Source organism: Solanum lycopersicum, chromosome 12 (assembly GCF_036512215.1).
Source record: "Solanum lycopersicum chromosome 12, SLM_r2.1".
Classification (NCBI taxonomy): Eukaryota; Viridiplantae; Streptophyta; class Magnoliopsida; order Solanales; family Solanaceae; genus Solanum; species Solanum lycopersicum.
In genome coordinates this window covers 11,084,645-11,156,733 of record NC_090811.1, presented here as the reverse complement: position 1 = coordinate 11,156,733, position 72,089 = coordinate 11,084,645, and the positions used below count along the sequence as shown (strand labels likewise).

At 32.2% G+C, this 72,089-nt stretch overlaps 1 protein-coding gene across 1 annotated transcript; it reads right to left on the bottom strand.

Moving 5' to 3' along the window:
* Positions 1 to 18,302: 18,302 nt before the first annotated feature.
* LOC138340643 (uncharacterized) lies at positions 18,303 to 27,915 on the bottom strand. The gene has a single exon (XM_069292561.1). The coding sequence runs from the start codon at positions 22,180 to 22,182 to the stop codon at positions 18,550 to 18,552; it is 3,633 nt and encodes a 1,210-aa protein (XP_069148662.1). The 5' UTR covers positions 22,183 to 27,915; the 3' UTR covers positions 18,303 to 18,549.
* Between the last annotated feature and the right edge of the window lie 44,174 nt (positions 27,916 to 72,089).

The following is a 72,089-nucleotide window of genomic DNA, read 5'->3' as shown; positions in this document are numbered from 1 at the left end:
AATACTATATCGTGATATGGTATCACATGACCAAACACCTACTAAGTATTGCAGACACATTTTGTATAATAGGAAGGTAATAGAGGGTTTCATACTAGAACGTTCAATTTTATTGAAAAGAAAATGAAAAGTAATATTGAAAAACAAGATTAAATGTTTGTTTTTGTTTGGCTTCTATATCTAGAATACTAATACTATTTTGTCATTGAGCATCGAGTTTGGTGAAAATTTTAAATTATTCAAACCTCAAAATTGCACCACCAGCGTAGGATAGGATTGTGTCATTGGTTCGGATGACTCCTTAGAAAGCGCCCGATTAGGGCTTAGATATTGAATTCGTAGTTCAGTTTGTCCTTTACACTGACAGAGTACTTAATAACTCTAGCGATATGAGCAAACTGTTGTATCATCACGAGGTTCATGTGATGGTTATCAATTAGATAAACTTCCCAAGAAAAATAAAGCTATATTTTTTTCAATATTTGTTATTATGCATGTTTTCAATAATAGAGTTTAGTGTTAAAGTATATATGCATTACTTTTGAGTTAACTTTATATTTTAGTCTATTTTCAGAGTTACACATTAGGGCAGTACGTTTAATTTTAGCCAATTATTTCACTCAATTATTTTAAATATTGTATATTTTTATGTACTAACGACATTTAGTATTGTAACTTTTAATGATCATAAAATCACTTTCATCCAACTTTGATGAAACCTCCTAGCTTAATGAGAGCTCTACTTTACCTAGTTATTGGTTGTTGTTAGCAGAATATTCACGTAGTTTGGGTCTTGTCTCCTTGACCTATCTTCAGTATGTTAGAGGCTTTATAAATGAGTAAATTGAGTTTTATTATCAATTTTTTATCAACATGACTTTTTTAAGATTCATTACTTATAAATGATTGAAGTGATTTTCGAGGACAATTGCATGTCCACCTTTAAACAACTTTCACGTATTTATTTGGTCTTCAATTTAGCAGTAAGTCAGGTCAGAAATTTGCTGAGGATCAGAAATGATTCCAAGTGTCGATTATGTCTAGAGTGTAGGCTCTAGGAGTTACATTTTCAGGATTCATCTTATAGGTAATTTTGGCAAAATAACTTTGTAAAGTTAAAATAGAATCTAACGATGTGTACTCCATAAATTTTGCTGGGCGATATATTTCATCTGAAAATAACAATTTGTATTCCCAAATAAATTTCGTCGGATGAAATCTTTCATCTAAAAATTTATCTTGGTGGCTATGTATTGGAAATTACCGCAAGAAGCACAACAAATAGTCATAAACAACCTTATGAGTTGATAGTTTTAATGAGTTCAAAATATTACTCAGCCCCGTATATTTAAGTATAAAAAATATAGTTAAATCACAATAAAGCCTATGAAGATTTTGATGAAATTAAATTTTGAAAAATCGAGTCAGAGATGAGTTGATGAAGTAATAGTGTATGTCCAATTAAAAAATGATAATTGTATTTGTTAATTAATTTTAAAATTATTTTTGTAACTTTCATATATCTTCAAGAATATACATAATATGCACACTATCTAGGAATAGGATTATGAGGTTGCGAGGGATTTATCTGAATCACTTCTCATCAAAAACTTACATTGTAAAATTTCAAAGATCGTAACATAGTTAAAAAGTTTTGACTCGATGTTTAAGGGTTTATTCCATTGTTGGTTTGAATTCTAATAACTACAAAAAAAATTTAAAGCTTTCAACTCAATTTTTATGCATAGGTAAAAGCTTTATTAATGTATAGTATTCCCTCCTTTTTCATTGGGAAAATAAGGCCCATTTTAAATAAAATTGCTTAGTTTTACATTGTGCATCAAAATATTCATATAAATGTTATAATTTTTTTAAAAAATTAGCAATAAAATGTGAGCTATTACCATACCAAGCAAACAAAAGAATAGATCTAAGAGCATTGATAATCTAGTTATTGATAAATTAGAAAAAATTTATTATGGATGAGGCACAACTTTCACTAATTGTATGAGAGGGTACTTTATTATTATTAAATTTGGACTCGTGAGATCTACACTTATTTTTCTTCTTTGCCTCTTATTTCTCTTTCTTGGTTTTCTTTTTCCTCTTTTTTCTCATTTCCTTTTTCTTTCTTTAAATTTATTTTGAATTGTATTGTATTAGAGATCCATCTTACTAAATTAGTTTCATTAATAACATTCAAAAAAGTTATGTTAATTACTAATATCTTATGTAGTTATGATAAAAATTATCTTTTTAAAAGTACTTTTTGTTAAAAAACACATAAAAATAGATTATTTTAATATAAAAGTATTCAGTTACTCTCCTAAATTACTTGTTTGTTTTAACAAAAAATATTTTTTAAAAAATAATATTCTTTCAAAACTACATAAGATGTTAATAATTAACATAATTTTTAGTAATGTTATTAATAAGACTAATTTAGTATAATGAATCTCTAATACAATTATATATATATATATATATATATATATATATATATATATATATATATATATATTTGACATTTGACCATAGAATTTAATATATTACTGTGTTTGAAATATATGGAGCAACACGTGATAGTAAAAGTATGCTTTATTTTAATATAAAAGAATATTTGAAATAATATTTATGTTTGAATGTACTTTAATATAATATCAAAAGTGAAAAATGAGTTTAAAAACATATATATTAACATGTTTTTCAAATTTGAATATACAATTCAAGTTGAAAAGTTGTATTTCAAATTTTCATGATCCAATATTAATTTTTGAATAAAGTAAAAATAATTTTTAGATAAATTTTAAAAGTAAATATTAAAATGATACGAATTACAAAGGTGAAAATTTTTAAAGTACTATAAATGAAAAATGAAAGAAAAGAAATAAAAATAATTTTAGTGGTCAATTTTATGATATAAGTGACCATTTAAAGAATTAAGTTGAACTTTTGTATGCTCGTGCCTTTTTGAATTATTAAAAAAATTTAAAAATTTGATTAAAATAATTGGATAAAAAATAATTTTCATATGTACAAAATGACAGCGTAATTAAATTAGTTTCAAAATAAATTTTTAAAAAAAAAAGAGGAAAGAGAACAACAAAGAAAGAAAAAAAAAGTGCAAGTCCCACATATTCAAATATAATAACAATAAAATACTCATCATATAACTAGTGTAAATTGTATGTAATAAAATTAAATTTTTTTGATAAATTGTCGTTAAATTAGTAGACTTCAAGCATTATCTAGTTACAAAAATTCTATGTAATAAGTCTATTATTACTTTGTACAATCATTACTTTCCTTGATAGTGTGTTTCACTTGATGGACTATAAATATAAGTAAGTATTCAAACAATCTTGAAAATCACACACTTTTAATAGAGTGACATGAGGCCCCACCAAGTCTATATGTACATGTATCACATTGTTGAAATTTCCTATTACTTGTCAAATTTTATTTAAATCAAATAAGTTCATACATCTTTCTTTTCTTCCCTCCCATTTTGAGCATAGACAGAAAATTTCTTCTTCAAAGGCAACTACTTAATCAAATAAATTTGATACTTCAAAGGCAAGGCAAAATTTTTTACCTCATTTCGATGAATTAATACTTACATAACTTATATATATAACTAATATTTAAATAATAAAATATATAACTCTAATCATTAATCAAACGATTTAAAGCGTATACTCTCACCATACAAAAGTCATATTTGTCATAAGTCAGGTGGCCACATGAATATGGCAGTAAAACCTGCAAATAAATTAAATTGAAAGAAAGAAATAAAAAGAGAATGATGACAAAGTTTTCTTTGTTTCTTTTTTTAATTTTCTCACTCACACAACTTTATTTGATTGATGAAAATAAAGTAGTAATAAAAGAGGATATCCTATTCAATCTTTGGCCTTATTCTGGGTATAGTCGTAAAGGACAGTACTTTTTGTCGAATTTTGGGTGGCATAGAAAAGGATATCTATCTTTTTTTAATCTTTTTAACATTACACCCTCTTCTATTTTTACATAACTAAAAGTAACTTCATATACTATATGGATTTTGTATGTCTTGTTGAGTTGAGAAAGTTACTCCAAATGATTAAAGGCTAATACTCTCGTGATTTCATAATGTTTGTTGCGATTTTTATTTGTAGAGTTAAATTATAAAAATTTTAATTAATATTTTAAGATGTATTTTTTTATTATATTAATATGTAAAATATTATAATTTATAGTACTTTTCGTATAGTGAATTCTGATTAACATTTTAAGATGTATTTTTGTATCATATTAATATGCAAAATATTATAATTTATAATACTTTTCGTATAGTTTTATAATGTCTAATTTTTTTGTTTAAAATATCGAATAATGTAATCTAATTTATCTTTGAAAAATGAATATTTTATAATTTAGTTGTTATTTAATACAGAAATGTGTATTTCTTTTTTAAACTAATAAAAATAAAATAAATCATATAAATTGAAACATATGTTCAAATATTATTAATATACGAATCAATTTAAGCAGATATAGATTGCTCGTTCAGAGCTTTTTTACCTTTGAATATCATTTTAATTTTTACGTTGTTTCATGTTTTTTCTTCCACATTGAAGCTTGTATATCTCATATTTTATTGAGAGGTGAGCAAATAAAACACGCTACATTTATAAGATATAAATATTTTCAATTGTACAATCACAAATATCAAGCTTAGGTAATTGCATTTATGTGCATCTGTTTGATTGATAGATGTAGCTGACTCTTATATTTTTTCTTCCTTCGTTCATGCCTATATTTCTTTCCACCACAGCAACAAATGAACAAAAGGGCAAAGACATATATGTTAATTATTAGATGAAGCATAGTAAACATACCTTAAGAAACATTGTATATGTAAGGTCCTAATTAAGGGCAAGTAGTGTAAAAGAGATGCTGGAATGTTTAGAAAAATATTAGAAACAATTTGAACTTTGAAACTTAATTCTTTATTTGTAGTTTAATACCATGTAGTAAGAAATAATCTCTCCTCCCTTTCTTGAGATAAGAAAAAGATTTGTGTATGCTCTACTTTTGTAGACTCCATTTGTTGGGACTACAATGAATTTTTATTGGATAGTTGTTCGTTAGCTTCACACAAAAAATTAGCAACGTCAATCATAGAATATATTTTGGTGAAAAATATATACAAATGTAGAAAAGTTGTCCAGGGAAACAATGTGCAAATAGTATTTAGTTGCAATGTAAAATCAAAAAGTTGGAAATGCATTAACCAAAAAATATCCTCAATTTGTATTTTAAAGACAAAGAACAGACATGTTGACACTAGTGAATTACTCACTCTTCTATAATAGTAGAAAAGAAAAGAAAATCAAATATTAATACTTTATATTCAATATTGTCTATAAATAAAGTATTGTTATTATTATTGCAATTACAAATATATAGTCATATTTTTTATGAAATTTCTGAAAAGGATGATCTTTCTTGCTGAAAATTCTTATGTCTTTGATTAAAATAAGTAAATATTAATCAAAATGCGTATTTTTAAATTCTTAAATAGAAAATGAGCACAAATTACTTAATAAGAATATATTAATTACTTTTTGTGTTCACTTTTTCATATTTGATGTGATACTCTATCTTTTTTAGTTCGACTTAAAAAGAATATCATATCATTATAATTAGAAATAATTTAATTTTAATTTTTTTAAATTTTTAATAAAAAAATTTCAAGTACACAAATATAAATGATTGTTTTAGAGTTTAAACTATAAAATTTAAGTCTTTTTAAGGCATCCTTAACCCAAACACCAAATTTAATGTTACCACTATTTTTTGTGTAATTAACACCAACCCAATGCACCAAATTTTACACCAAAAAAAAATATTTTTTCCCTTTATTATTACATTATTATTTCTAATTTTATTTATATTTTCTTATTTCATAAAACAATTCTTTCTAAAACATTTACTATATATAATTCATATTATTGCCTTTTATAATAGTTTAATATGAAATTATTTTGTACAATAATTTTTTAAATATTATAAATTGCTAGCAAATATTATACATTATATATAATAATGGATAATACAAACAAAAGTGAATTCGTTAATGAAATACAATTAAATAAACATTACATAATTAAAAAAGTATTTTAGATTTTATATAAATATTTAACTTGCAAGATCATTACGGTACTTTCACAAATGCTCTATTGCGCATCTTGTAATTCAAAATGAGCTTCTTTATTCTTTATTTTGTTATATCAAGCTACAAATTATTGAAATTGATAATTTTTGTGAATGTTAATTGTAGTTATATCTAATTATAATTATAGCATAATTAACATAAATTTAATCTTTTTTAAAATTAAATATATAAAAATTATTTTATAAAAAAGCTAAATTTTATATTTAAAATTATTGTTATAAAAATATTACATAAAATAGTTAAATATACAAGAGATTTATATAAAATTTATATTTAATTTAAAATTTATATAATAAAATAATATTAAAATATTTAAAAAGTAAATCGATATAACATTAATCACACATCAAATTTTAAAATAACAATTTCGATATAAATTAAAGTTCAAAATATTAAATTTTGTATCAAATTTAAAATTTAATATTAAATCAGAAATGATCTAAATAACGTGTCAAATAAAAGATACCAAAGGAATATTATGTTTTAAAAGCTCACAGTGCAGAGATGCAAATGCAGATGACAAATGTTCTCCATCAAAAAAGCTAGACCACACACACGTGAGGGTTCATTTTCCAAAAAGGTTATTGTGAACGCTTAATTTTTTACCAAAATATAAAGAGTCAAATATCAATTTTTTAAAAAAGGGGTTATATTTAAAATAAATAAATAAATAAATTGTGTAAATTACTTTAATCATAAAAATTATGAATTTATGGTATTTGTTTTAAATCTTCAACTTTTAATTAGTTTAAAAATAATGGTAGAAGAAGAAAAAAAGGAGAGCCCTAAATATTCAAATTACGTTCCTGTTATCTTAATTATTCCCAACTTCCTAACCTATTTTACTAAAAAATCTCATCCTATTTATTTTTTTATTTATTTATTTTTTCTTTCTTCTCTCTCTTTGACATTAATTTCACTTTTTTTTTTATATATTTTTTAATTTTCTATTATTATTATTTATTTATTTCATATTCATCCTTATCTCAACCCCAATTTCCTCAACAATATTTCAAATAAAATCCTAATCCAACTCTATTAGGTTCCTTTTAATTAGCACCAAACTCTCAGCCAAAATTATTATAAAAACACGTTGAGAAGAAAGACTATATATAAAAGATACACAGATACAGAGAAATACAGAGAGTAAATACAAAATAATACAGAGAGATGTAAAAAGAGGAGGAAAAGATACACAGATACAGAGAAAAAACAAGCAAAGACAGAGAAAAAAAACGAGTTATTTCTTTTGAGGATTAGGTTAGAGTTAGAGATTTGATCGTGATTCTGAATTCGTGGATAACAGCTTGCTTTTGTCGTATCAATTTTCGCAGGGAGGTAACTATAAATTCTCGCATGATTTAAATAATATTACTTCTATGAAAAGTTGATTTCAATAGCATGAAATACTTCAAATCACATGTATTATATTGATTATTGCTACATTGTTATTATTATTATGTTTTTTTTAGATCGATTTTGCAATATTATGTCGCATATTGAATTGTTGAATTTAACCATATTAATATATCTTTCCGTCTATTTTCACTTTAGAAGATTTTTATTGGATTTATTATAGACTTGTTAGATTAGGATATATAAATAATTAGTAAATTTTTTTATCTAAGTAGAATTGTAAATTTCATCTAGAGATTCATGATAAATTAATGATAATTACTATTAATGATTATAATAAAATTTTTTTTTAGAGAAATTGTATAAAGGAAACAAAAGAATAAAATAAATAAATGAATAAATAAATAAAAAACCACAAGAAAGCCTAAAACATAAAAAAAAAAACGAAAAAAAAAAGAAAGAAAAAATATCAGATTTTAAAAAAAAAGGGAAACAGAAAATTAAAAAAAAAAAGGAAAGAAAAGAAACGTGAAAAAAAGAAAATATAAGAATTAAAAAAAATCAGAAGATAAGCAGAATGAGAAAAAAAAATATATAAAACAAGAAAAATAAAAAAATAAATGAAAAAAAAGTAACAAAAATTATTTTTAAAAAAAGGGGAAGAAGACAAATTTTAATAATAATAAAATAAAAATAATAATAAAATAAAATTAAAAAAAAAAGAGAAACAAATTTTACGCTAAACAAAAAAAATAATAATAAAATTTAAATTCAAACAAAAACGTGCAAAAAAAACGTGAAAAAAAAACAGAAAAACGTAAAAAAAATAAAAAGATATAAAAGCATAAAAAAAAATTAAAAAAAGGAAAATTTAAAAATACAAAAATAAAATTAAAAAAAGCAAGACAATTTAAAAAATAAATAAACAAAAGAGTAACAAAATTATTACAAAAGAATATGGAAAAAAAAAGAGATAAAAAATCAATAAACTAATAATAAAAACAAAAATAATGATAAAATAAATTTTTTAAAAAAAGAGAGAGAGAAACAAATTTACAGAAAACAAAAAAAAAACAAATATATAAAATCTAAAAAAAAAAATAATAAAAGCGTGTAGAAAAAAAAAAGATAAAAAAAATAACATTCCTAATCTATTTAGCATTTCTTGATAAAACCAACTTCAAATCTTATAAAATTTTATTTTTTCTATTTTGAATTTAAAATAAATAAATAAATATATAATCCTAAATTAACTTGAAATCTGAATATCTATTCCTACACAAACTCTAATTCTTAGGAACCAGAAATATTCTACTTATAATAACATTAAAAAATTAAAAACATACAAATACAAATATAAGCAGAAAAAGATATACGAATGTTCAACTTTAAAATTAATGGACGCACAACAAAAAAAAATGAAGAAAGACCATTTAAAATAAATAAACCAATTTAAAATAAGTTTAGAATAAATCTGAAAATAAATAACAATTTTATTATTAAGTTAAATAATACAGTGTCCAAAAATTAAGTTAAGTCATATTAAAAGTCAATAAAGCGACCGTGCTAGAACCACGAGATTTGAGGGGTACCTAACACCTTCCCCTCGGTCAAAGAATTCCTTACCCGAATTTCTAGTTCGTAGACCAATAAAATAGAGTCAAATTTCCTTTTGATTAGGGATTTAAATAACGTGACTTGGAACACCAAAACTCAATTCCAAGAGGCGACTCTGAATAATAATTATCCCTTTTCAAAATCTCACTTTAATTGGAAAAACTCTTTTTATTTCGAAACAATAGAAAAACAAAAAAAATATTGAGAGGAAAAAAAAGGGGCGTGACAGATGACGACTCCGCTGGGGATTAATTAGAATTCGAGCTTTAAATATTGATTTATGTATGACTATGATTTATTTATTTACATTTTGGAATATTGTATTTATTTGTCTTAATTTGTAAATTGTCTACTTATTTAATGTATGATATTATTTGATCTGCATATAAATTGTGATCTCTCGCGAATTTTACCGAGTCTTCAATAATAATATGATGGGAATTGCAACTATGCACCCCACTTCTGTCAAGATAGCCAGTGGATTTTCGGTCCATGGTGAAAGATTTTTAATCACACATATTTAGGATAGGGAGCACCCATGCACAAAGCCGGAAAGCGCTGCTACCGGTACGTTGCTACTCCCTAACTCGAGTTGTCAGCTCGTTTTACAGCCAGTCTAGATACTTTTCTCCACGAGTTTAAACATGATAACTGAAACCAAATGTGGTAGTTCCTAATAGACTTCATTATATGAATCATTTACATATGATTTAATGAAAGACTCTACATATTATCGGATCTATCTAGATAAATAACTCAATTTACCATTTTAAATTAAAATCAGAACAATAGAAAAAGTTTTTTTTCTTTTACAATGTAAAGTTCACCAAAAGAAATTTTAAAAGTTTTCTTATATCACTTTAAACGAAGAAAAGAGTTGCATTTGTCAACAAATTTCTAACAAAAAGTATTGAAGTGTTCAATTTGAACGAACTACGCACACCTGATTCTCACCTTAATGAGATACGTAGGCAACCTTCCTTGGGTTCGGTGATCCTTATTTAAAAATTAAAAAATTCAAAAAAATATCTTAATTATTATTTAAAAATTAAAAAATGAAATAATATGTGTATATATTAAAAAGAGAATTTTTCCTTAAGAAAACATATTTTTACTTAATTTTGGAACTACGTTAGACCTGATTCTTGTTTTAATAAGATACGTAGGCAACCTTATTGTGAGGTTCGGTCCAACCGAGAAAAAAATCCTAAAAATTCTAGTCACATAAACTGGGGCAAAAAAATTGATTTTTTTCTTTGATTTGGTAGGTAACAACATGTTTAGGATTATGCATAAGAAAAAAAAAGTGTTAAACTATTTGGTAAGACAGATCAACTTTGTTGTGACCTATAGACTTCTATTGGCATCTCTCAATACATTTATGTCATACTTGAGAAATTATCTTGTTTAAAGTTATGGATAAAATAAATTTGACCTCATTGTTTCAAATGCATTGTGTGGTGAGCGTTAAACGTAAAATTCATAGTCATGATTTTGCTGATCTAGAACTTGGCCCAAATGTTGGTTGAGATGAAATTTTGAGCAACATTTAACTTGACAAAGGATTATAGGCTTTCTTTGAATCGATTGTGCCTTTCAAGCCTACCAAACAACATTTATCTACATAAATCTCATATCGACCCTGAAAGTTTTTTATTTGAATAACCACATCTTAGCATATACCTTTTGATTGTATAAATGCACTAATCCCTTTATCTCACCTCTTTGAGCGCACTATGAAATATCTATATAACATCAAAGACCTAAGATGGGTAACAAAGTGAAAAAGACCAAATATGTCCAAAAAAAAAGATAGTATGGAAAATGGAAAAAAAAAATCTCCAACAAAAAGGAGAGAAGATCAAAACATGAAGAGAAAAAAAAATGAAAAAGACCTTATAAGAAAACAAAGGTCAAATGCAAAAATGAAAAAAAAAATATCAAAAGCATCATGCGAATTCTAAGGAGAAAATAGTCACTTTATCTCAAATGAATATCCTACCTTTTCCCTAAGACTACATTACAAGCCAATGACAAGTCCTATTTGATCTCATTTTTTATGTTCTCATATTAGTGGATGCTTACATGAGGGCCAAGCATATGGTATCTTAATCTCATGCATTGAATATCTTTTTGAGTGGGAGTGACTTTCAAAAATGTCATACGATCTAAATTATTATATTGTGTGAAGTAGGACTTTCATATATTGAGAGTGCATTTGAAACATGAGGATACGAATAATTCTATCCTTTAATTTTTGACAATATAAACTGATCTTGTAATTACTTAAATATATTTGAGATACAATTTGAAACTATATAAATTACTCAAAATTGACCTCAAATTTATTTGAATGTAGTTCATATGCATAACACTAATTGTTAGTACCAACTAAAGTCAAAGTATTATCAAACATGAACTAATTTTTTTCCAATTTTTCCATTATATTTCTAAAAATAAATAATAAAAAATATATTTTTATTGAACTACGTTCGACCTGATTCCTAGAGGATACGTAGGCAACCCTTCATTGAGGTTCGGTCTAATCACTCAATAAAATAATGATCATGATATTTTAAATCTCCAAGGGTTGAAACATGACACTGTAGCATATGATATGTTATTAAAAAAATAAAAAAATAAAAGGGTCTTATGAGTGAAAACTTTCACGAGAACAATAAAGACGACAGTGAAAAGATAAGAATGTCTACTTGGTAAAAAATCACGAATGACACCAATTATCAAATGAGGACATTTCGTCTTGGCATGAGCACAATCAAGATAAAGTTATAGGCTGAAAGAGCTATAAAGACAAATTGTGCAAAGTAATTTGCTAGAGACAAACGCCGCGATGGTAAGTTTTTGAATTCTTATCTCTCATATAATATGCAAAAGAAAAAAAAATTATTTTTGTTCTTAATAAAATCTGGGGCATTTTATTTTATTTTTAAATTGGTCAATGTACTAATAAAAATAAAATAAAATAAAGTAATATTAAATAATAATAATATAAGTAAAAAAAAATAACCTCTATTCTATTTTTCATGTCTTCACAGGGCACAATAATCTCTAGATTGCATATAGGGCACAGTAACCCCTATCATTTTTTTTTTTGTCTTCACAGGGCACAATAACCCCTGGTTGCATATAGGGCACAATAACCCCTATTTATTTTTCATGTCTTCAGAGGTCACAATAACCCCTATCATTTTTTTTTATCTCTTTATAGGGTACAATAACCCCTGGTTGCATATAGGGCACTATAACCCCTATTTTACTTTTCATATCTTCACAGGGCACAATAACCCCTTGTTGCATATAGGACACAATAATCCCTATCATCATTTTTATGTCTTCACAGAGCACAATAACCCCTGGTTGCATATAGGGCACAATAACCCCTATCCTATTTTTCATGTCTTCACAGGGCACAATAACCCCTGGATTGCATATAGGGCACAATAACCCCTATCATTTTTCTTCACAGGGCACAATAACCCCTGGATTGCATATATGGCACAATAACCCCTATCATTTTTCTTCACAGGGCACAATAACCCCTGGTTGCATATAGGGGACAATAACCCCTATCATCATTTTTATGTCTTCACAGGGCACAATAACCCCTGAATTGCATATAGGGCACAATAACCCCTATCATTTTTCTTCACAGGGCACAATAACCCCTGGATTGTATATAGGGCACAATAACCCCTATCATTTTTCTTCACAGGGCACAATAACCCTTGGTTGCATATAGGGCACAATAACCCCTATCATTTTTTTTTTCATGTCTTCACAGGGCACAATAACCCCTGGATTGCATATAGCGCACAATAACCCCTATCATTTTTTTTCATCTCTTCACAGGGCAGAATAACCCCTGGATTGCATATAGGGCACAATAACCCCTATCATTTTTTTATGTCTTCACAGGGCACAATAACCCCTGGTTGCATATAGGGCACAATAACCCCTATCATTTTTATGTCTTTACAGGGCACAATAACCCCTGGTTGTGTATAGGGCACAATAACCCCTATCCTATTTTTCAAGTCTTCATAGGGCACAATAACCCCTGGATTGCATATAGGGCACAATAACCCCTATCATTTTTTATGTCTTCACATGGCACAATAAACCATGGTTGCATATCACAACAACCCCTATTTTAGTTTTCATGTCTTCAGAGGGCACAATAACCCCTGGATTGCATATAGGGCACAATAACCCCTATCTTATTTTTCATGTTTTCACAGGGCACAATAACCCCTGGATTGCATATAGGGCATAATAACCCCTATCATTTTTCTTTACAGGACACAATAACCCCTGGTTGCATATAGGGCACAATAACCTCTATCATCGTTTTTATGTCTTCACAGGGCACAATAATACCTGGATTGCATATAGGGCACAATAACCCCTATCATTTTTCTTCACAGGGCACAATAACCCCTGGTTGCATATAGGGCACAATATCCCCTATCTTTTTCTTCGCAGGGCACAATTACCCCTGGTTGCATATAGGGCACAATAACCCCTATTTTATTTTTCATGTTTTCACAGGGCACAATAACCCCTGATTGCAATTTGGGTACAAAACTCCCTTTTGTCTTATTTTTTTTACATTCTGTAATAGGCTGTAAAAACATTATCTTTATTAGTATAGACTTTCATAGCTTTCATCAATAACTCACAAAATTTCCTAGTGCAAACTAGGTAGAAAATTTTGTTTTGTGTGCAGATTTCTACATAGTACACAAATTTGCAGTTCAAAAATAATAGAATTCATCCTTTCAAGAAAATAAGTTTTCAAAAATATCATGCGGAAGAACGTCAGTAGCTGAAGTCAAGTCATGAAGTTTCAAGTCTTAAACTCAGAAGTCCAGAGCAAAGTTCGGAATAGATGAACCTACCCAAAGAGGGTGAAATGATATCTGAGAATCCAAAATGAAGACTTAGCACTACCGAAATAGATAGAATTTCATATCTTTCCTTCTGCATTTTGTTTTTTTTTATGTAATAGCTGGAGCTACGAACCGGAATCTCGACAAAACCTCACTCGACTACCTAACTCATTGGAACTACGTCTGACTCCTTATCATCTCAACATAGGATAGGTAGTTTTTTAAAAGTTAGGACACAGTCAAATCTCTTCTCTACTATAAATTTTTCGCATAAATATTTCAGTAAAAAATTAGTCACATTGTTCACGTCTTTGCATGAAAACTCTTCATGTTTTCAAGCAAAGAAGGGCATACTGTGAACACCTAATTTTTTACAAAAATATAAAGAGTCAAACACCAATTTTTTTAAAAAGGGGTTACATTTAAAATAAATAAATAAATAAATTGTGTAAATTACTTTAATGATAAAAATTATGAATTTATGGTATTTGTTTTAAATCTTCAACTTTTAATTAGTTTAAAAATAATGGTACAAGAAGAAAAAAAGGGGAGTCCTAAATATTCAAATTACCTTACTCTTATCCTAATTATTCCCAACTTCCTAACCTATTTTACTAAAAAATCTCATCCTATTTATTTTTTATTTATTTTATTTATTTATTTTTTCTTTCTTCTCTCTCTTTGACGTTAATTTCACTTTTTTTTTATATTTTTTAATTTTCTATTATTATTATTTATTTATTTTATATCCATCCTTATCTCAACCCCAATTCCCTCAACAATATTTCAAATAAAATCCTAATCCAACTCTATTAGGTTCCTTTTAATTAGCACCAAACTCTCAGCCAAAATTATTATAAAAACACGTTGAGAAGAAAGACTATATATAAAAGATACACAGATACAGAGAAATACAGAGAGTAAATACAAAATAATACAGAGAGATGTAAAAAGAGGAGGAAAAGATACACAGATACAGAGAAAAAACAAGCAAAGACAGAGAAAAAAAACGAGTTATTTCTTTTGAGGATTAGGTTAGAGTTAGAGATTTGACCGTGATTCTGAATTCGTGGATAACAGCTTGCTTTTGTCGTATCAATTTCGCAGCGAGGTAACTATAAATTCTCGCATGATTTAAATAATATTACTTCTATGAAAAGTTGATTTCAATAGCATGAAATACTTCAAATCACATGTATTATATTGATTATTGCTACGTTGTTATTATTATTATGTTTTTTTAGATCGATTTTGCAATATTATGTCGCATATTGAATTGTTGAATTTAAGCATATTAATATATCTGTCACGACCCAAACCGGGTTGCGACTGGCACCCACACTTTCCCTCCTATGTGAACGAACCAACCAATCTAACCTTAACATTTCAATATAATATCAACAGAAAGTAATGCGGAAGACATAAACTCATTAAATAAAGACCAATTCATTAACTTCAAAAATTCAACATCTATTATTCCCCAAAATCTGGATGTCATCATCACAAGAACATCTACGATCAAATGACTAAACTAAGAGTATTCTAAAAGCTAAAAATACATAAGAAGCTAGTCCATGCCGGAAGTTCAAGGCATCAAGACTTGAAGAAGAAGATCCAGTCCAAGCTAGAAACATTAGCTCACCCTGAATTTCCGATGTAGTAAGACTGGCTTGAATTACTGTTGAGTTAAAGACGATGGCACGTTTGCTGCACTCCACAAATAAACAAGAAGAAAACATAAAAGTAGGGGTCAGTACAAAACACGGGTACTGAGTAGATATCATCGGCCAACTCAAAATAGAAAACAATATATACCAAGTAATATCATAAAATCAACTATGATACTCACATGTAGCAACAACAAGCACTATATAATTAACAATTTCCGTCAAGTTCACACATGAGGACTCAAGCCTCAACACCATACTCATTTGGGAATCATGTACATTAGATTGAGTATATTAACATCTTTCAAGATTCATTATCTTTATTTCTCTTGTGTCGGTACGTGACACTCCACTCCCTCATATCCATTAATCCTCTTGTGTCGGTACGTGACACTCCGATCCCCTAAATCTACGTGTCGGTTCGTGACACCCGATCCCCTAAATCTACGTGTCGGTTCGTGACACCCGATCCCCTAAATCTACGTGTTGGTTCGTGACACCCGATCCCCTAATTCTACGTGTCGGTTCGTGACACCCGATCCCCTAATTCTACGTGTTAGTTCGTGACACCCGATCCCCTAATTCTACGTGTCGGTTCGTGACACCCGATCCCCTAATCTCATTCTATCAACTCATCAAGCCTTCTTCCTTACCAAGGCATCATCATTAAAAGAGATTAGGTTTTTATCAAGATTTGGGATTCAGTAACTTCATCATGCTTAACATAATCACAATTATATAATCACGTTCATGCATGCATACAATTAAGCACATAGCAGGGTTTACAATACTATCAATACATATCATTCTCTATTAAGAGTTTACTATGAAAGCATGAAAACCATAACCTACCTCCACCGAAGATTAGTGATCAAGCAAGCAAATCTTCTTCAAAGCTTTGTGTTTCCCCTTCTCGATCGACCCTCTCTCTCTCTTCTTGTTCTTTCTATTTTCTTTATTCAAACCCTCTTTCTTTTATCCTAATTAGTATATAATTAAGAATAAAATATGACAATAATAACCCACTAATTAACTTAAGGTTACCTCTTTTAACCCCCAAGTAATTAGACTTATTAACATTAACCCTTTAACTTTATAATTAAAGTAGGAATAGTCCAAAACGTCCCTAAAAACGTGTAAAGAAATCCGACCCAGACTGGAAGTTCGCAGTCTGTGACAGCCCATCGCGCCTGCGACGGTCCATCCTGCTGCCTGTCACAGAGTTCAGAGACTCAATTTCTCTGAAGAGTCTGTGACGGTCCGTCACACCTGTGACGGTCCGTCCTGCCATTCCGTTACGAAGTTCAGAGAGTCGATTTTCAGTACCCAATTTCAGATTTTCTAAGTGTTTTGAAACGAGACCCTGCGACGGTCTGTCGTGCCCATGACGGTCCGTCTTGGGGTCCGTCGCCTCAGCCTGTTTTTCCAGAAATAAAATCTGCTGCTCAAAACGACTAAACAGGTCATTACAATAGATACCAATTTACCCATCGTTCGTCCCCGAACGATCACTAGAAGGAAAACAAGGGCGAAAAGGAGTACCTGAATCTGTAAACAGATGTGGGTATCTTTCTTGCATATCTGCCTCCTTCTCCCAAGTGGCTTCTTCAACGGGTCGATTCTTCCATTGAATTTTGATGGATGCAATCTCCCTTGATCTCAACTTGCGAATTTGTTTATCTAGAATGGCAACAGGCTCCTCCTCATAAGTCAAATTTTCATCAAGCAAGACTGAATCCCAACGAATAATATAGTTTCCATCCCCATGGCATCTTTTCAACATCGACACATGGAATACCGGATGCACTCCGGACAGCCTTGGAGGCAAGGCTAACTCATAAGCCACCTCTCCTACTCGCTTAAGTAATTCAAAGGGACCAATGTACTTTGGACTTAGCTTACCCCTTTTACCAAGCCGCATCACCCCTTTCATTGGCGAAACCTTCAACAAGACTTGTTCACCCTCCATAAACTCCAAGTCTGTAACCTTCCGATCTGCATACTCCTTCTGTCTACTTTGCGCCGCTAGACGCTTTTCTTGAATAGATTTCACTTTATCTAACGATTCCCTCAGAAGGTCAGTACCCCAAGGTCTAACCTCGAATGCATCAAACCAACCAATGGGGGGCCTACATCTCCTACCATACAATGCTTCAAATGGAGCCATATCAATGCTTGAGTGATAGCTATTATTGTATGAAAACTCCGCTAAGGGTAAGAAGCTATCCCAATGGCCACCAAACTCTATCACACATGCGCGAAGCATATCCTCCAACACTTGAATCGTTCTCTCAGACTGACCATCGGTCTGAGGATGGAACGCAGTACTAAGGTCCAACCTAGTACCTAATTCAGCATGCAATGTTCTCCAAAACTTGGAAGTAAACTGCGTATCTCTATCTGATATGATGGATAGTGGAACCCCATGCAACCGAACAATTTCTGAGATATAGATTTTGGCTAACTTCTCTGCATTGTAAGTCACCTTGACCGGAATGAAATGAGCAGACTTAGTTAACCTATCAACAATCACCTAGATAGAATCATACTTACCCATCGTCTTTGGAAGACCAACCACGAATTCCATTGCGTTTCTCTCCCATTTCCATTCCGGAATGGGCATTCTCTGAAGTGTTCCTCCGGGCCTTTGGTGTTCATACTTTACTTGTTGACAGTTTGGACATTTGGCAATAAAATCCACAATATCACGCTTCATTCTACTCCACCAAAAGTGTTGCTTTAGGTCACGGTACATCTTGGTTGCACCCGGATGTATCGACTACCTTGAACTATGAGCCTCTGTCAGAATAGTGTTGATCAAATCATCGACGCGGGGTACGCATACCCTTCCCTTGATCCTCAAAACACCTTCCTCATCGATTTGTGCTTCCTTAGCCTCTCCTAGCAATACCTTATCTTGGATTCTGCGCAGTTTCTCATCATCAGACTGTCTTCCCTTAATCTTTTCAAGAAAGGAAGATCTTGCCTCCACACAAGCCAACAATCCTCCCTTCTCATTTACTTCTAACCTCATCAAGTCGTTAGCTAGAGTCTGAACCTCTCTAGCCAATGGGCGTCTAGAAGCTTGCAAGTGAGCTAGACTTCCCATGCTTCCCGCCTTTCTACTTAAAGCATCCGCTACAACATTCGCCTTCCCCGGATGATACAAGATAGTGATATCGTAGTCCTTTAGTAGCTTTATCCATCTCCTCTGTCTCAAGTTCAAATCCTTCTGAGTAAAGACATACTGAAGGCTACGATGATCCGTGTATACCTCACACTTAACCCCATATAAATAGTGTCTCCATTGCTTTAATGCAAACACTATCGCAACCAATTCCAAATCATGAGTTGGATAGTTACGTTCATGCACTTTTAATTGCCTCGAAGCATAAGCAATCACATTCTTCTCTTGCATTAGTACCGCACCTAAACCAGAATAGGAGGCATCATAATAAACAATGAAGTTCTTACCCTCTACGGGCAAGGTGAGAATGGGTGCGGTAGTCAACAAAGTCTTGAGCTTCTGAAAGCTTTCTTCACACTCATACGATACAAATGGGACATTTTGCTTAGTCAAGTTCATCAGTTGGGAAGCAATAGAAGAGAATCCCTTGACAAATCGGCGGTAGTAGCTAGCTAACCCAACAAAGCTCCTTATTTCTGACATATTAGTAGGTCTTACCCAATTCTTCACTGTCTCAATCTTAGAAGGATCAACCATCACTCCATCCTTAGAAACCACATGCCCCAAGAAGGACACTGCATCTAGCCAAAACTCACACTTAGAGAACTTGGCATAAAGCTTTTTCTCCCTCAACAATTCCAATACCATTCTCAAATGCTCCTCATGTTCTTTCTTTCTCTTTGAGTATATCAGTATATCATCAATAAATAAGATCACGAAGAGGTCCAAATATGGCTTAAAAATCCCGTTCATCAAGCTCATGAACGCAGCAGGGGCATTCGTAAGACCAAAAGACATCACTACAAATTCGTAATGCCCATACCTCGTTCGAAAAGCAGTCTTTGGCACATCCGTTGCCCGTATTTTCAATTGATGATAACCGAATCTCAAGTCAATCTTAGAGAAGACACAAGCACCTTGTAACTGATCGAACAAGTCATCAATGCGAGGAAGTGGATACTTGTTCTTTATGGTTACCTTGTTTAGTTGTCTGTAGTCTATACACATTCGAAAACTCCCATTCTTCTTCTTCACAAACAAAACCGGAGCACCCCAAGGAGATGCACTTGGTCTAATAAAGCCTTTGTTTAACAACTCTTGAAGTTGGGCTTTTAACTCTCTTAACTCCGCGGGAGCCATTCTATAAGGGGGTATAGAAATGGGGCGAGTACCCGGTTCAAGGTCAATACAGAAATCAATATCCCTATCTGGTGGCATACCAGGAAGATCTGCAGGGAACACATCCAAAAACTCACGGACCACTGAAACCGACTCAATCGAAGGTACTTGGGTAGTGTCATCCTTGAGATGTGCCAAGAAAACTAAACACCCTTTACTAATCATTTTCTTAGCACGAAGAAAGGAGATGATACGCACCGGATTGGAAGTGTAGTCACCCTCCCACACTAAAGGATCTGTCCCAGGCTTGGCTAACGTCACAGTTTTAGCATTACAATCCAAGATCGCAAATTGCGGAGAAAGCCAAGTCATACCCAAAATTACATCAAAATCATCCATTTCTAAGATAACCAAATCTACATAAGTGTTGCTCCCCACAAAGTTCACCAAACAAGACCTATATACCTTTTCAACTACCACAGACTCACCCACCGGAGTAGAAACACGAATAGGCATATCAAGTAATTCACAATGTAAATTTAGACCATTAGCAAATGAGGAAGATACATAAGAAAATGTGGATCCAGGATCAAACAATACAGAAGCCATGCAATCACAAACCAGAAGATTACCTGTGATGACCGCATCAGATGCCTCCGCTTCAGACCGCCCAGGGAAAGCGTAACAATGGGCCCTATCGTTTGTCTGTCCTTTTCCCCTACCATGTTGTGATGTAGTGGTTCCAGTTTTCCCATCACCTCGGCCATTTTGGTGACCACCATTACCTCGACCACCACGTCCTCCAGAATAACGGCCTCTACCATGACCACCTCTACCTCTAGCCATTGGGGGTCTATAACTCTGTTTTGGACAATTCCTCCTAATATGTCCAGTCTCCCCACATCCATAACACTCTCTGGAGTCAAGCATAGGTCTCTCAGAGAAGTGTTGACCAGTCTGAGGTGGACCCCCAACTACAGTCTGTAGTGAAGACTGAATGGGTCGAACTAAGTAACCTCCGGAACCCTGTCCTCTAGAGTAAGAACCATTAAACTCACCTCCCTTTCGAAACCTCTTTGATGTCGATGCCATGGGGAATTTATATGGCTTCACTCCTTCCACCTCTACCACGAAATCTACCACCTCTTGGAAGGATTTTGCAGTAGCCGCTACCTGTAAGGCTGAAATCCGCAACTCTGACCTCAACCCCTTCACAAAACGGCGAATCCGCTCTTGTGGACTGAAACATAGTTGGGTGGCATACCGGGATAATGCACGAAACTTAGCTTCACATGCATTGACCGACATCCTACCTTGCTCTAGGCTCAAGTACTCATCCCTTTTCCTATCCCTCAAATTTCGGGGGATATACTTCTCCATAAACAAGCTAGAGAATGAGGCCCAAGTCATAGGTGGTGCCTCTGTTGGTTGACACTCAATATGTGACCGCCACCACATTTTGGCGTTCCCTTGAAACTGATAACTCACGAACTCAACACCAAACCGTTCTACTATACACATCTTGTGTAGTAGCTCATGACAGTCAACCAGAAAATCGTAAGCATCCTCAGATTCCGCACCCTTGAAGACTGGAGGTTTCAATTTCAAGAACTTACTAAAAAGTTCATGCTGATCATTTGTCATTATAGGCCCAGTAGTCAGATGTGGAAACGTGCCTATGTCCAATGAGGCATCCATACGAGGAGCCATAGTGGCCGCATGTTGTACCTCTGAAACCGGAGGTGTTGGTGCAGAAAACACTGGAGGTGCCTGACCCTGATCGGACAACTCACTAAGATAAGCGAGCACCTGATTTATCATCTCTGGGGTAGGCTGGGGTGGCAATCCCTCATTCTGCACTTGTTCATTTTCCCCATCCTCCCCTTCTCTTATTACCTCCTCAGTCGGTGGAGGAGTCACTGCCCTAGTATCAGATGGACTAGGTGCTCGTCCTCTTCTCCTAGAGGACGTCCTCCCACGACCTCTACCACGGCCTCTTGCCGCTACTCTTCCTCGAGCTACAGCCCCAGTGGCTGGCTCAGACGCACCCTGTCCCGCCGGTGCTGGTGTTGGTGTTGGCGTAGTCGTTGCTCTTGTTCTAACCATCTGTGAAATAGAGTGAAGATCGTCAGATACCAATTTGTATCACCTAGATACCAATTGGACCCAAGTAATAGCACGAAAGAAAGAAAGAAAGAATGGAATTCTCCTAAAGTCTTATAGCCTCTTAAAGAAAAGTAAAGGCGTCCCCTATCGTTCCTTAAGACTCTACTAGACTCGTTCTTGTGTGATGAGACCAACGAAACTAATGCTCTGATACCAAGTTTGTCACGACCCAAACCGGGTTGCGACTGGCACCCACACTTTCCCTCCTATGTGAACGAACCAACCAATCTAACCTTAACATTTCAATATAATATCAACAGAAAGTAATGCGGAAGACTTAAACTCATTAAATAAAGACCAATTCATTAACTTCAAAAATTCAACATCTATTATTCCCCAAAATCTGGAAGTCATCATCACAAGAACATCTACGATCAAATGACTAAACTAAGAGTATTCTAAAAGCTAAAAATACATAAGAAGCTAGTCCATGCCGGAAGTTCAAGGCATCAAGACTTGAAGAAGAAGATCCAGTCCAAGCTAGAAGCATTAGCTCACCCTGAATTTTCGATGTAGTAAGACGTGCTTGAATTACTGTTGAGTTGAAGACGATGGCACATTTGCTGCACTCCACAAATAAACAAGAAGAAAACATAAAAGTAGGGGTCAGTACAAAACACGGGTACTGAGTAGATATCATCGGCCAACTCAAAATAGAAAATAATATATACCAAGTAATATCATAAAATCAACTATGATACTCAACATGTAGCAACAACAAGCACTATATCATTAACAATTTCCGTCAAGTTCACACATGAGGACTCAAGCCTCAACACCATACTCATTTGGGAATCATGTTCATTAGATTGAGTATATTAACATCTTTCAAGATTCATTATCTTTATTTCTCTTGTGTCGGTACGTGACACTCCGCTCCCTCATATCCATTAATCCTCTTGTGTCGGTACGTGACACTCCGATCCCCTAAATCTACGTGTCGGTTCGTGACACCCGATCCCCTAAATCTTTGTGTCGGTTCGTGACACCCGATCCCCTAAATCTACGTGTCGGTTCGTGTCACCCGATCCCCTAAATCTATGTGTCGGTTCGTGACACCCGATCCCCTAATTCTACGTGTCGGTTCGTGAAACCCGATCCCCTAATTATACGTGTCGGTTCGTGACACCCGATCCCCTAATTCTACGTGTCGGTTCGTGACACCCGATCCCCTAATCTCATTCTATCAACTCATCAAGCCTTCTTCCTTACCAAGACATCATCATTAAAAGAGATTAGGTTTATATCAAGATTTGGAATTCAGTAACTTCATCATGCTTAACATAATCACAATTATATAATCACGTTCATGCATGCATACAATTAAGCACATAGCAGGGTTTACAATACTATCAATACATTTCATTCTCTATTAAGAGTTTACTATGAAAGCATGAAAACCATAACCTACCTCCACCGAAGATTAGTGATCAAGCAAGCAAATCTTCTTCAAAGCTTTGTGTTTCCCCTTCTCGATCGACCCTCTCTCTCTCTTCTTGTTCTTTCTATTTTCTTTATTCAAACCCTCTTTCTTTTACCCTAATTAGTATATAATTAAGAATAAAAGATGACAATAATAACCCACTAATTAACTTAAGGTTACCTCTTTTAACCCCCAAGTAATTAGACTTATTAACATTAACCCTTTAACTTTATAATTAAAGTAGGAATAGTCCAAAACGTCCCTTAAAACGTGTAAAGAAATCCGACCCAGACTGGGATTTCGCAGTCTGTGACGGCCCGTCGAGCCTGCGACGGTCCGTCCTGTTGCCTGTCACAGAGTTCAGAGACTCAATTTCTCTGAAGATTCTGTGACGGTCCGTCACACCTGTGACGGTCCGTCCTTCCATTCCGTCACGAAGTTCAGAGAGTCGATTTTCAGTACCCAATTTCAGATTTTCTAAGTGTTTTGAAACGAGACCCTGCGACGGTCTGTCATGAGGTCCGTCGCCTCAGCCTGTTTTTCCAGAAATAAAATCTGCTGCTCAAAACGACTAAACAGGTCGTTACAATATCTTTCCGTCTATTTTCACTTTAGAAGATTTTTATTGGATTTATTATAGACTTGTTAGATTAGGATATATAAATAATTAGTAATTTTTTTTATCTATGTAGAATTGTAAATTTCATCTAGAGATTCATGATAAATTAATGATAATTACTATTAATGATTATAATAAGATTTTTTTTAGAGAAATTGTATAAAGAAAACAAAAGAATAAAATAAATAAATAAAAAACCACAAGAAAGCCTAAAACATAAAAAAAAAAAACGAAAAAAAAAGAAAAGAAAAAATATCAGATTTAAAAAAAAAAGGGAAACAGAAAATTAAAAAAGAAAGAAAGAAAAGAAACATGAAAAAAAGAAAATAGAGAAATTAAAAAAAAACAGAAGATAAGCAGAATGAGAAAAAAATATATATAAAACAAGAAAAATAAAAAAATAAATGAAAAAAAAGTAACAAAAATTATTTTAAAAAAAGGGGAAGAAGACAAATTTTAATAATAATAAAATAAAAATAATGATAAAATAAAATTAAAAAAAAGAGAAACAAATTTTACAGTAAACAAAAAAAATAAATAATAAAATTTAAATTCAAACAAAAACGTGCAAAAAAAACGTGAAATAAACAAAAAAAAAAAACAGAAAAACGTAAAAAAAATAAAAAGATATAAAAGCATAAAAAAAATTTAAAAAAAAGGAAAATTAAAAAATGAAAAAATACAAATATAAATTAAAAAAAAGCAAGACAATTTAAAAAATAAATAAACAAAAGAGTAACAAAATTATTACAAAAGAATATGAAAAAAAAAGAGATAAAAAATCTATAAACTAATAATAAAAACAAAAATAATGATAAAATAATTTTTTTTTAAAAAAAAGAGAGAGAGAGAAACAAATTTACCGAAAACAAAAAAAAAACAAATATATAAAATCTAAAAAAAAATAATAATAAAAGCGTGTAGAAAAAAAAAGATAAAAAAATAACATTCATAATCTATTTATGATTTCTTGATAAAAACCAACTTCAAATCTTATAAAATTTTATTTTTTCTATTTTTAATTTAAAATAAATAAATAAATATATAATCCTAAATTAACTTGAACTCTGAATATCTATTCCTACACAAACTCTAATTCTTAGGAACCAGATATATTCTACTTATAATAACATTAAAAAATTAAAAACATACAATTATAAGCAGAAAAAGATATACGAATGTTCAACTTTAAAATTGATGGACGCACAAAAAAAATGAAGAAAGACCATTTAAAATAAATAAACCAATTTAAAATAAGTTTAGAATAAATCTGAAAATAAATAACAATTTTATTATTAAGTTAAATAATACAATATCCAAAAATTAAGTTAAGTCATATTAAAAGTCAATAAAGCGACCATGCTAGAACCACGAGATTTGAGGGGTGCCTAACACCTTCCCCTCGGTCAACAGAATTCCTTACCTGAATTTTTAGTTCGCAGACCAATAAAATAGAGTCAAATTTCCTTTTGATTAGGAATTTAAATAAGGTGACTTGTAACACCAAAACTCAATTCCAAGTGGCGGCTCTGAATAATAATTATCCCTTTTCAAAATCTCACTTTAATTGGAAAAACTCTTTTTCTTTCGAAACAATAAAAAATCAAAAAAAAAAAAATATTGAGAGGAAAAAAAATGGGGCGTGACAGTTATATGGAAAAAATTTCCTGTAATTATATCGGTCCATCAACCGCTTCTTTCTTAATTAAAATTTTTAAATTTGAACTTTGAATATGAATTTTTCAATAGAATTAATTCTTTCAAATGGACCTTATATAATATAAATTTAAAATAATTAAATTTTATATAAATATTAAAAATCGAATTAAAAATAAAAAAATAAAATTAAAGACCCATTTAGTCATGCGATATGGTATCATGATATGAAATAATGAGATGAAATTTAAGTTTTTTTTGGACATATGATATGAAATATTGGTGTTGTTTATTTTCTTATAAACATAAAACTCTCATAAGTTTTAAAACTATTAAAATAATCTCAATTGTTTATTCAATATTATCAAATCAACAAAAAATCATAAAATTATATAATAAATTATGACAAAGTTATTTGTTGGCTTTTTAAGTAATTGTTTCATCAATATATTTGAGTAAAAATGAAACACCTTTCATGAGCTCTTCAAGATTTTATTACTCAACAATTATAAAGTGTGAGTTAAAGTGACTATATGTTAGTGAGAATAATAAATATTATGTCAATGAGAATAATAAATTTAAAAAAGTAATGATGTGATCATAATTTTATTTACATGTGACTTAAATGGTTAGTAATTATAAATGTAGGGTTAGTTTAACAAAATATAAATTCATGGATCAATTTTTGTATTGAAACATCTCAAATCATGATATGAAACTTTTAGGAAAATATGATATCACATCTCATGATACAGAATCATGGGATGAAATCAACATAAAAATAACATGTTTAAACAGTTATTCTATCTTACGAAACCATATCGTGATATAATATTATATGACCAAACGTCTACTAAGTAGTCATTACCCTAAATGTGGCATTACAATAGAGATTGAGAACTATTTATTCTTGATAGGCTGGCAAAATAGGCCACTGTGACATGCATAGATTGCTATATATCTTTGTAAGAGCAGATTGAGACTTATAATCATTTATTCTTTAAATGCAAATTCTCCAAAAATATGTGGAATACCCAGAAAATGCATAGCAAGACAGCTAAATCTGAGATAGTCAGAACAATAATTATCATAAATATATTTCTTAAAAAATTATAAATCGATAATTAACTATATTATTTTTTAAATATAATATTTTAAAAAATGTAATACGTAGTGACTATAATTAATGATAACGATAAATTAAAAATTAAGTATAAATTATCTATAAAGTTCATAAAGTGAACAAACATTATTGAACATCTATTTTAAGTATAATGGACAAGTATTATTGAATGAAGGGAGTATATAGAATAACCATAACCGCTGTCTATGTATGCATGATAATATATGGCAGGATATGAATTTTAGGTACATGATTATGCTTTGAAAAATAAAATATATACATGTGAATAAATTAACAAAACATAATTTCAAATAATAACAGATTCAAAATTTAAAAATGGCGAATAGTTTTTTTCTAAAACATAAAGTCCAAAAGGGTTTCTTACTCAAAAGAGTTTTGTGATGTTTTTATAGTCACTTAGTAATTGAAAGACATATATAATAGGCTAGTCTCCATATATTTTTTCCGGCAAATACAAGATAAATTAGTTAGCACCTACCAAGATTTGAACCATCAACAAAATTCTTCAATAAGAACTTTTGGATTACACATGCTCATGAATAAATTATATCAATATTTGAAGATTTTTTTTATACACATATAAAGTTTTCGTCGGAATTAATGATTGCTCGAATATTCAATACACTGCACATGGATCCGTCCCTGATTTCGTGGGAGGCAACAATGTATATTTTGTGAAGAGGTTTCTCTCCAGTATACAAATCTCTCCAATTGATGTAGTGCATGTTTAATTTAATAACATCTGTCAATTTTAAAATCTAATGATTCATATTATTTAAATAAAACAACCTTTAAACCATGGTTGAATAATATGATCTCTAGTTATTAGTTCTTTCTCTTCGATCTTTTTTCTTCTTCAGGAAATAACCTTCCTCTCTTTACAGTGCAAAAAAAAAATTACGAAATTCATTTTTTTGGTTCTTTTCTCACCATTTATCAAAAATTACTTTTTACTTTTCTAAAACACTATAGTAAAAACAAATAACAAGATCCAAAGTATGCATTTGAGCTATAAATTATACAAATTCAAGTAAGAAGACTGGATTGATTTCGTTCAATGGTTGTTTAGACGGAAATGATGTTCTAAAGAAGCTTGTGTCTTCTTTGAATGGGTAAAAAATTATTTTCAATTTGGGTTTCACCATAATTGTGAGGGTGTAAAAAACAGCAAAATTGAGTAGTAAATAAAAATGGTGTTTGCTTTTTGTTGCAAAATTTGTTCGATGGTTGTTTAGACAACGAATTATGATGATGTCTAAACAACCATCGAACGAATTCAATTCACTATTCTTACTTGAATTTATATAATTTCATAATCTAAATGTATATTTTAGATCTTGTTATTTGTTTTTACTCAAGTGTTTTAGGAGGGTAAAGAGTATTCTTCGATTAATAATAGTAAAAAAAGAACCAAAAAAAATAAATTGCATAGTTTAATTTTGCATAATTGAATTTCCTTAATGAAGAAATCCTCTAAACAGAGGAAGTTTTTTCGAAGAAAAGATTAAAGAGAGAGAATTACTAACTAAAGTTCATATTATTTAATCATGGTTTAAAAATGTTTTATTTAAATAAATATGAACAATTAAATTTTAAAATTAATAAATATCACTAAATTAAATATGTACTGGACCAACCGGAGAGGAGCCTCTTCCTACATTTTGTGGGTTTCACCCTCCAAATTTGATAAATTTTATTGTACCCATTCATTCGACAATGCATAGGATAAAGAGATTTGGTTTTCAAAAAAGTAAAAATAGGTTGATGGTTGATGATGAAAAGGTATAATAGGCATTTTAAAGATTTAATTACTTCAAAAGAGAGTTTTGATTATTATTTAAGTTGAGAGGGAAATTCAATTCTAAAAGTAAAGTTAGCGGTGGAAGTGATTTCCACCCTATAGTTTATAGGTTAAAACAATTAATTTTTGGGATTAAAAATCCCTTAACTATTCCAGCACTCTTTTTAAATAAAATAAAATAAGAATGATATAGTGGGCAGTGGGCTCATGGCTGTCTTGGAAATTAAATGAAACAATATACACAACAAAAGCTAAATACAAAATAAAATGTAGTTGGTCAAACTTAAACCTTAAAGCAAGGGTATATTTGGAAGACCCTATACAAGTGAATTATATATATATTTTTTTTGGAAAATTATATGAAATAATAATTTTTTGATTTAAATTAACTATTATAATTATAGTTTATTTATTTATTGATAGTTCTCAATAAATATTTTATTTTTTTATCATCTGATTGGTATATAACTATTCATTTACGGTTTATAATTAGTCCTTTTATATATTTGATATAAAATGTATTTGTATTTGTATAAAGCGAGAGAAAAGAGTGTGTGTATCTATATCTAGCGAATTATACAAATCAAAAGCTCCATATCAAATATAAAATTTGCTATGGAGCACAATTATGCAAATTATAATTATAACATACAAATATAATTTTTATGTTTACTATATTGCTCATCTTTTTTCTTATTCAAGGTAGGGATAGTGTTAGACCCATAAACTACTTGATCTAACTACGTGCATACATGTCAAGGATTTGGATATTGGTTTTGACATGAATGAGGGCAAAATAGTGCAATACAGGTTCAAGGTGCTTGAGTGTTGGCAAGGTAACTTGAACATGCAAGGCTTACGTGCGGGCTGGAATCATCGGCAAGACAGCGTGTTAGCTTGACAAGACAAAGCTGTGAAGACTTGACGATGGCAAGAACAAAGGCATTTCACGTGAATTGCTGAAATAAAACTAAGTGTTGGAGGGTAGCTAAAATATTCTAAGTATTGGAAGCTGGCTGAAATATTTTAAGCGTTGGAATGTAGCTTGAAATATTCTAAGCATTAGAATATTAATATTTCGTGTGGATAAGGATGTAATTTGAATTAGCTTCTATTAGAAATATAGCTGTTGGAAACTTAGTTTGAATCTTGAGATGACAAGTGTTGGGCAGGTGTCATTTGTAACTGCCGCATGTAACTGTCATGTGCAGAAATTTTATAAGGGTGGAAATTTCGTTTAAGGATACAGAGTGTGTTTTTGACCTTAGACAAATTCATGAAGCCTTTCCTTTGTATTAATTATAAAAGATTAATAAAGGTTGGGACGAGTTCCTATAAATTCTGTTTGTTGTTTAACTCTGCTGTTAAAGTATTTCTATACTTAGTTAAATTTGTGGGAATAAGATAGGTGAGTGTTGCAGGCGTTTGCAAGACTGCCTAGAGTGGTATTCGATAAAAATAAATCGACCTTCTTTCAGATAGCAAGGAGCGGGGCGAGGTAAGTGGGGGGTGGAGTGGGTTATAGTTTTTTAGGGTTGGGTGGAGCGAGTTATGACTTTTACAGGAACCAAACAAAACAAATTTTAAAAAAATTAATAATAATTATGCGGGCCACAGCAGGTTGTGGGTTTAAGATAAACTTAGTGCTAAAATCGCTCAGCTATTCCTTCCACTTGTCTTCTGTTTAGGCTCTAGGAAAGAAACCCAACTATTAAATACATAACATATTAAGTATTAAACCTTTTATTTGCTTTTATTAGCTTAATCCCTTGTCTTATTTTTTAGGGGAACTTTTCCATATATCGAACACAAAATTCATATTTGTATGTTATAATAAAGTTTGTATAATTGGGCTTCATAGCAAACATATATATGTATAATTCACTATACATATACAATTAAAGCGAATTGTATAAAACGAGAAAGAGGGAAATTATATATAATTTGAATTCGTATAAACGAGAAAGAGAGAAAGGCAAAAAAGACTTGGGCAGAGAAATATTTGAATTATATAACTATTAAGTGTATAAGACGATTATATACAATTTGAATTTGTATAAAATTAGAAAAGAAAGAAAGGCAAAGAGACTTGGGCAGGGAATATAAAATTGAATCGAATTGTATCGTTGAGAGAAATTATATACAATTTGAATTTGTGTAAAACAAGAAAGAATGAAATACAAAAGAAACTGGAGAGGAGAGTATTTTATTGTATAATTATAAGTATATAGGACGAAAATATACATATTTACATGTGTATATACAATTTTCTCTCTCTTTATACAAACAATAAACACAGTTTATACATTTCATTTCTGTTTGTATAAGCGAGAGAGACGAGCGAGATTAGGGAGAGTGGCGAGTGTGGTCTGGGAGAGGGGAATGAAAATATATGTATATATACAATTTCCTCTCGCTTTATACAAACACAAATGCATTTTATACATTTTTGTTTGTATAAAAAGCGAGATATGCAAGCGAGACTGTCACCTAAAGAGAGTGGCGAGCGAGATTCCACCAAGGAGAGTGACGAAAATAGCTATAGTTTGCTATATGGTATAATTAAATCAAAGTATATTTATAACATGTAATTGAATTAATAGTTTGCTATTATATACAATTTTTCATATTTTAAAAAAATTAATAATTTATTTCTCTTTGGTTATTGCGTTAAACTAATTGAGAATTCATTTTTTTAAACAAGAATAGAAATCACTTTCTTTTGCTATTGTGTTATAGTAATCAATTTTCTTCTATTTTTCCTGTTGTTTTGTGACTTTTTCACTTTTTGTATATATATTCAAATAATTTTTCTAATCTATCAACTATAAAACGGGAAAATGCCCAAGTACCCCATCAACCTATGCCCGAAATTCCAGAGACACACTTATACTATACTAAGGTCCTATTACCCCCCTGAACTTATTTTATATGTAATTTTCTACCCCTTTTTAGCCTACGTGGCACTAGTTCGAAAGAAAAAGTCAACCATCATTGGGCCTACAAGATAGTGCCACGTAAGCTAAAAAGGGGTAAAAAATTATTAATGAAATAAGTTAAGGGGGGTAATAGGACCTTAGTATAGTATAAGTGTGTCTCTGAGATTTCGGGCATAGGTTGAGGGGGTACTTGGGCATTATCCCACTATAAAACTTGTCTTTTAATGTAATATTTTACAGCTATTACATCAATGATATTTTTATGATAGAATAAACTATCAAAATCATTCAAAATATTATTTTATAAAGAAAATAATAAGATAATTCCAAGATGTTCACATAAATATAAGGTATTGTAGCATAAATGTACACACAACATATTTTGTGTTGTTACATAAGTACACACAATATATTTCTTTAGTTACATACATTTACACACAGTATACATTGTGTGTAAGATGGATGTACACATAACATACTATGTATTGTAAACTAGTCACTCATATAATAAACTTGGTGTCCAATTGGCGAATAGATATCCATAAGTTATGAAACTAAATAATTTAGAAGAAGATAAAGTTGGTAGAAGAGAGAAGGATTTTTATTCTTTTTGAATGATATTTAGGAATCCAGAGATATAATTCACAATGAAAGAAAATTCCTTTATTTATAGGGGAAAATTAACTTGGTTTTCAAGTAGAATTCTTAAATACTTTCTAAAAGGACCCCACATAATAGACATTCACTATAAACAAATACGTTTATAACACTCTCTCTTGAATGTATAGATTATATGCCTCGTTAAAATCTTACTAGATAAAATCCAATGAAAAAAAATCTAGTGAAAGAAAAACAGTGCACATATCTAATAATACGCACTATGGATGCCTCACTAAAAACCTTACTAGAAAAATCCAACGTGACAAAACTTTGTGAGAAAAAAAGAGTACATCACGTATTAATTCCCCCTAATGAGAACATCAATCCATAGACTTGGATCTTCATTTTTCAAACTTTTGCACCATCTTTTTGAAAGTTGTAGTTAGTAGAGACTTGGTGAATAAATCAACTATGGTATTACTTGAACAAACCTGTTACATGTTGATATAACCATTCTTCTTGGGCTCATGAGTCTAGAAAGTTTTGACAAAATATGCTTTCTTCTATCTCCTTTTATGAATTATACCTTTAAGATCAAGTTCCTTACTTCAACTTATTTCAACAAATAATCTATTGCCTTTTGAAAACTCTTCAAGAGTTCCAATTCAAGTCATCAACTTGCATAACAATATAAAAGATTCTTGATTGCTTTAACCTATATATATATATATATATATATATATCCCTTAGAATTTAAATCCATTAGATATTTTCATATCGATTTTGTCAAATGACAACATTCAATATTAAATGTATGAAATCTAGATTGCAAGTCAAATGAGCTTTGCGCTTACCAAGATGCAACATTATACTTTTTACTTGATAATTATTTCTACACCAACATGCTTTAATAGTCGTATAACTTATATCATCATAATTTTTTCCTAATATGCGCACTATTTTATCGAAGATATCATCAACGGTATATCCTTTTGTATCATTCACAATACGACACAACTTATTAAGATCTTATCATTTCGTTATTTTGAAACCCTTCTCATGAGGTTTCATGAAGTGTTATTTCGTAAGCTCTTGAAGAACACATTTCCTCCTCATTATGATCATTTTGATTCTTTAATCCTCTTTTTTTCAAAGATTGTTTTATTTAGAATCAATTAGTCTATCATACTCCATGCATTTCATAGACTTTTTCCTCCCAATAGGAACATTTACAACTCTTGTGTTGCTTCTTATCTTCCTCTTACGTTAGACAAACTAACATGTATACCAATCTAATTTGGAGAATTCATCTTTGTGCAACATATTATGTTCATTAATCATATATTGCACATCAAAAGTATCAGATGAAAAATAACCATTAATCAATTAAGAGAAAAATTAATCATAATTTATTGGTATGATGAGTACAACTACTTTTGTATGCAATATTGTATTTCAGATCAACACATGAAATTTTATTTTCATAAGCATTGATGTCACTATGTATGACATTTAATATCACATCATCTTGAATGTTTATCGATATTATCAAGATGAATTATCTTGATTTAATATTTTGAAAGTTGTAATCTTAACTCAATTAGCTTGCACAAATAATTTTGGGGATATCAAACTACATGTTGACAACAAACACACGTGATAATCATATAAATGCATCTCTTTGTAATATCACATGATAGGTGATGAGACTATATTCACCTTTTATACTTTTCAAAATACAGGGATTTAGTCCCTGATGAGTCCACAATTTGGACTGATTTAAGACTTTATTTTAATAGATTTAGTGTCCTCAAATACATATTTTGTACTAATAACTGATGTGAATCCTTGAAATTATTTGAATTGACAAACAAAGTATGGACACTAAGGAGCAAATAGGAATTAGACAACTAAAAAAATGATGAAAATAAGGCACGATGATCACCTAACCTATTGGGCGAGTCCCCAAATGACCATGGTCTCACCTAAAGTTTCAGTTTGCGGAGCACTGAAGGAAAAAATTAAGTCGGCGATAGAAATGAGTAGTCGTTGAGTCACCAAACGATTGCAACACTATATCTCTCAAAGTTTCAGAACTTGAAGATGCTGAAGGCTAAAACAAAAAGATGATGAAATTGACCAAAGGACGGATTGTCGAGTGGATCAGCGATCCCCACTTATTGCTATGGCTGGCAGCGGTACCAGAACTGGGAGAACCGAATCAGTAATTACCAGAATCGGTACTGTACGGACCGATAACGTTCTGGAACCGGTACCGGACCGGTCCGGGAAATCGATAAAAATAGTATTATTTCGTCCCGATCCACAAGAGAACCGGTAGTATACCGGACCGAACCGGAACGGACCGGTAATTAAAAAAAATTAATTTTTTTAATTGAATATAATTTTTATTATAATAATTAAGCAATTAAAAATTTAAATTTCAAACTTTAGAGTTATAAAATTTAAATTTCGAACTCTTAAATTTTGAAAATTTTAAATTCAAACTTTAAAATTTTAATTTAAAATTTTCAAAATTTCAAAGTTTCAAATTTAAATTTTCAAACTTTAAATTCAAACTTTTAAAGTTTTGAAAATTTTAAATTCAAATTTTAAATTTATAAAATTTAAATTTCAAATTCTTAAAGTTTGAAATTTTTGAATTTAAACTTTAAAGTTATAAAATTAAAAATTGACTATATTAAAACTTAAAATTAATACAACAATATTAAAAAATAAATTAAGGCGAATAGCCTATATTTTTATTAATATTAATTTGATATTATAATTACATTTACAAAAATATTCGTTTGAATTAAGTCTCGAATTATCATACTTTTACTTATAGTTGGTGCCACTATATAAATCCCTTCGTATATCATTCAACATTTCTTTAGTAACATGTTCGGGAATAGGTTGAATAGAAAGATCTTCCATTGCTTCAATCCCGTCGTCACTATAATCCTGCATTACTTCATTAATGTCATCTTGAAATTTGGTCGGTAGTGGTTCACGAGCCAAATTTCTTCTCTCGGCATTAATCCAATCTCGAAATAATACCGATATCTCCAAGCTGTCGGCTGCTAGTGAATGCCTATGTTCTCCAAGTTGAAACCTTGCTGCACTAAAGACGCTTTTCGAAGCTACCGACGACGCTTGCGTTGCTAATATATCTCGAACTATCGGTACTAGTTTTGGAAATCCTTTGGCGCAATCTCTCCACCATTTGAGAATATCTTCAGTAAGTTCTGTATTTTGATTAATATAGGCATCAAAATCATTTCTATTATCGTGAGAAAGTTCAAGATAATCCTCTAAATAATTATCAATATTATTTTCATCAAATGTAACCCTAGAACTTTCAGGTTCATTTTCACTTGATAAATTTATATTAGCATTATACAAATCATACAATTTTTAAGCTTCAATTGTTATGCTATCTTTAACTTGTTGACAGCCAGGAATTTCTTCTAATACATCATTAATATCTAAGTTAAAATATAGTTTTTCAACCATTCTTGATGAACCGAAATTTTTATACTTCGGGTATAACAAACATGCAGTTAAATAAATTTGAAGAATAGGAATATAATATTTTTTAAATTTTATAATCATTTTTTCAATGGTTTGTTGAAATCTTGGTTTATTTATAAATTTATATAATTTAGAAGAAATCATACAAATATAAGGCAAAACAGTACAAATTGATGCATTATAAAGTACAAAAATTCTTTTTGTAGTTAAGTAAAAAACTTTTAGGAAATCTATAAGTTCATTTATATCACGCCAATCATTATCATCTAGTCTATATGTCATATCAGAATTATGAGCATTACAAACCATTTGTAAGGGTATTCGATATTCATAAGCGACTACAAGCATTTCATATAAAGTATTCCATCTAGTAGCCACTGTTTTTGAAATTTTTCTAGGTGGAAGATTATTTTCAAAAAGCGATTTTGAAAATCTTTACGCCTAGACTTAACTTGACATTTAAATATAAAATGACATGCATCTTCAACTTTCGTACATCTGTTATCATACATATTTACACCATCTCTAACCATTAAATTATATATATGTGCACTACACCTAATATGATAATTATCACCATAGAAAGGACAAAGTGTAGTTTTTAAATATTCAACAACAGAATTATTACTTGAAGTATTATCTAAGGTTATACTACTTATTTTATCACATATTCCATAACTTTGTAAAATATCTAAAATAGTTTGAGCAATATAACTACCGTTTTTTTTTGCATTTGACAACATTTATAACCTAAAATTCTTTTTTGCATATATCAATTTTCATCAATCCAATGTGTAGTAACAGTCAGATAATCGTTACCATTTACACTACGACCCATATCAGAAGTAATAGCTATTTTACAAGTATTATAATAAAATAAACAACGAAGATATTGAAAATGTTGTGCATGATAATCAAATACAACCTTTTTTATTGTATTTCTAGCAAAACCTTTGAAATTTGGATTATATACAATTTGAATATAATGTATAAAACCGTGATTTTCAGCAAACTAAATGGCAAATCCATAACACATATCATTTTAGCTAGTTCTTCAAGATCTTTTTCTCTACTATATGAAGGTGGTAAACTAGAGCCAGAAACTTTAGACGGATTTAATTGTGTTTGTACCATTTTAGAGCCGCCTACTCCTACATTTTCAGGAAGGGGGTACCATTTTTTTTTAGCTTCCGCTACTGCTTTAGCATGCAAAATTTCATTTTTACAACAAGACATTAAATGACTACTCAAATGTCCCGTCCCGCCGATTTGCCAACAGTTTTATGATTTAGTATATGTTTACATTTATTACAAATAGCTTGTGTTTTATCTTCGTTTTGTGTCATAAATTGTCAAACAATCAATTTTTTAACACGTTCTACCTTAGGCCTAGGATATACTGGGGGAACTGGGGCAGGACAACGAAAGGGAGCGGGACTGGGACTATTAGTAGCCGTAGATGACTCAGTTTCATCATCATCATCATCATCAAAACTAGGCGAATCTGTATAATTATCAATATCATTATCATTATTATTATCACTAGGCAAATCCTCATCAAAATTACCAAAGCGACGTTGTAAATGTTCATGATAAGGATCTAATCCTGAATTATTATCAATAATAAAAACCGTATCATCAACATGTGTATAATCATCCGTATTTATTCTTAATATAGTAGATTTTTTAGTTTTTGATTTAGAAGAACTACCGGTTTTTGCATTATCGGAGGATGTAAAGTTACAAATATTTTTTACACGCTCCAATGCACTTTTTTCCCCTTTCCTTTTTGAACAATATTTTTGTCGAAATCCTTATTAAAAAATTAAACGTGAGATTAAATATAATACGAAAAATGTTATGCAATTATGAAAATAATAAATCACAAAAATAATAAATAATTATTTAAATATAAATGTATGGAAAATAAAAGTTAGAATGAATGTACCGAACGTCTACTTAAAAAAGTACACGTTTATGACCGCTGAAAGCCAAACATGGAAAGTTGAAAATTGAATTTTGAAGCTCCAAATCTAATTTCCAAAGACCAATTAAGGCAACACCAAAATTTAAGATATTATATATTATAGAATTAGAGATTAGAGATAGAGAGTAGAGAGTTGAGAGAGTAGAAGATGGATAGATGATTTTGTGATTTAAAAGAATGAAATTTAGGGGTATTTATAAGTAAAAAAATGGGTTAAAGTGTAATTTTTAAAACTTTAGGGTATTAAAAAAGTTTGGGTGGGGTAGGGCTCCTACTGGCTGAAATTCTACTCAAATAGCCGTTGGGGGGCCCACTAGCTGTTACCCAACGGCTAGTAACAGATATATTTTTTTTAAATTTTTTTTACCGAACCAGACCGGATTGGTAATTTCCGGAACTGATAAATTTCGGTATTTATCGATTTTCGTCCCGGTACCTGTCCCAAAACCAGAAATTAGCGGTCCTTAACGGTACTAATCGGTACCGAACCGGAATTCGATAAGTACCAGTTTCGCTGCCAGGTATACTTATTGCTCCGAGTGGTCCTTCGCAACATACTTTTGGCGACTATAAATACATTTTTGAATATTTAGTTTAAGATCTATCTACCTTTTTTTCGGATCTAGTTTTCATTATTGTTTAGTTTTTATGTTTGGGAGCTTAAAACTGACACAATATTTTCTTAGCCTTGAAAATTTGAAGAATTCCATTTTTAAGAAATCGGAAGTGTGTGTTAAAGATTCTTCATCTAGACCTCTGTAAAGACAATATTAGTCTTACTCAGTTAATGGAAACACAATTTCACAATAATTTCTACCTTTTATGATGTCTAGCTAATATTTCAATTCTTGGGGTGTGATTATGTGATTATGGATTGATTCATCTGCTGGGTATTGCTAATTGATAGTGCAAATGTTGTTTATACGTTATTTACTTTAGTAATTGTGGCTTAATCTAACGGATTGTAGTTGCAAATATAACTCTACCTTCATGTTTTTTGCTTGCTTGAGAGAGAGGTTTTAAAATCAAGATTACTGATTTCATGGTCTGTGTGTATTGAATTGTCGTGGGTTCAACTCGAGAGAATGAATCTTAAAACTTTTTTCATACATTCAACTCATAATGTGAATGAACTAAAACACACATTGTTCTTAATTACTGTTTATTGGTGTTCGAGAGAAATCAATTTAATTCGGGATAAATTGTTCGACAAAAAATTTATCCCCACTAAAGTCTAGCATATTCACTGAAATTACTCATTTGTCTACCTTAGACCATAATCCAAGCACATCCCAAGAACATGTCTCTATATATTCTAATTTTGTGTTATTTGATGTTGTAAGGTTAATTTCAATCAAAACCCCTTAATATTTGACACTTGTGTCACCCCAAACTTGATAAATAATTTTATTCGTAAATGTTTTTACCTATGATTGACTTGAACATATTCATGACTCTCTATTGATTCTCAAATACGTACCGCTCCCTGTGGGATTCGACCCCAACTCACTTAGTTGGGTTATATTACTGACTAACGATTGTTGGCACTTAGTATTGGATGAAGTTTTCTGATACGTGAAATCAGTCTCAACATTAGTTGAACCAATCAACTTATCACGAGAATAAACAACAAAAAAAATTCTTGAAGAATCTTCTATTTCTTCTATGTATGTCTATAACTCAGTATGCACATCTTTGGGATGACCAAGTTTACTATGTCATGTGTCTTTTGCTTTAGTAAATTTGTGATTTACTATTATATCTGTAGATTTTCAATTTTTTATTCCGAGAGTAATTTTTAGATTTATTTCTTCTCAGTTATTCTACCCCTTCTAAAGGTGAGTCTTGATTCATCATTGAACAAACTAATCTGATTATCGAAAAATTATGCATGCAATTATATTATTTGTGCCGATATTTTTGTAAACATCAAGTTGCGGAATAACAATAAACACACCTGAGGCCATCTAGAAGTATCATCTATTAGGATCATGAAGTATCTAAGCAACCCACTAGGTGGGTGGATAGGTCCATAAGTATTCCTATGTACACGTTCCAAGAATGTGGTGGGATCAATCTCAACTTCCATTGATGATGGTCTCATCATTAACTTGTCTTGATAACAAGTAGTATAAGAAAATTAACCATTTAAAATAATCATTATATTTTTAATGAATGTCCATTTTAATTATCTAAAATCCACCTCATCATTATAGAACCATGATATCCCATACAATCATGTAAAAGTAAGGCAATGTTGGAATTAGTATAGATTGTACCTCAATAGCACTAATTATTATCCAATAAATATCAAAAGATAGAATATGAAACTTTTCTTTAACGTATGTCTTCCCAGAGACATTCTTGGTGATACCACATCTACAATCAATAATCATGATCTTTTCCTCGCCTAGCATGGTGGTTTACACATCAGTGACTTTAGAGAATGAATCTATATTTTAAGAATTTATCAAAAGTTCTCATTCTTCGTAAATGGAACATAAACGTGTGAGCATATCAAATTATGATAGTTTTAGTACCTCATTTCATATTCATGTGCATTATTCAATTACTTGTCTTCTTTCATACATAATATGCATGACTATAACATTCATTTTAGGAAATGGATCTGCTTCGACGAGATATATTTCATGAGTAATTTTTATCGAAACTCATTATTTTGCCTTTGTCATCATTATATTATCAATATGGTGCATTGAGACTCAAACTTAATATCTTATCCATATAAAGAGATTTTAGGCCATAAATTGTGAGTCTTGAATTTAACATCTTTATTATATCACGGTGCATCAAGAATTAAACCTGATGTCTTACCCCCTCTTGGTGCGATTAGACATGAATCTGTCGTCTTTCCCTCTTTATGCGATTGTATATTGTCTTACCATCTTAGTGCTATCAGACTTGGAGCCATCATCTTACCCTCCTTTAGTTTGTGCCATAGATCGAAAAAAATCAAACCCAAAAATTTATCATGATAGTGCATCAAACGCTCAAATTGTGCAAAATGGAAATTGTTACAACTAGTATATTTTAGCAATAGTTACAACTAAATAGAATACATACCTTCTATTCAAATGCTTAGAAATAATTGGTGATTTACCGTTAATGTATATTTTAGCAAACCTAAAGATCTCATAGAAATGCTTGCAATTCAGAAACAACAGGCAGAGGTGCATTAAATATTCATAAACAATATTTAAATCTAGATAAATAAAGAAAGAGTAAGAAAAGAACTATTAGGCTTGATAATTTCCAAAACCTTTAATCTCAATGATTAATACGTTTCCCTTCTTTTGTATCTGAAACGAACATATGGTGTGAGAATGGTTCATGTGCACGCCTTTCTCATTAAATGATTTAGATGGTAGAGTTTTATCCTGATAACATGTTATGAAACTAAATAAATTTAGAAGAAGAACAAAGTAAAAAGACGAGAAAAGACTTCTTATTCTTCTTAAATGATATTCAGGAATCTACATATCTAATATACAATGAAGAATTTATTTTTATATAAAAGAAATTTAACTTGGTCCTTATATAGGATCCCTAACTAATTCGGACTCCACATAATAGACATTCGTTATAATACAAGTATGTTTATAATACCATATAATGTATTTGGTGCCCAAGTATATATATATATATATATATATATATATATATATATATATATATATATATATATATATATATATATATTGTATTATAATATAAGGAAAGTGTAGTGAAAATAAAATACTATGTCAAATATTTTCTCATCTATCTTTCTTCTTAATTTTAGTACATAATTTTTGTTCTATAACAAATTATCAACACAAGTTTCTAATCTAACTCATCATCTCGAAGTAGTGTTTATTTTTTTCAATGGAAGAAGATATATTACTTTTGATAGTTAATTTTAATATCGATGTTATGCATATTTGTATATGAATTCTAGTGCATAAATACTTTGTTATAATCTATCATGATTATGTTTGTCGTCGCAAAAGAAAAAATTAAATAATTCCACCAATTAATCACATATAAAAGGAATTTTTTTTGACTAACTAGATTTGTCAAATATTAATTCTCGTCATTTTCTCATCTTGCTTGGCCTTTAATGGATATTGAATTACTATAATAGTAGACTAAATAATCTACATAAAATATGCTAAATCATTTATAATAATAACCTTATCAAGTTGCATGGTTTTTTATTTGTATAGTGATTATACATTAGATTGAAAAATACACTCCAGAAGAGAGCGAAAAAATTATTGCTACTTTTTGTTTGTTTACTTGTATTCTTCACAGTTGAAATCCACTTCTTACAGATTGTTCAAACACAAGAAAGTCTAAAAGGTGCTTTAATTTTAGCATAATTTTAAGTAAGATCACAAACGTCATGCGATTATATATATATATATATATATATTTATTTATTTATTTCTTTCTAATTAGTTTATATTAAACAATTCACATTTGAAATATTGTTTGAATTTGTATTTCATTTATTTAGTACCAAAAAATTCTTATAAATAATTTTTAAGCTAATTTAATTAAATAAATTCACTAATACATATAACATAAAATAAAAAACAAACAAAATAATTAAAATAATTTGAATGTTATAAATATATTGAATTAGGTGGATTGTCCATTAAACTCATCATAAACTTATCCTTATCATGGATATGTATTCCCAAAATGATATGAACCTTTTGTGGGATAGAAATGTATCTAGTAATGTGACATTAAACATAGTGACCTTTTGGTTGATTTCTCTACCTATAAATATGTCACGACCCAAAAATGGGCGTGATGGCACTCGTCTTATCCCACCAAGACAAGTCAGCCTAAAACTCAACCATTACAATAAAGTGCGGAAGTAAAATATAAGTAACTTAATAAAACCCCCAAAACCTGGTAGTCACGTGTACAAGCCTCTAAAGTATTACAATTGATTCAAAAGAAAACTCAAGTCTCAAATGAACTTGTTTCTAGAATAGAACAAGATCATAATTAAGGAGAAGAAAGTCTGCTGCGATGGAAACAGCTACCTGACAAATCTCCAAGAAGCCTCGGAAAAGAAGAGAATGACAAGTACAACAAAAATCCAGGCTCATAACCTACAAAATTTTGTAGAAGCAAGGGGTGAGTACCAAACCACACGGTACTCAGCAAGTAAACGCCTAAACACAAGCTAAGGGAATGAAATACGGATACTCCTACCACCCCCAACCGAACCTCCACAACTACAACCTGCATAAACATCAGCCCAACCTAACAACTCACAGTTTACATAGAACGTAACTCAACAAAAACATTTAGACAAATTACATATCCTCCACAACAACACTTTAACAAATTACATATCCTCCACAATAATACTTTAACAAATTATATATCCTCAACATCAACACTTAAATGAATTAAATATCCTCAATAGCAACACTTCCACAAATTTACATATCCTCAATAACACACTTCAACAAATTACATATCCTCAACAACAACACTTCAACAAATTATATATCCTCAATAACAAGCTCAGTATTCAACAATCACAAGTTCCACAAAAAGGCAATCACTAGATCAGCAAAACACAATATCAAGTCACTAATGATAAGTATGTGCAATGTAATGGAACGCAATGTCAAGTATAATGATGCATGTCTGACCTAGTGATACACACCCGCTGTCTCTCAGTCCGGGACCCATGGGGGACATATCTGTCCATGCATCTGTCGCGGCGCACGACATGACCCTCGATAAAAGTAACCATCGCTGCGCGCGATACGTCCCTCGAAATATAGTATCCATCGCGGCGCGCGATACGTCCCTCGAAATGGTACATCCTCTTTAAGTTATCATTCTTTCTCAATGCACATAACACTTTCACAATCATGTCTCAGAATAATGCAAATGACATGTTCACACAAATAATGAGGAGATGACCATTTTCATAACATTGCACAGTTCACAACCACACAAACATGAAATCACATCAACAATTATTCAACAAGCCATCAAACCTTTCTCAACACATCACACATAAACAATTAATCACATTGACTTTTATTATCCTTTTTTTCTTCATCATTAGAATTAATCAATGTGGACAAGTCAGCCCATCACCAATCCCAACACTTCCAAACATATACCACAAGGAAATACACGCATTTCATACACTTAACAAGAGTTTAGAAATCCACTTTCCTTAGCCAATCGAATAATTACTCTTGTACTTGAGTCTTCCCTTTCCGTTGAGCTTCTGAACCAATGGAATCTATTCAAGCATATATTCAAAATGAGGTTTCAGAACTAACAACACTCACACTTTTATGTGTTTAACCTTGACCTAAAAATACACCCCAAATTTAAAATCAAGTTTGTAATTCTTGATGTCAATTAATATGTAACCCTCCTTATGTCAAATTTTTGAGTTTAGGATTACGTTCCAACTTCTCCATATCATAATTCTAGTAGTATTCATATAATAGATTACCTCTTATATTCAATGATCTATCCTAATATATCAAAAATTGAATCATAATATGATAATTATAAGATTAAATTGGAAAAATACTAAAAACCCAAATTATGAACATACCTTTTCCTGTTACGGAAAAACCAAAACTTTCACCATTTAAATAGACACAAGTTAATCTCAAAATCCTTTTCTCCATCCTATCCTTCTAATTATTATGCTATAATTTGATAATAATTATTGAATGATTACTAACATATTATATCCTACCAAACCATACTTCTCTGACCAATATTCTACCGTCATTCATCAACAAACCAAATTATAACCTGCTTCATTCTATACCTACCAAACACCTTAGCCGTTAATACTCTTCTTCACATTAATCCACCAACATGACACACCCACCAAATAAATCATTGGGAGTAGCATAATATCGAGTTGGACTAGGGTTCAACGTACCTACTTAGTCTTAGAACTACTAGCCAAGTAGGTTGTAAGTCCCCTCTGTGGGCATCAGTTTAGTGATTATGCCAGCATTGCCTTTATACTTCTGGCAGGGTATATTGGGTCCTCTCGATGGGGCGTATACATCGAACTCCACATTTATCGCATGTGGTTTTATTATCGGTTATTAGTAGATCCACAGTTTAGTCAGACTCTCTTACATTTACAATATTTACAAATTATCTAGTATCGAGTCTCAACATGTTATAAATATGGTCATTGTATCTATTTAGCTCACAATTAAGTATATATATCATGTTCCGATTATTATACTTGCTTTTGTGCTTGTTCAGCTATGTTTTATTTTAACTTTACTCTATCCTACATGCTCAGTACTTTCAAGTATTGATGCATGCGTGCACTACATCTTCTCGTGATGTAGGTTCAGATTTTCAGCCTCTAGATTGCGCTTAGATCGATTTTCAATCTCTAGTTCAGCAAATTCAGTGGTGAGTCCTCATATTCTGAGGACAATAGTCATGAGTTTCTTTTCAGTATTTAGTCCTTTAGTTTCAGTTTTTTCTAGACTTAGCTGGGGCCTGTCCCTACATTTCTATTCAGTTTAGAGGCTATTTTCACACATAGTTAGTTTAATTTTAGTGTTGAGTTAATAACTTCTTTGTATTAAACTCATCAGTATTTCATTTATCTCAGTTATAGAATATAAGTATTCCCCATCTTATCATTTCAAATTGTTATTTAGTTTTCGCATTCAATTTATTATGTTTAGTATGCTTATGACCATGCCAGCATGGTTAGCTTGGGATCACTTGTGGTTGTCCGCGTCTCGGGGTAGCTTGGGGCGTGACATAAACTTTTTACTCTTTGCTTAACTTGAAACTTAACTCTTAGGGAATACTTAGTTCGCTTTGCTCAACTTGTAGTTTGAGCCTTAAAACAAACTTAAAATGTTTGTTTAAGACTTTTGAAAACTTTAGGAACTTATTTTGACTTGTTTCTTAACTTTTAAACTTGACTCTTAACTTCTTTAACTTTGATCTTAACTATTCTTGTATTGAATTATGAATTCAAGGATCATGATCTCATGTTTATGGTTGATTTATGATGTTTAGATGTACCTTAGAGTTTTGAAATCAACTAAGAAACATGGGTACATCATTTAGGTACTAGTACAGAAAGATGGGGGATGAATGGGGTCTCGAGGTGGCCCTAGCGCTCTGAGAGGCGCGGGGCGCATCAGCCTGTATAATGGGGGCACTAGTTGGTGCGGCGCCCTAGGGCCTCTCAAATGAGAGTTTCAATTTTCTTCTCTGAATTTATCTCTAAACCTTTTAAACTCTCCTGGATCTTTCCCCAAACACTTAAAATCACTAATATTCTCAATATCCACTCGATTAGACTCGTAAAATAGTCCAGAAAAATGAATAAAAATAATTAAAGGTATACTCTAATTCAACCAACAAGAATTTAATAATCGTTCATTAATAACTTTGATGTTCATCATTCAATCTACTCTAAATGCGCTGAATTAAACACATACGTGCGTGGGTGAAGGAACCCAACATAAAAATATCACATAGGCCTTATAGGGATCACCCCATACTAATTCCACTCGATGATCTTAGCGTTCTTGATGAATTCTTGGCATTTTCTTCTTTCTCCTTCTTCTCTTCTCTTTTCTCCCAATCCCTAAGCATATTTCAATTTTTCTAAAATTGACTTCAGGCTTAGTTTTACCCATAATAAACCCTCAGAATAAATCAGGAAATAGTAGGGTGAAAGACTACTGTACCCTTACTAAAATACGGATTGGGACCTTTCTTAGTACAACAACCCAACTTCCGATAGGCAAATGTCCCTCATACGATATCGAAAATGCGCAAACTCTAAATAAATAACTCTAACTCATCCTTAGACAAAAGTTATGGCCGTTTGAAAATGACCAAAATTCACTTTCTTAACTTAAAAAATTTTCCAGATTTTTTCTGTTCTTCTTACAAGTGATTATTTTTAGTTTCTTAGCTTATTATTGTCTATTACGAGTTACGAGATGTTACATAACAAATATGTTTTTATTTTAAAAGATGTTTTTTTAGCTATGAAGATTCGTATGGTGCAATGTCATTACTGGAGCAAGCATCAAGAACATGTCACATCTGTCATTACTGGAGCAAGCATCAAGAACATGTCACATCGCTGCATCATATGCAATTGCCATATTCTCAATATTCTTAGGCAGTCAATATTGGTGAATTGAAATAAACACTATTGAAAAGATGAAACTAATGTAGCAGCAAAAAAGAGTAGCAATGCACTCTTGAAATCCTCTTTGACAAATGTTAAGCGTATCGTGGATTTTCAATCGTTTATTCATTGAAAAACATAGTCCTTGTCGCACAAATAAGCATCCATGTGAGATAGATGACTGTTGTTATGATTGTATTACTAATGAAGAAACTATGTTATTTTACGGAGGCTAACATTGGTTCAAATTTTTAATGTCTTTTTTTTCATGTGTTGTTGCTACGTTTTTATGGGTTGTTAGTTTCATTATTATTTCATATTTTAAATGGATATATGTTCAATTTAAATGTGATAATGCGCACCGTAGAAGTTGGAAATGACTTTTTGCATTAAAAGAAAAAAAAATAAAACAGACACCACCCATACATTATGCAATGGGGTGTAAACAAAATAACAACAAAACAAAAAGGGAAATTAAACAACAACTAGGACCTCATCTAGTGTCCTTCTGTTGTGCCAATAAACCTATAACTCCAGGTTCCTTTTGACAACCTATCTTCTCCTGGGACCACCACCATAAGTTTCCTTTCCCTCTCGAGCTACGGGAGTTATTTCACAAACTCTATCGCCGCTGATCATGAAATTGTGTGACGATTTTACAACAACCTTCTCATATATCTCGAATATTTCGGTGAGGGGAGGATCATCTATTAACTACTTAATCTCCACCCACCTATTTCCTTTCCATGAAATTATCCGTTTCATGAGCTCGACTATCTCATCCTCCATCTTCTCACAGAAGTCCCTTTCAAGTAGTATAATATTTTCACAACCTCCGAAGAGGTTAGGAATGACATTGCCCTTCTTTTGTATTCCGGAGTTTGGTAGTTGTCCATATTATTTTAGAAAGCAACTATAAATTACTACTTTGAATGTTATTAAAGTGAGGTAAGTTTGGGCAACAGACAGGAACGGGACCACCAGACTGGAACGAACCGGTACCGGGATGAACCAGACCAAAATTACGAATTCATTTTCTAATTTTAAATTGATAATTTTTAAATTTATAATGTATTTTTTTACTTAAGTTATTTTAAAGATATTTTTTAATAAAAATTTTACTTATTAAGTTTGCAAGTTAAGTCTAATTAAGTTTTAAAGATTTAAATCTTTTGAAGTTTATAAGTTATTACTTATTATTTATTAACATGTTATATAATTTATAAGTTATATATATAACTTGTAATTTAAATAAGTTAAATTTGTAATTTTAAAAAATTAAATAAAAATAAGAATAAAACAATTACATAAATTAAAAAAATATCAATTTTATTTATTTAAAGTTGTATTATAAATTACAATTTCAATTTACAACTACTAGTAGAGTGCATAGTTTACGCAACCACCTTCTAGGAAGAGTTGTGTTTCAACTAAGTCTCGAATGTAATACTAATAGGGGGTAGTTGGGTTACTTGGGTATTTATTATTTAATATAAATATAAATTTATAATTTATAAATATATAACATAAATTAATTAATAAATATTAATTAATCAGAACCAGACCGAACCGGACCGGAATCAGAATAAACTGGTACCGATACACCGCTATCAAACCTCAGTTCTGTTCCATTCGATGTCCCAGTTTGGAATGTCCCATTCCGTCCCGTAGGCAATCGAACGATACCGGATTGATACCGGTACATTCCGTTCCGTTGACTAGCCTTAGTTTGAGGAATACATTTAGCCGGAGTCTCTACTTATAGTAAAAAATTGGATCAAAATGTGAAGGTTTTGGATCCAAAAGAATTGTTGGACCATATTGTAAGATTTTCTTTGAAATTATTTCACTCTTCTTTAATCATATATTAAAATAATTATAAATTAATTTAATCACTAATATTGTAGATCCAAAAATAAAAGAGAAAGAAAACTAAAATAGTGACTGAGTTTTTTGTGTCGTCTAATTAAATCTACTTGGGGTTACCTACCACTTCATTTTAAATATAAATCAATTTGAATATAAGAATATAAAAAATTGTGTGTATTCAAAATATATTTTCATTGAAATATAAATTACAAGTTCATGTTTATAAAAAAAATTTAAAAACAAAGAGATTGATTTAACCTAAACTCAACCTAGTTGTTAATATTTAAATGTATTACCATTCGCGTTGCAATAACAGTCATTCACAATAACAAATAATTTCTTTATCTTTTATTAATGTTTTACTAAAAAAATAAATAATTTTACATTAGTTTTAAATTTGTCACAAGATAATTTTTCTTCAAAAAATTGTTAGTTGAGAATATTGGAGGTGTTAAGTCTAGTTAAAACTATTTGAGTATATCTACGACTTGTTGAAAACAATTATTTTGATGATTTGAATTTTCTTTAACTCTTTCTTTGGTAATCCAAATCCATTAATTAACCATATATTTAAGAAGATAAGAAAATAAAATCTTACGTGTGTTTGAAAGTTATTTTTCATACAAATATACATGTTAATTTTGTGTTTATAAAAGTTTCAACAAAAAAAAGGGAGACATCTAACAAGGAGACATCTAACTAAATGTAGAATCTAATTAAATGTAATTTCTTTATTTTTCATCTATTTTTTATATTAAATATCACTTTTAAATTTTCACAAGATTATTGATCTCCAAATTAATATGTGAAAGAGATTATGTTGTTGTTAACTCTAATTAAAACTACTTGAGTATACCTACCACTTGTTGAAAATAATTGATTTGATATGAGTTGAATCTTTTGCTCTTTGGTTTTTATGCCAAATTTATGCATTAATTAACCATTATTTATAGAAGGTAAGAAAATAAAATTTAATTAGTCAATTTGATTATCAAAATATTTCATGATAATAATCATTTCAGACCTTTAAATATTAATTTATTGAAATTAAATTTATTGTTATATCAAAAACTTGTAGAAATTTACTATAACAAACGCGAACTGATGGAGTAATATTACTTTACTTCTATTCTAATCTATGAGAACTACTTGAGTATACCTACAAGTTATTGAAAAGATATGATTTGATAAGATGAATTTTCAATCACTCTTCTTTTTTAAGCCAGTCCATATAATTTATGTTAGTAAAATAAATACTGCATAACTCAGTCTCAAAATCGTGACCTTTGGGACTATACGTTCAAGATTTAACCATCCGTGTTGCATAACATTCGTCCATACTAACGAAAAGAAATGTATTTAGTCACTTTCATGTCTATTGTTTAATCAATAAGTGGTTTAGCAAAATTAAGAACTAAAATATTGGGACCTAGACTTGTTATCTGAATAAATATTTAAACTTTAACTATTCGCACTGCAATAACATTCTTTCATAATTATGAAAGTAAATTTATTTATTCTATCTATCTTCTATTATTTTCTAATAATTAAAAAAGTCAACAAACTAAAGAACTAAAATGTGAGTTATCTTAAAGATCATGAACTATAAGAAATTATCTAGTTAGTTGGTTTATAATTACATTGCACTACTCAAATATTTAAATTTCTGTACACGCCATTAACTTGGGGAAGATAAACAAAAAAATATTTATTACAAGTAGTAGTTGACTTTGGAAAGTGTTAACCAAACTTTATTTTCACGCCATTAAGTTTAGGAAGACAAACACTCAAGTGTCTGCTACTCAATTCTCGTTTGACGTCTAATAAATAGGTAGCATTAATTGTTTATATTTTAATTGATTTAACCAATTTCTATCACTTTACATATATTTTTAAAATCAATGTATATAAATTGATATTTGTTTGACATATATTTCTTATTTAATTTTTGTATTATACTCCTATTAGTTAGTATTTTTTGACATATATTAAACTCTACGAAGAAACATAATATAAATGTAATTAAAATGCAAGAGTATATTGATTCTAATTTAAAAACAACTCGATACATAAAAATTTAGAAAATTAAAGGGAAATATATTCTTAAAACGAAAATTAAAGCTTGGTAAATTCTACTTAATATTACTGGAAGAAATACTGTCGTGAACTGTTTCAGAACCACCACTTTCATCTTTAGTATCCAAGGCTTCAGCACGCTCACCACTTGGATATTTAATATCCAAGGCCTCGACATGAAAATTTAATTCTTCAATGTGCCATTTCAATTTCCACATTTCACAGCGAATCAATAAAATTTTATGAACGAGCTTCAACGACTTAGTTTTAAGTTTGAAAAGTTTATCGGTGGCCTTTACTCGTTCCCCAAGAGTAGAATCGACATTTTCTTTCTCTGGTTTAGACATATTTGAGTTGTAGTATTTTAAATGATAGAAATTTTTCTGAGTTTTTGATAGAAGATGGCTATTTTTATAGCCGGTTAGTCTAAGAATTGCATTGGTTATTCCAAAAGTTATCTTTGTTAGATAAACAACTTCGTGAATTGTTAGATATTTTTTTAAGGTTTTAATATATTTATTGTTTAGAACAACAATATTGTATAATCTTGTAAAAATAACATTAATATTATCATATCATATGTTCTGTTAAAAAAAAGTTATGTCAACATAAAATATAAGTTTAAATTAAGTTGTAAAATTAAAGCTAAATAACATAAAAGTAGACAAACATTCATACTCCATTATTTCCCAACACCTCTGACAACATACACACCACCAAAAACATTATCTCAATTTAGTTTACTAGCTAAAATATGAATACGACCTGACAACGTCCAAATTTTTTCCTTAAGATATGAAATTTCCTCTTTGAAGCGACTCAGATTCCGACTAAACAATGAAATATCCCAAAGGATTTCTTCCTGTTTAGTAAAACTAAGATGCCTGCTTATGTTAGTTGAAAATGACATGATAGCTAAAAATTATTTTATTTTATAGAATATTTGATGGATTGAGGGTAGAATAAAGTGACTTGCTCAATTTATAATAAACCTACAATATATTTCATTAGTTCAAGAATTGTCTGTTCACTATCCCAATCATTAATAATAATAAAATGGAATTACTATAAATATTATTAAGTGTAATGAAGTATCAGTTATATTAAAATAATATAGAGTAATTTGGATCGAGATCATAAATAAAGCAGTATAAAAAAAGAATAATGCTCCCTCCGTTTAAAAAAGAATGACCCTATTTCCTTTAGCCTGTTTAAAAAAGAATGACTCCTTTCCCTTTTTAGCAACACTTTAACTTTAACTTTCCATGTGACATATTTAAGACCATAATATTAAAGGGTATTTTGATACATTTGACATAACTTTAATTTAGAACCACATTATTAAAAAGTCTTATTTCTTTTTTTTAATCTTCGTTTCAATTAAAATTAGGACATCCTTTTTTAAACGGAAAAGGTATATTACTAAAGACATTAATATCATTACGTAGAAAAGAGACGGCAACTAAACGTTACTATAACACCCTAAAAAAATACTAGGTGAAAATAGATCCTAACATGTGTGTTATAAGTTGATAAGGTCTTAAAATGGTGAATTATAGTGTTAAGATGTTGTGTGTTGAGTTTGGAGATCAAACGTTCAAGGCGTTTGAAAGTTAGCCTTGAGAAGTGCTTGAGTGTTCTAGTGTGCCTTTGCATGTTTTACGTGTTGGTTTGAGTCGAAATTGATATTAAATGTTCCTAACATCTAGACGAGCATATTTAGGTTGAAAAACTTCAGGCATGAGTCCCCAAGGACCATCCTAGGGTTCCTTGAGGAGGATCAAAGCTTTGGCTTGAGATTGCCAAAAAGTAGTCTCAAATGACGAACTCAAGCTATGCCCTGTAGTCCGGTCGACTCTCCGTTCATTGGGGAAGTTGCTCCTCACTTAGGTGTTAGATATAATCCCCCAAAATGGTGGTCTTTGACTTGATGGAGCCGTCATTTCATTGACGGTCCGTCGAATGCAGGCGTCGTTTGGGGCATGTAATTCCTGCAGAGTTTTGGCCAAGGCAAGGGTATATTGGAAAATTCACCTAGCTTCTAAATAATATATTGGGCGGTTACTTAAGGTGTTTTTGGGTATTTTATGTCACTTTATATATCTATAACCTATAGTTTCATTACTTCAAATCAAAACCCAAGACCCCAAATTGAATTCTCTAAAACTCCATTGACGCTTGAAGCAAGTTTGAAGATAGGAGCTTGATTTGTCCATTGAATATTCATAATTTTCATGGATTATCTTCATCAAGGCATGGTGTTTCATCCTTGAAATATCTTTCTTCAAGGAGCCAAATTTCTAAGGTTTTTTCTAAGACTTTCTCAAAGCATGAACTTCTATTTTGACTTCTAGCCATGGGTTCTGGCATAAAATGATTTGAATCAATGATTTATGTTATAATTGATTTTAATTGAATGCTTTTAGATAAAATTACTTATGACCATGCTTTTCTTGAAATCCTAATTTTATCTATAATATGGGTGATTTGATCATTGCCTTATTATATTGAATTCTTGTGTAAATTACTTTGTGCTATTGTATTATGTAAAGATCATGTTAAAATTGTCTATAGGCTGCCTTTATTTGATCATGTTCATATTGTATCTTGTTGGATCGTTGGTTTGGTTTCATGTTGGATTGGAATTGTGTGTATGGATATTGGTAAGAGCCTTTAATGAAGTGAATTATTTGAGAAAACTAAGGGTTTGTGGTGTTGATGATGGAATGGTGGTAAGATGATCTAATCTTTCTATGTAGTGTAGGATTGCTATTCAATTGTGATGGTTGCTATGGTCCGCTTATGGTGGTGGTGCTTGTCATACCCCGAGCTACCCCCGAGACACGGACATGGAATCTAGGACCACAAGTGATCCCAAGCTAACCCTGCTGGCATGATCATGAGCACACTAAAGATAATAAGCTGAATGCGAAAACTAAATTATACTTAAAATGAGAAGATGGGGAATACCCATATTCTTTAACTGAGATATTTGAAAAAAGGAGTTTAATACAAAGGGGTTATTAACTCAACACTAAGCTAAAACTAATTACGTATGAAAATAACCTCTAAACTGACTAAAAATGCTGGAACAGGACCCAGCTAAGTATAGAAAAAACTGAAACTAAAAGACTAAATACTTAAAAGAAACTCATGACTATTGTCCTTGGAGAATGAGGACTCACTACCAATTCTGATGAACTGGAGATTGAAAATCTATCTAAGCGTGATCTAGATGCTGAGAACCTAAACCTACATCACGAGAAGATATAGCGCACGTATGCATAAATACTTGAAAATATTGAGCATGTAGGATAGAGTAAAGCTGAAATAATACGTAATTGAACAAACACAAAAGCAACTGTATAATCTAAACATGATGTAGATTTTGAATGCTGAAATAACTTAATGCAATGCCCTGTTTATAATATGCAAAAACTGAATACCTGATATACTGATAAATGGTCAATGCAGTGGAATATGACTGATATATGGGAGCTGCTAATAACCGATAATAAAACCACCTAAGCTAAATGGTGTAGTCCAATGTATAAGCCCCATCGAGAGGACCCAATATACCCTACAGAGGTATAAAAGCATGCTGGCATGATTACTAAACAGATTGCCCACAGAGGGGACTTAAACCTACTTGGCTAGTAGTTCTGGGACTATTAGGTATGCTGAACCCTACTCCAACTCGCTATTATGCTACTCCTAATGAATTATGTAATTAACTGATTATGACTGAGTTTTTTTAATATTGGATAGCTCAAAACTGAACATGCAAACTGAGAATGCAACAATAAATTTGGTAATTATGCATTTATAACTGAGGCATATATATCTGCAATAATTGAAATATCTGACCTAGATTGTGTAACTCAAGTGCTAAAAAAATACAATATCTAGGATTCAGAAATTCATGCATTTTTCTGAGTAATAACATTCAAATCTAATTTAAAACATATAACCAATTAATTCATGAAGTCCTGTTGAAGTTCTAGAAGTCCTAGGTCTAATTATGATATGGGAATCAAGAATCTGACTGAAAACTAGGGACCCAATGGGTGCAAGGAACCCACTAGTGAAATCCCACATACCTGGTGATGAAATCCACAGAGAAATATTTAGATTTCGGGGCTTGAACTGCTGGAACCTTACTACGATCTTGAACTAGGGTTCTTGATCTTTTTCTCCTCTATTCCTTCTAATTTTTTAAGTTTTGATTTATGATTCTGACTTAGAAAAGTTTTAGTTATGTTTCTAGGATTATAGTCACTAAATATGATGATTTAGTGTCAAAAAAACGTATCTTAGGGTTCAAACAAAGTGGGAAAAGACCAAAAGATCCCTGAGTTAATTACTATCAGACCAAATGATGGCCTGGACTGACAAGTTTTCTTTCAATCGACGGTCCGTCATTTCGGTCCGCAGGTTGGGTCTGTTCGACAGACCTTTACTAAAATGGGCATACCTTTTTTTCCTCAGAGGTCTGATTTTATTAAGCTCAATGGATATGGAAAGCTAATTCAATTATCTATTTTTTGTATGTCATGGGACACCTAATAAATTTGTACTAAGAGTTATGATCATTTGAAGTTGACCCAACTGCATTTCCCCCCTAACTGCCTGCTAATTTCCACCTACAGACCGTAGGTCTAACAACGGTCCGTGTTGGTCCATCTGGTTCATGTCAGGGTAAATGGGGTATTGATCGACGAACACAAACTATGGACCGTACGTCTATCCGTAGTTCGACACTTGGTCAAATTTTTCTAGGTTGAGTTTTTAGGGGCTTCAGACTGAAGCAACGGATGTGCAGCACAGGCCATGGGTCTGGCTACAGTCCGTCAATGGTAACCATCGATCGCACCTGCAGATTTCTGAAAAGCTGATTTTCGGTCTGCTCTAGATACGAGGTGTGATATTAACTCGCCCTTGGGAAATTCATCCTCAAATTAAGACTAAAGTAGCTGAAATAGAGGGAGAGAGTGGCAATCCCTACTACTAAACACTGAGAACTGAGCTTCTAATTGAATTGAGTTATGAGAAAACGCAAGTACGCTGAAAATGCAAGTACAAACTGAGGAAACATGATTCTAAGGATGAATTCATACATGAATGACTGAAAAATTTAAGAGGAACTATTACCTCAAGCTGGAGCGAAGTCGGAAGGAAAAAGGTGAGGATACTTAGCTTTCATGGTTGCTTCTACTTCCCAAATAGATCCCTCTAGAGACTGACTCCTCAACAAAACCTTAACTAAAACGACTTCTTTATTTATCAACCTTCTAATCTGACGGTCAAGAATCTCAAATGGTATATCCTCATAGGAAAGACTATCTTTCACCACCACACTCTTTTATGACACTATAGAGGCTGGGTCACCCACACACCTCTTTAAGAGGAGATGTGGAAGACTGGATGTATTGCTTCTAGTTCTGCAGGCAAATCTAACTCATATGCCACCTTGCCAATCCTTTTTAAGATCTTGTAAGGGCCTACATATATAGGACTGATTTTCCCTTTCTTGACAAATCTCATCACTCCTTTCATAGGTGACACTTTCAAGAAAACCTAATCATCAACTTGGAACTCTAGTTCCCTTCTCCTTACATCTGCGTAAGATTTCTGACGACACTGGGCTGTCCTAAGTCTATCTCTAATGAGTTGAGATTTTTCCATAGCATAATGGATTGAATCTGGCCCTATTAAAGCTTCCTCACCTACATCAAACCAACCAACATGATGTATACATCTACGCCCATACAAAGCTTCATTATGGGCCATATGAATGCTGGAATGGTAGTTATTATTGTAGGCAAACTCAATCAGAGGAAGGTGATCATCCCAATTATCTTTGAAATCGATCACACAAGATCTCATTATATCCTCTAGGGTCTGAATGGTACGCGCTGCCTGTCCATCCATCTGTGGATGAAATGTTGTTCTAAGGTTAACTTGAGTACCAAGACCCTTCTGAAATGACTTCCTGAAATGAGAGTTGAACTGAGGACCTCTATGTGAGATGATAGACAAATGAATCCCTTGTAACCTCATAATTTCATTTATGTAAAATGTGGCATAGTCCTTTGCCGAATCTGTAGTCTTGACCGCTAAAAAGCGAGAAGACTTAGTCATCCTATCAACTATCACCCAAATTAAGTCATGCGTTCTGCAAGTACAAGGTAACACTGTGATGAAATTCATATTGATCACTTCCCACTTCCATGTAGGAATATCGATCTGCCGAGTCATTTCTCCTGGTTTTTGATGTTCTACATTGACTTGCTGGCAATTGGGGCACTTATTCACAAAATCTGCTATGTCCCTTTTCATGACATTCAACCAATAAACTTCACGCAGATCGCGGTACATCTTAGTGGCACGTAGATGAATAGAATACCTGGAGTTATGGGCTTCTGCAAGGATATGCTTTCTCAACTCGCCCACATAGGAACACACAATCTACCCAGGTAGCGAAGCATACCATCTCCCCCTTGGGGAGAAAACCTCCACTCTATAATTGTGGATTTCGCCCGTAAGTTAAATCAAGATTGATCACTATCTTGCTTTTCCTTAACCTCCACCACCAAAGAAGATTCTTTCCCATTCTGAACTGTTACACCATTTTATAATTTGCTCATAACGAGAACTCCCAAGCGAGCAAGCCTGTGAAATCGATCAGTAGCTCCTTCCTTTCTTCCTCAACATGGGCTACACTACCCATAGATAATATGCTAAGAGCATCTTCTACTAAATTTGCCTTACCAGGATGATAATGCACACTCATATCATAATCCTTAAGGAACTCAAGCCATATCCTTCAGCGAAGATTCAACTCTTTCTAGGTGAAGACATACTGAAGGCTCTTATGATCAGTAAACACATCTACATGAACACCATACAAGTAGTGTCTCTAGATATTGAGTGCAAACACCACTGCTGCAGGCTCGAGGTCATGAGTTGAATAGTTCTTCTCATGCACCTTAAGCTATCTATAAGCATACACTATAACCTTATCTCGCTACATCAACACACAACCTAGGCCAACTCTAGATGCATCAGAATAGATCACATAACCATCTGAACCCTCTAGTAGAGTCAAGACATGAGCTTTAGTCAATCTTGTTTTCAATTCTGCAAACTTTTCTCACAATCATCTGACCATTGGAACTTGAACATCTTCTGAGTTAACCTTGTCAATACTGAGGCTATGGATGAAATTCCTTCCATGAACCTTTTGTAATGACCCACTAGACCTAAGAAACTTCTGATATCTGTAGCAGAGGTAGGTCTAGGCCATTGTTTCACTATTCTTATCTTCTGTGAATATACTCGGATCTCTTCGCTAGATACAATGTGACCAAGGATATAAACAAATTGCAACAAAAACTCACATTGCTTAACTTAGCGAATAACTAGCGATCCTTGAGAGTCTATAGGAAAATTCTCAAATGACTCACATGTTCCTCCTCATTCCTAAAGTAAATGAGGATATGATCAATAAAGACGATAACGAACAAGTCCAAGTATTGTTTGAACACTGTGTTCATCAAACTATGAAAGCTACAGGAGCATTGGTTAGTCCAAATGAAATAACTACAAATTCATAATGACCATATCGAGTTTTGAAGGTTGTTTTTGGAATGTCACTATCTCTGACTCATAGCTAATGTTAACCCGATGTGAGGTCTATCTTTGAGAAATGGCTATCACCTTGAAGTTGGTTTAAACTTGATCCCTTACTCTTTGACCATCATGTTTCCCTGCCTTAAGTTCATGAATTCCTGAGCCTTTGCTTCTCTCAAATCTATTGGGGAAAACCTACCCAGAATTGTCTCACTAAAACAATCCCAACTAATAAGAGCTGCATCTATATCCCTATTTTCCTTCCGCTGCGTGTACTAGATATGAGCAGCATCCTTTAACTAGTATGATGCCAACTCAACCCGATCATTCCAGTGACTTGCATTACCTCAAAGATATTCTTGATCTTATCCAAGCAATTTTGAGGGTCCTCATTAGTTTGTGATCCTAAGAACTCAGGCGGATTCATCCTAACAAAGTCACGGACACTTGCTGCTGCTGATCCACCATTGACATTCACAAGAGCATGAGCTCGATTGTTCTGGCGGTTCATACTCTGAGAAAACATTTGTATAGCATTTTTGAACTCAACATTGGAGACTTCCTGATATGGGATCGGAGGAGCTGCGTTTGCATTATTTGCATTCACATTCCTAGTGTTAGTTCTACAATGAGGCATGATCTGGAACGTAGAATGTCAAGTTAGAGTGGAATAAGATCATACCTTAAGCACGATAGGAGTAACATGAAATTTATGTTTTCCTAAAACACTTTGTAGGCTCCCTCTCATTAGATGTGGTGTACTTCACTTCTATGAAAAGGACTCTACTTAGTGCGACTTTTCAGACATCCTAGAACTCTTAAATCTAGTGCTCTGATACCAAGTTTTGTCACGCCCCGAGCTATCCCCGAGATGCGGAAACGGAACCTAGGACCACAAGTGATCCCAAGCTAACCCTGCTGGGATGATCATGCACATACTAAAGATAATAAACTGAATGCAGAAGCTAAATCATACTTAAAATGAGAAGATGGGGAATACCCATATTCTTTAACCGAGATATTTGAAAATAATGAGTTTAATACAAAGGAGTTATTAATTCAACACTAAGCTACAACTAACTATGTCTGAAAATAGCCTCTAAACTGACTAGAAATGTTGGGAGAGGCCCCAGCTAAGTCTGGCAAAAACTGAAACTAAAAAACTGAATACTGAAAAGAAACTCATGACTATTGTCATCAGAGAATGAGGACTCACCACTAATTCTGCTGAATTGGAGATCAAAAATCGATCTAAGCGTGATCTGGATGCTGAGAACCTAATTGTCACGACTCAAATTCTGGAATCCGGATCACAACCGTCGTCGTTGACCTCTCAGAGGTCGCAGACTAGCCGCATCTTGCATTCATCACATTTATATGGTTATTTTTAGCGGAAAATTTAAAAAACTTAAACGTATGAAGTATACATAGACTTCATATAGTTATTTCATGAATTCATCATATAATAAGATCAACATAAATATAACAACCATCTATGATAAGAAACAATAGAATAGGAATATATCATAAATAAGTTTGCCAAACACGGCCTTATTACAAAAGCTTCGAATTGAAAGTACGAAATAAACATCCACTAGGTTTTTCTAAAACTAAGGCTAGACTAAAACCTCAGCATCCTCGAAATCAAGAGGACCTACCAAATGGTCTTGAGAAACGCTGATGTCCAAACCGTTGCAAGAGTCGTCAATCTGTCCCTTAACCTGCATCTATAAAATAGTAAATAGCAGGGGTTAGTACACCACTTGTACTAAGTATAGGTGTATGCACACATACACATAAGGCTATTCATGATTAAGACTGGTCAACGGAACGGGATGTACCTGTACTGTTCTGGTTCGTTTCGGTTCGTCCCGTTTTGGTTACCTACGGGACGGGACGGGATAGTCTGAACCGGTACATGGAACGGGATGGAACCGTGATTTCGTACCGGTGTACCGGTACCGGTTCATCCCGGTTCATTCCGTTTCCGTTCCGGTCCGATCCAGTTCCGGTCCGGTTAATTTAATATATATTAATTTTTTTATTTTTATATTTTATATAATTTATATCTATATTTTTATAAATTATATTTTATATTTCTTGACCTTGGCACGAGGCAGTTGCCCTGCCCGGCTGCCCGCTGCCCGCCCCTAGAAGGTGGCTGCGTAAGCTATGTACTCTATTAATAGTTGTAAATTGAAATTGTAATTTGTTACAAATTAAAATAAATTAAATCGATATTTTCAATTTTTGTAATTGTTTTATCCTTATTTTAATTTTTTTTAAATTACAAATTTTATTTATTTAATATTTACACGGTACAAGTTATAAATATAACTTATAAAATAAACATTAATGAATATAAGTAATAACTTATAAAGTATAAACATCAAAAAATTTAAATTTTGAAAACTTTGTTTGACTTTACTTGCATACTTAACAACAACAAAAAAATTAATAAAGTATCTTTAAAATAAACTTAAGTAAAAAATTATAGTATAAATTTAAAAACTATTAATTTATACTTAAAAAATTAAAAATTAAATTTTCGTAAAACAAAAAAAAATATCGTCCCGTTTATCCCGTCTCGCTCCATCCCGGTCCGTTCTGGTTCATTCCGGTTCCATCCCGGTATATAGTGGAACGGGACGGAACCGATAAATCATCCCGGTAATTCCGGTCCGGTTCATCCCGATACCGGTCAACATACCGGTCAACGGGTTCCGGTCCAATCCGATACCGGTTCATTCCGTTCCGGTGAACCGGTTTCGTTCCGGTGAACCATTCTTATGCATGATCAAAGAAAGCTCTTCCTAAACAACATGCTATTTCTGGAAAGCCTAGTCACTAGACTTTCCAAAATCGTTCGTTGTGAACTGTGGTATGAATTTGATGTATTTTAATGCATTCAAAGCACACAACTCATTTTCTATATTATTACAAGACATTAGTATCATCAACATAATTTTAGAATAACTCGGGCGAAGATTTGTGATTTTTTATCCTCTTAGGCCGAGAGCTCCTCTTTGTACACTTAGATTATTTCTCAGTCTTTTTCTTCTTGTTGTTGTGTAGTTCAATAATTCATTTGTTCCTATGTTTTACTTACAAGTGCAATGATTCATTGTAGTCCCATACCCACAATAAATCGATGTAAATAATCCAAGGACTAAGGAATGATTTCCCTACCTTATAGTGAGTCATTCTTTACACTATATATTCATTACCTTTCATAAGCAGTCCTCTATTGATAATGACATTGATTTCATTAATTTCATGTTTTATATATTACACTTCATATACACGACACTTTGGAATTGTTGATGTAGAATAAGACATCTCAAGTGAGGGCCCAACATATGGGACCTCAACCCGAAGGCCTTCTTTAGCAAATACAGAGTCTGCTTCATTCGTTCATTCGTACTTCACATTATTCATTTCATTCGTAGGCTGATGTAAACACCAGCTATACCTAGGATGATGTTTAAGACTCTCATCGGGATCATGAAGCGCAATGACCAAGAATGACCTAATGTCATTACTTGAATCTGATTTCACCTCCTGATTGTCATGCACAAACACCTTCGGTGTCGTTCATTAATTATCTTTCATACTTTGAGGCTGACCTCATTATTTCTTTGGAAATATTAACCTTAACCGACATAGATCATGTGAGCATCATGAAATCCAGTGTCTGCCCCACACTGAAAAAGGTGGAATCACCGGTCAAAGTGACCCGAACATGCTAGCGTATATAGGGAGTCGAACCCTGCTAGATTCATATATTGGAGGTATAGGTTCAAAGACTAGGAGATATAAGGAGAACCATACCCGGCATGCTAGATAGTCTCATCTCATGAGAGTTACGTGAATCTCCGCCCTTCCCGAAGGAAGGCATCACCGCTCATAGCTAGCCTATCGATTCTCTATATAAAGTTCCATTACATTCAACTCATACATTATGAATGTTTGCTTCTAGTATGAGGACTTAATAGCTAGTTAGACGATTTCTCTTCTCATCATTAGTAATAAGTATGCATTAACTTCAATACTTTCATTAGAGTGTTCATAGAGATTGGTCTCTTTATTAACTTTACACTCTCATGGGTGAGTATATTTTGGTAACATTTACGTAGGCTCATTTGAGATTGCTCTCATCTTTCACATTAGCCTCTAATCGTATTGTCACCTAATTCATTAACTTTAACACATTTGCTTTTCATAATTACTCACCCGTTTACGTGAATTTTCATTTCATCGTATGCCAATGCACTTGGCCATTTAGTGTGTTTCACACTCTTACTTGACCCTTCTAGGGTTTCATCATTTCTTTACATACATCTTAGGTTCACTTACGTTAAACGTATGCTAGACTTATGGGTCTATACATATAAGACATGAGGCTTCATTCATAGTTCATTCTTTTAGAGCATGTTGGGAGTTGTCCTAATGAATGGCATGCCCTTAGTTATGGATTCATTGAATTATTTTAGAATTGCGTGTAATATATTTGATACTCTTACTACACAAGATTGACATATGATTAGTATTGACATAAACATTTGGGTATAGATTACATAGCCATCTTTGTTGGCATAGGCCAATTCTACATTTTGTAATGCTTAGTTGGATATGTATATTATTCATTAGTCAATCTTTTAATTATTGAACATATTATTATAGCCATTTGCATGCATCCCTTTTTGACAATGTATTGTTAGCCATTTATTGACATAAGCCAAACAATCACTCAAATTGTGATTTAATGGAGATCTTTTTAGCCATCCTTACAACATAACTTTAGGTATAACATTTTTAAATATCTTGAACAACACAATATGATAGTAGGTATAATTAACAAACCGTAATCATCTTCACACATGACAGTTACGGACACATCTTAACATAGTATCATTCTCTTAACCAATCTTGGTTCATGACATTAGGGTAACGTTTTTAAGACATATTGGAAAATATCACATTAATATTTGATGAATTTAACCCCTTGATAACGTCACAATAACATCAATGCAACATTTGGATAAACATATCAACACTTAAAACAATTACGGGTGTAACTAACACATCGTCGATTCATGATTCACGTTTTAAGCACTTAACTTTATACGATCACAACGTCATAGGTTAATAGAAATTCATAATTCAAAAATATTACATATAATATCAGCCAGCACCCCATACCAACAACATGATCTCTAGCCTATTCAACATGGAATCGAAAAGCATACTAGGGACAAAGGAGTTCGACGAGAACTAGGGAACAACCCTAGTTTTAAAGATCTTTGAAACGTTGGAAAAAATGCTCTCTTTGTAAAAGAAGTCCAGGAGAGAAAACCATACCTTATGTAGAAATTAATCTACAAAGACCACCTTGAACGAAACCTTGAAATCGCCCTGGAGAAATTGATAAATTTTCTGCCTTTATCTGCGTTCGTTGTTTACTGTTTTTGCATCCTTTTTTGTCTCTGAGTTTGAACGTGATTTTTAGGTTTCAGAACTGATATTGAATCAGTACACTAAGGGTTTAATAAGTTAATTAAATAAATTAATTAACTAATTACTCAAAAGCCCCTCGTAGATTGACTAGAACTAGGAAAACAACAATACTTGGTCAAATCTGATTTTTTTCCTTAGAATTTCGTTTTCCCCCTTTAAATTAATAAATTAAATGGTTAATTTAAATAATTAAGGTACCTAGGGTAACTATTAAAGTTCCCTGGATCATCGTAATAAAAAAATATGCCTTTTGGACCATACTAGGTTAAGTATTAGGATGTTTTTTGAGTTGTACTGGGTTAATGTAAGAATTTCAGTTTTACCCCTTTAATTTAATTAATTAAATGACTAATTTTAGTAATTAAGTGACCTAGGGTAATTACTAAAGTACCCTTAAGTCGTTATAACCATAACTAGTCCCTTGAACCATCCTAGGTTAGGTACTAGGTTGTCTTGTTCTTGTTTTAACCGAAATCTGGATATTGCTTTGTGATTTCGGTTTTTGCACCTTTAAATTAATTATTCAGTTGCAAAATTTATTAATTAATTAGAATAGGATAATTACTAAAGTACCCTTAAGTCGTTAGGATCTTAATTAACTCTTTGGACCATCCTACGTTAGGTACTAGGTTTTCCCTTTCTTGTTTTAACCAAAATTTGAAAATTTCCTTTTTATTTTCGGTTTTAGACCTCTTAAGTTAATTAATTAGGTAACCTAGGTGAATTACTAAAGTAACCCTAAGTTTTTAGGACCATAACTAACCTTTTGTACCATCCTAGGTTAGGTACTAGGTTAGTGTCAACCCGGTTTTGGTCCTAGGTTATCGGGTGCAATAATGGGTTCAATTTGGTTAATCCTAGGTTATTTAGTTATTTAGGACAGTAGGTTAGATTCTAGGATTGGTAGGGAGTTTAGGCCCCACATAGAGTGGTCCCTTGTGCACGTTTTTTCCCCCTAACAACCCTAACCGAATTAGGTTAGGGTGGTCCCCTCCTTTGGCAGCTTCTTCACATGTCTTGCACATGTGCTTGCACATAGGTTGGTTGTAATTTCCTAACTAACTATTATTTATGGTTAATTTGGGAATGTTTAATTATTGTCTCAAGTATCCTCACTCTGTCCTTGGGCACTGTTTAATCTACATGATCATTTTAAATGATCATGTGCTATGGTACTAGGATTGACACTTGGATGCCTAGTACTTTGTGTGCAAATACTAGAAAATATGTAGTTTTTAGTTTAGGGTCTTCATTGTAGGTACATTTTTTTTAAAAAAACTCATTAATGTTAGAAAATTGGCTAACGCCCTTTAAGCCAATATTTTATATGCCCAATATTTTGCTTATTTGGGTATTATATAGAAATTGGCTAATACCCCTTATCCAATTTTCTATACTATACCCAATATTTTTCAATATTGGGCATTGGGATGCCTATGTACCCCCAATACACCTTTTTAAAGACTTATTGGGCTATTCACTAGGCATGTAATTTTCTAGAATGTTACACTAAACCTAAATCACGAGAAGATATAGCGCACGTATGCATCAGTACTTGAAGGTAATGAGCATGTAGGATAGAGAAAAGCTGAAATAATACATGATTGAACAAGCACAAAAGCATGTATATAATCTGAACATGATATAGATTTTGAATGCTGAGATAACTAAATGCAATGACCAATTTATAATATGCTGCAACTGAACACTGGATATATTGATAAATGGTCAATGCAGTGGAATATGACTGACATATGGGAGCTATTAATAACCGATAATAAAATCACATGAGCTAAATGTGGATTCCGATGTATACGCCCCATCGAGAGGACCCAATATACCCTGTCATAAGTAAAAAGGCATGCTGGCGTGATCACTAAACTGATTGCCCACAAGGGGAACTTAAAACATACTTGGCTGGTAGTTCTAGGACTATTAGGTATGTTGAACCCTAGTCCAACTCGGTATTATGCTACTCCTAATGAATTATGCAATTGAATGATTATGACTGAGTTTTTTTAAATACTGGATAGCTCAAAACTGAACATGTAAACTGAGGATGCAACAATAAATTTGGTAATTATGCATTTATAACTGAGGGATGTATATTTGCAATAACTGAAATATATGATCTAGCTTGTGTAATTCAAGAACTATAAAAATGTAGCTAGGGTTCCGAAATTCATGCAATAATCTGAGTAATAACATGGAAATCTGATTTGGAACATATAACTAATTAATTCATGAAGTCCTGTTGAAATTCTAGAAACCCTACGTCTAATCATGATATGGGAATCAAGAATCTGACTGAAAACTAGGGACCCAGTGGGTTGAAGGAACCCACTAGTGAAATCTCACGTTCCTGATGATGAAATCCACAAAGAAATATTTAGATTTCAGGGCTGAAACTGCTGGAACCTTGCTACGTTCTTTAACTAGGGTACTTGATATTTCTCTCCTCTATTCCTTCTAATTTTCTAAGTTTTGATTTATGTTTTTTACTTAGATAAGTTTTAGTTATGTTTCTAAGCTTATACTCACTAAATGTGATGATTTAGTGTCAAAACAACGTATCTTAGGGTTTAAATGAAGTGGAAAAAGACCAAAAGACCCCTGAGTTAAATTGATGGTGCGTCATCCAATTGACGGTCCGTCGTTTGGGTCCGTAGGTTGGGTCTATTCGACAGACCTTTACTAAAACGGGCATAAATTTTTATTCAGAAGTCTGATTTTAGCAAAGTTGATGTCTATGGAAAGCTGATTCAATTATCTATCTTTTGGTTTGTCATGGGATACCTAATTAATTTTTTACTAAGAGTTATGATCATTTCAAGTTGACCCAACTGCATTTTCCCGTTACTGTCTGCTAATTTCCACCTACGGACCGTAGGTCAAACAACGGTTCGTGCTGGTCAATCGTGGTTCATGTAAGAGAGTCGGTAAATGGGGTATTGATCGACGAACACAAACTATGGACCGTAGGTTCGTCTGTTGTTCGACACTTAGTCAAATTTTTCTGGGGTGAGTTTTTAGGTACTTCAGACTCAATCGACAGATGTGCTGCACATGCCATGGGTCTGGCTACGGTCCATCAATGGTAACCGTCTATTGCACCTGCATATTTCTGAAAAGCTGATTTTTGGTCTGCTCTAGATACGAGGTGTTATATTAACTCGCCCTTGGGAAATTCGTCCTCAAGTTAATACTAAAGTAGCTGAAATAGAGGGAGAGAGCGGCAATCCCTACTACTAAACAGTGAGAACTGAGCTTCTAACTGAATTGAGTTATGAGAACACGCAAGTAAACTGAAAATGCAAGTACAAACTGAGGAAACATGATTCTAAGGATGAATTCATGAATGAATGACTGAAAAATTTAAGAGGAACTATGACCTCAAGCTGGAGCGAAGTCGGAAGGAAAGAGGTGAGGATACTTTGCTTTCATGGTTGCTTCTACTTTCCAAAATAGCTCCCTCTAGAGACTGACTCCTCAACAAAACCTTAACTAAAGCGACTTCTTTATTTATCAATCTTCTAATCTGACGGTCAAGAATCTCAACTGGTACATCCTCATAGGAAAGACTATCTTTCACCACCACACTCTTTTATGACACTATAGAGGCTGGGTCACCCACACACCTCTCTAAGAAGAGATGTGGAAGACTGGATGTATTGCTTCTAGTTCTGCAGGCAAATCTAACTCCTATGCCACCTTGCCAATCCTTTTCAAGATCTTGTAAGGGCCTACATATATAGGACTGATTTTCCCTTTCTTGACAAATCTCATCACTCCTTTCATAGGTGACACTTTCAAGAAAACCTAATCATCAACTTGAAACTCTAGTTCCCTTCTCCTTACATCTTCGTAAGATTTCTGACGACACTGGGCTGTCCTAAGTCTATCTCTAATGAGTTGAACTTTTTCCATAGCATAAAGGATTGAATCTTGCCCTATTAAAGCTTATTCACCTACTTCAAAACAACCAACAGAAGGTCTACATCTACGCCCATACAAAGCTTCATTATGGGCCATATGAATGCTGGAATGGTAGTTATTATTGTAGGCAAACTCAATCAGAGGAAGGTGATCATCCCAATTATCTTTGAAATCGATTACACAAGATCTCATTATATCCTCTAGGTTCTTAATGGTATGCTCTGCCTGTCCATCCGTCTGTGGATGAAATGTTGTTCTAAGGTTAACTTGAGTACCAAGACCCTTTTGAAATGACTTCCAGAAATAAGAGTTGAACTGAGGACCTCTATCTGAGATGATAGACAAAGGAACCCCTTGTAACCTCATAATTTCATTTATGTAAAATGTGGCATAGTCCTTTGCCGAATCTGTAGTCTTGACCGCTAAAAAGCGAGAAGACTTAGCCATCCTATCAACTATCACCCAAATTAAGTCATGCTTTCTGCAAGTACAAGGTAAAACTGTGATAAAATTCATATTGATCACTTCCCACTTCAAAGTAGGAATATCGATCTCCCAAGTCATTCCTCCTGGTTTTTGATGTTCTACATTGGCTTTCTGGCAATTGGGGCACTTATTCACAAAATCTGCTATGTCCCTCTTCATGACATTCCACCACTAAACTTCACGCAGATCGCGGTACATCTTAGTGGAACCTAGATGAATAGAATACCTAGAGTTATGGGCTTCTGCAAGGATATGCTTTCTCAACTCGCCCACATAGGAACACACAAGCTACCCAGGTAGCGAAGCATACCATCTCCCCCTTTGAAAGAAAACCCCCACTCTATAATTGTGGATTGCGCCCGTAAGTTTAAGCAAGATTGATCACTATCTTGCTTTTCCTTAACCTCCACCACCAAAGAAGATTCTTTCCCATTCTGAACTGTTACACCATTTTATGGTATGCTTATAAGGCGAATTCCAAAGAGAGCAAGCCTGTGAACATCCTTCGCTAAATTATTCCTTTCTTCCTCAACATGGGCTACACTACCCATAGATAATCTTCTAGTAGAATCTTCTACTACATTTGCCATACCAGGATGATAATGCACACTCATATCATAATCCTTAAGGAACTCAAGCCATCTCCTTCAGCAAAGATTCAACTCTTTCTGGGTGAACACATATTGATATCTCTTATGATCAGTAAACATATCTACATAAACACCATACAAGTACTGTCTCTAGATATTGAGTGCAAACACCACTGCTGCAAGCTCGAGGTCATGAGTTGAATAGTTCTTCTCATGCACCTTAAGCTTCTATAAGCATACATTATAACCTTATCTCGCTACATCAACACACAACCTAGGCTAACTCTGGATGCATCACAATTGATCACATATCCATCTGAACCCTCTGGTAGAGTCAAGACATGATCTTTAGTCAATCTTGTTTTCAATTCTGCAAACTTTTCTCACAATTATTTGACCATTGGAAATTGACCATCTTCTGAGTTAATGTAGTCAATAGTGAGGCTATAGATGAAATTCCTTCCACGAACCTTCTGTAATAACCCACTAGACCTAAGTAACTTCTGATATCTATAGCAGAGGTAGGTATAGGCCATTGTTTCACTATTTCTATCTTCTGTGAATACCAAGGATCTCTTCGCTAGATACAATGTGACCAAGGATATAAATAGAATGCAAAAAAACTCACATTGCTAAACTTAGCGAATAACTAGCGATCCTTGACAGTCTATAGGAAAATTCTCAAATGACTCGCATGTTCTTCCTCATTCCTAGAGTAAATGAGAATATCATCAATAAAGACGACAACGAACAAGTCCAAGTATTGTTTGAACACTTTGTTCATCAAACTATGAAAGCTACAGGAGCGTTGGTTAGTCCAAATGACATAACTACAAATTCATAATGACCATATCGAGTTCTGAAGGTTGTTTTTGGAATGTCACTATCTCTGAATCATGGCTAATGTTAACCCGATGTGAGGTCTATCTTTGAGAAATGGCTATCACCTGTAAGTTGGTCAAACAATTCATCAATCCTGGGGATGGGATATTATTCTTGATTGTTACCTTGTTCAACTGTCTATAGTCAATGCACATTCTGAGATAACCATCTTTCTGAACAACACTGGTGCATCATATGGTGAAATACTAGGTCTGATGAAGCCCTTATCTAGAAGGTCTTTAACCTGCTCTTTCAATTCCTTAAGTTCCGCTGGAGTCATTCTGTAAGGAGGAATAAAAATAGGCTAGGTATCTGGAAGGAGATCAATTCGAAAGTTGATTTCTCTTTCCGGAGGGACTTTGGGAAGATCTTCTACAAATACTTCTTGAAACTCACAGACTATTGGAATTAACTCATGAGTTGGGTATTTTAAGTCTTTTTATAAGTCTATAACCTATAGTTTCATTATTTCAAATCAAAACCCTAGACCCCAAATTGAATTCTCTAGATCTCCATTGAAGCTTGAAGCAAGGTTGAAGATAGAATCTTGATTTCTCCATTGAATGTTCATAATTTTCATGGATTATCTTCATCAAGGCATGGTGTTTCATCCTTTAAATCTCTTTCTTCAAGGATCCAAACTTCAAAGGCTTTTTCTAAGACTTTCTCAAAGCATGAACTTCTATTTTGACTTCTAGCCATGGGTTCTTGCATAAAATGATCTGAATCAATGATTTATGTTATAATTGATTTTAATTGAATGCTTTTAGATAAAATTCCTTATGAATCAATTCTTTTCATGAAATTCTAATTTTAGCTATAAGATGGGTGATTTGATCATTGCCTTATTATATTGAATTCTTGTGTAGATTACTTTGGGCTATTGAATTATGTAAAGATCTTGTAAAAATTCTGTATAGGCTGCCTTTATTTGATCATGTTCATATTATATCTTGTTTGATCATCGGTTTGGTTTCATGTTGGATTGGAATTGAAGTGAATTGATTGAGAAAGCTAAGGATTTGTGGTGTTGATAATGGAATGGTGGTAAGATAACCTAATCTTTATATAGTGTAGGATTGCTATTCAATTGTGATGGTTGGTATGGTCCACTTATGGTGGCGGTGCTTGTCACAACCCGAGCTACCCCCGAGACGCAGACACGGAACCTAGGACTACTAGGACTCCCAAGCTAACCTTGCCGACATGATCATGAGCATACTAAAGATAATAAATTGAATGTGAAATCTAATTCACACTTAAAATGAGAAGATGGGGAATACCCATATTCTTTAACTGAGATATTTGAAAACAATGAGTTTAATACAAAAAAATTATTAACTCAATGATACGCTCAAACTTACTTCTCAAATAAGAAGTAAAGCGGCCGTGTCAAGTAAATAACCCAACTAGTGAGGTTGGGATCATTCCCACGAGGAAAATAGTTTAGACTTAACTTTAACCTATTATTACTATTGTTCGGTCAATTACTTCCTTGGAAAGCAAAAACAATAAAAGGGGGGTTTCTATTTCTAAATGAATGAAAATAACTAACAAAATTGAAAGAGACACTTAACAACTTTGAATGTTGGAGTTTATCAGTTAATCAAAGTAACTAGGGTTTACGTGTTCCCCACAGGTTCATAACTTGATAATTCTAACTATAACAATTCTTTCCTAGTATCTTGCAGGCAAAGTGATAAGTTATGTATTTCTAAATCCTTGGTCCGGCATCTAGAAAATCTCACTCCGCACCTTGGTCCGGCTACGTGTGTTGCTATCCTAACCCTTATATTTACCTCATATTAAGCATCGTATTTGATACTTAACTAAGTTATTACCTCGTACCAATCAATACTAGCCTATTAAATAGTATACACTAAATCTATGTTGATAATTCTTTTCCTATTATCTATCTCCTTGGTCCGTCAAGTAGCATTAAGGCGAGTTCTAA

What these genes read in the sequence shown, in the direction of transcription:
- LOC138340643 (XM_069292561.1), bottom strand. Translation starts at nt 22,182, where the DNA reads ATGGTTAGAACAAGAGCAACGACTACGCCAACACCAACACCAGCACCG.